At 41.7% G+C, this 72,089-nt stretch overlaps 1 protein-coding gene across 1 annotated transcript; it reads left to right on the top strand.

Moving 5' to 3' along the window:
* The first annotated feature begins 14,675 nt into the window (after positions 1-14,675).
* On the top strand, positions 14,676-60,298 carry spata17 (spermatogenesis associated 17). Its single transcript, XM_061701487.1, has 9 exons — positions 14,676-14,753; positions 15,068-15,157; positions 16,136-16,217; positions 23,302-23,352; positions 31,239-31,342; positions 46,662-46,785; positions 51,479-51,715; positions 54,273-54,403; positions 60,171-60,298. Exons 1-9 carry the CDS (start codon positions 14,686-14,688, stop codon positions 60,247-60,249), a joined length of 966 nt encoding a protein of 321 aa, XP_061557471.1. The 5' UTR covers positions 14,676-14,685; the 3' UTR covers positions 60,250-60,298.
* Positions 60,299-72,089: the final 11,791 nt, after the last annotated feature.

Below are 72,089 nucleotides of genomic sequence, written 5' to 3'. Positions count from 1 at the left end.
AAATAAAAATGAGGCTTGAATCCACACAATCCACAAAAAGGTAAACAAACTTCATACACAGTCCTTGAGGCTTTCATGTGAAGACAAAGACTTTCAAATGGTGCTGGGACACATGCTCACACAGATGCTCTCTGATTCCTACTCAAACACACCTAATATTGTTATATAGCTGTCAGCTTGGCAGTGGTGTGGGTTAATCAGAGAGGCAAGGGGAAGGGTGCTATCTACTCACCACACTGCCACATTTATCGATTCCATTTACACACAAACATACTTGCACTCAGATGTGCGCACACGCACACAAACACACACACACAAATTGACGGCCATTTTCTACACAAGAACAGGCACCCATAACACCCCTTTAACAATTCTATTGGCCCCAAATAGATTTTCCCATTTTACGCTGTAGAGGCAGGGGAAACACTGGAGCAGAACTGAAAGTGATATAAATGCATCAAAAAACAGATGAACAAACATTGGGGAAGATTTATTACTGGGGATTTTAATAAAAGTTGGAGGCGGATGAATTGATTTTGGTTTAAGGGCGGGTGTTCTAAAGAACAATTTATTGGGATGGCCCAGGTAAGATGCATTATTTTCCAATTGTTATCCGGCTCCGCTGTTTAAGGGGCTGATTTGTGTTGTGTGTTGCATTTTATGGGCAAGAAGCAAAGGGGAACTTTCAATGATTTAGGTGGGATGTATTAATCAAAGGCAGCTTGTGTGAACCATAGATCGCCACGCCAAGGAGGCACAGGTGACAGCTCATTCACGGGAAGAATGTTTTGGGGCTGCACATCACCGCTTCTAAATTCCACTTCCTTTTTCATACTTTCTCTGCCCCCCTCTTTTGACATCACCCCTTCCTGCTTCATCACTTTCATCACCCCCCCCTTTCATCTCTTCCTAGCTCGCTATCCATGCCTCTTGGCCACAGTTCAGTGCACACTTGCTTTTAATTTTATGAGGCCGAGAGTAGCATTTAACCATCCATGCGGCAAATAAACGGGGATTAAGAGTATTTAGTGGTTTCCTCCTCCCGAAAAGCCTCGTACTTTTTTCGGTGCTCAGTGACCTTTGCTGCTGTCTCTGACATGTGAAGAGACAAGCCCATCATCATCATCCGACATACACTTTCACTCTGCTTCCACTTGATATGGCAGTGCCTTTAAATGATGTACTGTTTGCCTTTGTGTAAATGGCTGGCTTGCCACTCAGTCAGCAACTTAGTTTGGATGTGTTTGGTCTCATTTTGTTTGTTTGTATGTTTGTTTTTTCAACTCAAGGGCCAGTCCAGTTTTTATAAAATCTTGTGAGGGCCATACTAAATTTATGAGAATATATGATACAAGAATCAAACAAATTATGATGATTATATTGATTATACAGTATAGCACAAGCATTAGTGGGTTAAATGTTCTAGGGTATTTAGCTTTACATGACAGACTAGATCAAATGGCCACAAAAGACCCTGTAAAGGGAAGTCAGAGATTTGTTTCTAAATACAGGTACATTGTACATGTTTGAGGATAATTGCTAAAAACGTGCAAAGACAGAGAACTATGTACAGTGGATCCCCGCTGTTCAGGAGACAGGGACCGGCCCTGATCGCAAATAGCAAAAATGTGCGGGTAATTGAATGTCCATTATAATTGAATTATATACACAGTATACATACATACATTATACAGTTTGGATACACACACACACATATTTTTATATATATATATATCTAAGATCTATCCATCCATCCATATCTAAGATCTATCCATCCATCCGTTTTCCGAGCCGCTTCTCCTCACTAGGGTCGCGGGCATACTGGAGCCTATCCCAGCTATCATGGGGCAGGAGGCGGGGTACACCCTGAACTGGTTGCCAGCCAATCGCAGGGCACATACAAACAACCATTCGCACTCACAGTCACACCTACGGGCAATTATTATTATTATTATTATTATTATACATATTATTATAATTAGTGACCACCAGAGGCTTTAAGCTGATATATTATCACAGTTCAAACATGTAGATTGGGTACGGAAAGTATTCAGACCCCCTTAAACTTTTCACTCTTTGTTATATTGCAGCCATTTGCTAAAATAATTTAAGTTCAGGAGATCACAGGATGATCAGAAGAAATGGACAGCACCCGAGTTAAACATATGAGTGTCACAGCAAAGGGTCTGAATACTTACGGCTGTGTGATATTTCAGTTTTTCTTTTTTAATAAATCTGCAAAGATTTCAACAATTCCCTTTTTTTCTGTCAATATGGGGTGCTGTGTGTACATTGAGGAAATAAATTGAACAAATGAATCTATATATATATATATAACATAATAAAGAGTAAATCATTTAAGGGGGTCTGAATACTTTCCGTACCCACTGTAATTTATGTGTAGGCATAAAATGCTACACAAGATAGCATCCGCAGTTGAGGAGGGCGTGGTTTCAGCACATTCAGCGGACATGTCCGAAGCGTTTGAGAACGTAATGAATGGCTTGATTTGCCCTGATTTTCACTTTAGAGTTACACAATCAATCAAGTTTATTGTATGGTATGCTTTGAATACACTTGGACACAACTGTGCTTAGATGTTTGTTCATCTAAATGTCACAATATGTGATTCTGTCTGCAACATTTTAAGATTTCAATGACTCATATCATGAGACTACTTACTATAGGAGTTGTATGGAAGTGAACACTAAGAACTGTTTTTAGACAGTCCTTTATCTAAATTCACAGTATAATGCACAGGCCAACATACACACCTGTGTGATGAAAGGCTATTTGACCAGGCCCAGTCACCTGTGGACAAGGTTGATTTTGTTTACTCGAATTTTGTATTGTTTCTGTAATGAATGGGTTTTTCTTTGTGTGGACATGCACACTAAACATGAGACAGATGTCATTAGCAGTAACATGATTAACATTCCTTCACTGTTGCAACTGTTGCCATTCTTATTAATTATTGAAGATAATTGTTTTTTTTCTTATTTTCAAAAAGATTACCTGTGCATTTACAAAAAAAAAAGCCTCCCGGGTACATTTAAAGTAAAAGTTCAATCATGGTAGTCATTCAGCTGTGAATATGGGAGAGGAAAAACAAATCTATGTGGAGGGGTAATGGCCAAACTGACCAAAGCCAGTCAACGTTCTTTGGACACACACCGTGAACCATAAATGGGAGGCTGTTGATGCGTGTTATCGTGTGGTCACCAGCAACAACCAGTAACTACTTCACATTTTAAGTGCGGCCTGAGTATCCTGTGACCACCAAGAGTTTACATTTACCCCTACAACACACTGAAAACCGTTAAAGGCAGTTTCGTGCAATTAATTATGATGGAATAGTTTCCCAAAGATTTGAACACTGGTTACAATTTAGGTCATCATTTTGTCAGCATCTACCAATGACCTCAGCAGAAGGGCCTTTATTTATACAGTATGACACTGATCAATTCAAGTACAGTATCAGATCGTAGATGTTCAATTCTTTTGAATTCTGACTGTGTGCAAAATATGTAGATTTGTGCATGTGATTGTACAGTTGAACGCTGAACTTAGCATATGCGCACAAATTCATTCATTTTCCATACCGCTTATCCTCACTAGGGTCGCGGTCATACTGGAGCTTATCACAGCTGACTCTGGGCGAGAGGCGGGGTACCCCCTGGACTGGTCGCCAGCCAATCACAGGGCGCACATAAAAATAAAAAAAAACATTTGCACTCACATTCACACCTTTGGGCAATTTAGAGTCTTCAATTAACCTACCATGCATGTTTTTTAAATGTGGGAGGAAACCGGAGTACCAGGAGAAAACCCACGCATGCACGGGGAGAACATGCAAACTCCACAAAAGCAAGGCCGGATTTGAACCCGGGTTCTTCGAACTGTGAGGCAGATGTGCTGCCGCACATAAATTTAATTGATCAATTAGATCAATCAGGGGTTCTGCCAGATCCAGTCGTACCCTCAACGTCTTTGGACAATTCTATGCCTAACTCTACGTCCATAAAACACCTTTGGAATTAACTAGGATGGAGATTGTGAGCCAGGACCTCTACCAGGTCCAATATTAGTAACCTTAGAGCTCACAAATATTCTTCTGGATAATTGCACAAACATTCCCACAGACATACTCTGCAAAATCCTGTACAATGTATTAACACTTTAAAGCTACAAAGGAGGGACCGACTCAATGTCTTGGTTTCACTAATAGTCATGGGCAAGTGTCCTACTATCATTGTCCCTATGGAGTAAAATGCACAACCCGTATCATCTCCAAAACACATACACAAACAGATAAATGGCATCAGGGGCCTCTGTGGCCTGTGAACAATGAACAAAGGTGAAGGTTTGGAGAGGGACTCAGAGCTCCAAACTGTGAGGTGAAATGAACGTTTACCATTGACCTGCTTGTCGTTCTCTATGTACACCAAAAGAAAGGGGGCATGAGCATTGTTCGTCTTCAACTATGTTAGTGATGTCATCATTGTACCTTACAGTTTTGATGGTGGTGCTGTAGACTCACAACCGAAGACTCCTTAAGATTGCGTAATTGGTTGTGGGGAAAGTCATTGTCATGGGAACACAATGGCCCAAAGGCAGGTGTGCCCCAAGCTACATGAGTCCATTGCCATTACTGCCTGCCTGAAGCTCACATGTAGAAATGATGAGATGGGGTTCATGTGCCTGACTGGTTAATAGTGGGTGGTTAATTTGCACATTTTTGGTTCAGTCCTCTCCCCTGACACAGGCTGCAGTAAAAGCCTATACAACTGTCTTTCTGTAAATGTGATGGACAGTAGCTCTTTTCCATCCATCCATTTTCTGTACCGCTTCTCCTCACTAGGGTCGTGGGCTTGCTGGAGCCTATCCCCGCTATCTTCGGGCAAGAGGCAGGGTACACCCTGAACTGGTCCCAGCCAACTGCAGCAGTAGCTCTTTTGTTGGGTTAAAATAGCAATTCATCAACTCTCAAGAATTACATAAACATCATCCTAGCCTTCTCTATACTGACTACCAGAGCAAGCCACCATTTAGAATTAAGCTGATTTATATGAAATGGAGCAAAGTACAAGTTAAGCAAGCATGAAGAAAGGAACTTTGACTAAAGCAACAGATGTCCCTGTAAATGTTCACACTAGAAGCAATTCATTAATCATTAAATCACACCACGTCATTGTGTTAAATTAAAAAAAAAAAAGCATCAGTGTCTCTGAGCCAGGGCTGCTGTACATTTTCTGTGTGTGCATGCAACTGTTTGTGTGTCAGGGCTGATTGCTCTTGACTTCATTAATCTCTGCAGTGTGGTTATGATTAGCTCTACGAGGCATGCCAGGGGACATCTGACACGCTTGCACACTCACCGTCAGGTCTGGCCACCTCTCAAGTCTGCTTTTCTCATGTTCCAACCAATTAGCTGGGAGCAAAGAGGGGGGAAAACGTAAGTGTAGTTCTCGTTGATTGTGACATACAATGTCTCTCTCTGGAGTGTCAATATTTCTTACGCCACTTACATTGACTGTTTGTTATTTTTGCTCTGAGTCAGTGTTTCTCAAAGTGTGGAGAACAGATCATTGGTTGTCCCCCAAGTAGTCTGTGAATAACTTAGTGACTGAATTTTGGGACATTGCCTCAAACAGATACAGGTAATGTTTTGAGTAACAACATGCCATGTAAGTGTTGTTAATATTAAAAGTTAGTAGTTGTGAACCTTGCCTTTGATGCTTTTTACTTTTGGATTATCATCACTGATAAGCTTGTGAAATGCTAAGCACACACACAAAAGACAAAGAAAATGTATTAACAAAAAAATACATACTAGGAGGGAAGGGAGTTGAAGTATCGTATCCTACTTGCCCTGTTTTTGTTTAGATTCTGGACTCTCTCTCTTTTGGACCATATTTTCCTTGGAAACAGTTCATTTTCCAAATTATTCAACTGCCGAACAACTTAAATTCACTGTTCACTGTATACAGAGATTATGTGGTCCACAGTTTTGTATGGTTTAGAGGTCCATTTTGTGAATACGTTAAAGCAACACAGCTTTAGATAACAGGTGAACAAAGCACATCCATTTGATAATATGCAGAAAGGAAATATGCAAATGCTAAGAAAAAGAATCAAATTCTTAAAATCTTAGCCAAAAAAGACAGCAAGACAACTCCATGCACACATCAGTTAAAAAAGAAATCAGTGTAAGTGCGTATAATTTCAAATTAGAGGCTAACATAAATAGAACATGTAAAGCATCAGTGATATAAAATACATAGAAAGATCCATACAAAGAGGACACAGTCCATTAAAAAAATACTAAAATCAATATCCCATTTAACTAATGATTCATTAAGGCTTAATATTGCAGGATGAGCTGTGGTTCTAGCAAATTCTGCTCAAGCACTTAAAACAAACACTGTTTATCAGCATTAAATCCCCTTTTCTGAAGAAACAACAACAAAAATACAGGACTCATTTTGAACAGCAAGTGAATTAGGATGACTGAATTTTTCTCAATATAAAACAAACAAAAGATTCCAAAACTGAGATATTTGGTATATTTCACTGCTTTTCATTGAATTTGTCTGACTTTGAGATCTTTATAGAGGCATAATAGATGTCAAAAAACATGGTTTAAATATTTGTGGCAGTTGAAGCTGCCTCATTTGGTTGGTCAAATTCAGTCTAGTTTCTAGTTCATGCCTTTAAACACACACAAACAAATATACAGGAAACATGTTGCCATATGAATCTATTTGGGTGATTGCGCCTCAACACAAGACAGCGTGGTGACAAATTGTTGAAAGGAGGAATGAGAGGAATAATGATGGACAATAATGCCACATATGTACTGTAGCCAGTGTGTGAGCATGTATGCCGATGAATCTCTCATCGTGACAGCGGGGCCGGCAGCAGTGAATGTCCTTCTGGGTGGGACACACACACACACACACACACACACACACACACGGAAACGACCACACTAATGGATCACCCCTGTCTGCACACAATTCGCCACAAATAATGATGAACCACCCCTGCAATAAACTATTTTACACAATGCTCAATTCATTACTTCTTGCTCCCTCTCGCTCTGTCCCTTTCTGTGTGTGTAGGTGAGCTAATAAAGGTATGATATTTCTCCTCTACCGGCACAATCATAGTTTTTATCTATTAGTAGCACATTAGTATAGGAAATGAGGAGAGATGGGAGGTAGGGGATGGAAAAGGTGTGTGTGTGTGTGTGTGGGGGGGGGGGGGGGGGGCTCAAATTGGTTTAAAAGCAACAGAAGCTCCAGGCATAAAAACTGAGGAAGCGTTTTCCTCAACGAGGAAGTAGAACGCCAATCTCCGCTCTATAGACCAATGGTGAGCTTTTGGTTTGAAGGAACGCTCACACTCACAGCTCACACATAATTTGTATTTTGGGAAACTTTCATTTAATTGTCAAATCATGTACAGTTGTGCTCACCCTGGCAGAAATTGTGTGCAATTGTGTAGAAAAATATGAATAATAACTGAACAGAGACCATGTCATGATTTTCCTTATTTCAGATTTTTTTAATGATTGTTATATTCTTAAATGTCTTGTATTTTTAATTTGAATCCCATTAAAAACAAAATAATAGTGTTTTGCCTGATCACTCGTTTTCTTTATTTTTATTGAGAGAGAGAGAGAGAGTGTGTGTGTGTGTGTGTGTGTGTGTGTGTGTGTGTGTGTGTGTGTGTGTGTGTGTGTGTGTGTGTGTGTGTGTGTGTGTGTGTGTGTGTGTGTGTGTGTGTGTGTGTGTGTGTGTGTGTGTGTGTGTGTGTGTGTGTGTGTGTGTGTGTGTGTGTTTGTGTCAAAATGGCGGCACGGTGGACTACTGGTTAGAGCGTCAGCCTTACAGTTCTGAGGACCCGGGTTCAATCCCCGGCCCCGCCAGCGTGGGGTTTCTCCGGGCACTCCGGTTTCTTCCCACATCCCAAAAACATGCATTAATTGGAGACTCTTAAAATTGCCCGTAGACGTGACTGTGAGTGCGAATGGTTTGTTTGTTTGTATGTGCCCTGCGATTGGCTGGCAACCTGTTCAGGGTGTACCCCGCCTCCTGCCCGATGACAGCTGGGATAGACTCCAGCACGCCCGCGACCCTAGTGAGGAGAAGCGGCTCAGAAAATGGATGGATGGATATAGTCAAAATGAAATACAGCTTATTCCATTGCAATGTAAGCATTTTAACCACATTGCAAATTATCCATCCATCCATTCTCAACACCGCTTATCCTGGTTAGGGTCACGGGGTGCTGGAGCCTATCCCAGCTGACTTCAGGCAAAAGGCGGACTACACCCTGAACTGGTCAGCAGTCAGTCACAGGGGGCGTATAGACACGGACAACCATTCACACTCACATTCACACCGTCACCGAGTGGGAACTGAACCCACGCTGCCCGCACCAAAGTCTGGCAAGTGTCCCACTACACCATCAGTGACTCATTGCAAATTACTTATTGATTTTTATTTATTTTCAAAATGGACATACAGTACTTCCAATAGACTAGTGACTGCTACAAGTTGTGTTTAGCTGGTTCTTTGCAAACTGCTGTAAGTTTTGCAAAAAGACAACTTACAAAGGATGTTGAGTAATTTTTAGTGAATTTTATGAGTTTGATGGCTTCGACAGGCTATATACATAGCTAGTACCGTAAATTATTTTGTGGTAAACTTCTATTTTTTTAGATGTGTTGAAGAAATACTTCTAAAAGGCAACATACTAAATCCAGTATGTTAAAAACCTTCATGATATGGTCTCCTGAATTTTCTTGTGCACACATAGTTTACTTAAGGTGCACACTCATATGTCTTAAATGTGCTAAAAGGTACTTCAATAGCTGATAGACTGATAAAATAACATTTTAAAAAGTATTCTCTTCCTTGGCTAAGCACAGGAGAGAAGAGAAGAAAGGGTCATTATGAATTTCAATTAAGTGATCCCTGGCCAGAGAGGGATGCGTCAGAAGGGGGGATTAATGTGCTGCGGACAGATGTTTAATAATAATGGCCAAACTGGCCCTGCCGAGAAACACACATTCCACCCGCTGCACCCTGCTGAAGCATGCAAACACAAACACATGCACAGATACTCACTTCTAATCACTCATACACCGCCACACACAAAAATTATTCACACACGGTGGGGAACGGAGTGTGACAGTTTTACTCAAACATATACTCATGCATAGCACGACTTTATGACCAGTGCTGGTCACAGTGCATATGGCCCTCATTTAGGAACAATGAGCATGGAGAATGACTAGTTGGATAAGCTTCTTGACTACGAGAGGTGACTGGAGGCGTGTTAAATGACATGCCCCGTATGGAGAGATGGAGCACATGACAGACAGAGCAAAGGGGAGAGGGTATGGATGGGTAATGCTGGATAAAGACTGCCACACTTTGGAAACAAAACATTTTCTTTCAGCATGATAACGACAGCGGATGAGGAAGGTAGAACAAGAAAGCAAGCGAATGCCAGGATAAGAGTGGAGGAGCTTACAATGGAACCTCCAACATTTTAGTATTCCTGTTATACAAGTATGAAGAGGAGTTAACCGCTGTAGAATGGAACTAAAATAAAGTAAAAGAACTCACCCTTTCACATGTGCCGGAGAGGGTAAATGAAGGCGTTTGTGGAGTGATTCTGCCACCCAGTGGCATTTCATTGATATTGTTTGATTAATAATTTGTGTACTGTGTAGTAAGAGAAATATGTTGGCATCTGCTGGGTCAAATTGTTTGTATATTGTATTGATTGCATTGCTGATATTGTATTGAGCAGCGAGACCCATTCCCATGTCTCAGTACTATTTTTGTTTTCATATTTGTTTTTATGATTATCTTTATCAGTGAGCTAGTGGTTAGCTTGTCTGCCTCGGTGCGGAGTTTGTATGTTTTCTAGTACTTGCTTGTGCTCAGACTTTGACCGGACTTCAGTGAAAAAGTATTTAGCAGTCCATTCTATATTAAACACTCAGCACTCACTGTCAACCTCTTTTCTTGGACCTACTCATGGTTGAAGAAGGGTTCAGAGCAGTAGCAGAATTAAAAACAGAACAGCCAAAGTCAAGTCAATGTATCACTGTACCTACTGCGCTACCTGGTGGAACCACTGGGCATTACAGGACAACCTGGTGGAACCACTGGGCATTACAGCACAACCTGGTGGAACCACTCAGCATTACAGGACAAGGTCAAATTAATGTAGTAATGATTTTGATATGATTTGGGTGATTCTGTACCAATCTTTGGCGGGCCAGATTGAAATGATCAAGGGCCGGATGTGGCCCGCAGGCCGTAGTTTGCCCACCCCTGATTTAAACCATGCAAACATTTTTGACCCAGCCTCCTACAAGAATCGGAATCGAGAATCGTTTGGACCCGGAATCGAAACAAGGAACCGGAATCGGGACCGGAATTCCGCAAATTCAACCCCAACCCTACCAGCGACCCAATGAGGACAAGCGCTATAGAAAATGGATAGATGGGTTTTCATTACCAGCACAGTAGCTGACTGCTTTGCACGCAGGCCTCACAGTTCGGTGTTCGAATCTCAGCACCGGCCTTCCTGTGCGAAGTTTCCATGTCCTGCGTGTGCTTGCATAGGTTTTCTCGAGGTACTCCGGCTTCCTACCACATTCTAAAAATATGTATATCAGGTTCATTGAATACTCTAAATCAGTGATTTCCAAAGTGTTATATGCAGACCACTGGTGGTATCTGGGGCCCCCTCTGGTAGTACGCAAAATAGTACGCTGTGCGGACAAGAGGTTTAATCACAACAACGAAAACAATGAAGAGGTCAAACAAACTATTAGCATGGCTACAGGATGCAAAGAAAAGTGTGGATCAAGAGAATGACATAGGCACACTAATTGAAGAGGACAAGGGCACAGGTGCTGACAGTGGCTACTATGGGGGCGCCGCTAGCAGCAGCAACGGCACAAACCTGTGACAAAATATGACTCCAACTAGAATAAATATGTTTTTATTTGGAGCGGGAGAGAGGAAGAGCCCAGTCCGTAGTTTGTGGTTTGTGGCCAAGTGCTGAGCAATGAAAGAAACCATTGCATGAAACCATTGCATGTCAAACACCACCTCGTGACAAAACACTAATACATTTAAAGATAAATCGGCAGATTTTCTTTTACAACGTGATGAACTGAAACACACACAAGTCCACTATTGAGTCTTGTGGCACAAGCATAGCCAAAACAAAGGAAGCTTCATATAGTGACAGCCTCCTGATCGCCAGAACCGGTAAACCCCACACAACCGAGGAACGATTGTGTTTACCTTTTTCGTCAAAGCTTTCTCCTTTTCTTTTCCAACCATCTATCTGTGTGAGAAAGGTTTCTCTTCACTTGTGGTCATAAAAACAACACATTGAAGCAGGATGGATGCTGAGTCTGTGTTCACAGAGGCATACACACCCATCATATAAAGATCATTTGAGTTGTCATCAACATGATGTCTGATGGTTTACTTAAAGTTCCATCCATCAGTCCATTTTCTGTACCACTTATCCTCACGAGTGCCGCGTGCGTGCTGGAGCCTATCCCAGCTATCTTCGGGCGAGAGGCGGGGTACACCCTGAAATGTTGGCCAGCCAATCGCAGGGCACATATAAACAAACAACCATTTGCACTGACAGCTATGGGCAATTTCGACTCTTCAAACAACCTACCACGCCTATTCTTAGCATGTGGGAGGACACCAGAGTACCCGGAGAAAACCCACGCAGGCACGGGGAGAACATGCAAAGGCCACACAGGCGGGGCCGGGATTTGAACCCTGGTCTTCAGAACTGTGTGTGCTTCCCAGTCGGCCACTGTGCCGCTTTACTTAAAGTTGTTCTCCTTAAATGCTTTGGCTTACATTTGTTTTAGTCTTAATTGTTCTCTCTGTGTTTATGTGTGTGTTTCTGTTTTAGAAAGCAGGCATTTGAGTTTTGGATACAGTGAATTTTTGCTTGTAGCTATGCATTCAACTTGTTTAAACGTTTTAAAAATATATATCATGATTTAGTGGAGTTGTTTTATCTTCTTCGGAAAGGTCTGGCATTCACAGTCTAATGTTACTGTTCAAAATACATACTGTGTCTTCCATTCCTTACAATAATATTAAATATCTATTTTTAGGAATAAAACCTCTGCCTTGGTTTTAACGAACCCTTAGCCCTGCTACGCTATTGTATTTTAATGTTGGTCATGATGGTGGTACTTGGTGTAAAAAGTTTGAGAACCACTCCTCTAAATTGTCCAGAGGTGTGAATGTGAGTGTGAATGGTTGTTTGTCTGTATGAGCCCTGTGATTGGCTGGCAACCAATCCAGGGTGTACCCTGCCTCTCGGCCAAGTCACCTGGGATAGTCTCCAGCTCACCTGCGCTAGTAAGTACAAGCGATATAGAGAATGGATGGAGGGGTGATCATTACCCTTTTCCTTTTTACCATCGCAAAAAAAGCCAACAACAACAATTTTAATCATATTTTGCCTGATAATTTTGTTTAAAAAATAATAATAAATAAAAAAATTGTGGGGTGCTTGATTTTGAAGGTTCCACTGTATTACAAGACAATAGGACCATGGAGAAGAAAGTAGTCTGTCTAAGCCTAGAAGTGGGTCATTAGACAGTGTGTAAACATAGCGTCTTTCCATGAAGTGCTTTCACTCTCTTTTTTTTTTAAACTCACCCTCTCACCTGGTGACACCTAATCAGCATGGCAGCAGGACAAATGGCTTGGTGCCGTCATCATAGTCTTGTCAGAAAACAATACTTCGAATTCAGTGTCCGTGCCGTCTTTTCACAACCACGTACCTCTATTAATTACTGCCGCGGCCATCCTCCTGCCACTCTACGATGGATGGGCTTAAGTGTAGTGGGTTCGCCCTGGAGTCATAACTTTATGTAGGACATCTGCCTTCTGCTCTTCACAACCGGCATGGCCTTCGAACAGCAAATTAGCCTAGGAGAAAAAAAACAGAGGAGAGAGAAAATAGGATCACTACAAAGCAGGCACGCCAATACACAACACACATTGAGATACACAATGTCTTGCTACAATTGTGGTTGTCCTACCTCTAAAATGCAGGGGTACCCAAACTTTGGGTCAAGACCCAAATTGGTACACAGGTCATTTTTTTATTGGGTCACCAATTGCCATAGTGAAATGCTGTAAAGACAATTGTACTGATTATTCAGGACACATGCAATTTCTTGGCAAATGGAGTTTTGAGGCATATTTGTTTTCATACATGTGTGTCTTTGTTTTTTTTACCCATTAGTTTATGTGCATTTTGTGTCCATGTTATGGCAATGCATCATGCATTTCAGTAAATTTGGACCCCGGGGAGGGAGCACGTAAATTGGGTCTTGAGAAAACTTTACAAAAACCCTGAAATAAGGAATAATCCATAATCTGTAGGCTAGTATCTTTGCTTACACACACAGACGTGCTGAGGGGATCATTTCGACAGGTGAATATGGCTGAAGAGGAGAGGCGAAGGAACTGTGGGATGAAGTGTGGGGAGAAATAAACTGATAACTATATGATGAAGAGGGAAAGATGAAGATACTGTCAGGAAAGAAGTGAAATGGATGACAGAAGGGAATGAAGGAGTTTTGGCATGGCAGATCAATCAATACACACAATCTGCATTCACAGAAGAGGAATTTTAACTTACTTAAAAAATATATATTTTCTGCACACCCCTCGCTTCATTTCTAGATTTCTTTCCAGCGTTTTAACCTTGTATTGGATTTTTATTTCTATTTTTAGCTTTAATCTACCTGTCATTTTCTGTCCATCTTTATACTCATGATTTTGTTGGCTGTTTTACTTTTTTTTTTTCCTTATAGGTAACCCCTTTTGTACTACTGAACAGCACTTGGTTCTGCAGCTGTGGATTTTTAAATATTTCATGAATAACTTTTTGATTGATTGATTACTTATTTGTCATGTCGACGGAAAAGTAATGACTAAAACACTATTATAGTACTGAAATGTGTTCAAGAGTGTTGTAAAACTAAGTTTTGGGATATTATTCTTTCGTTCTGCTGAAACAAAAAGTAGACAACATTGAAAACAACAATTTAGGTTAATATTAGCAATAGAGTCTAACCACACATATTCATTCATTCAATACATTTCTAACGGAGGCTTTCTGTGGCATAAGTCTAATATTTGTCTGCATCATAGTATATTGTATGCATTTATATTACAGATGTCAACCGTAAACATGACCCTGATGCATCATATAAAAACAAGACATTGGTATAGTCAGAATATATGAAAATGTGACTCACCATTTGGACTGAATAAAAGCTAGCCTAGTGTATTTAGGGACTGACGCTAGTCACCATTAGCGTAATTTGCTTTAAAACAATTAGGTAGCTACCAACGTGCGTAGTAGGGGAACATTTTCGTCACTGTTTACAAAATCAAAAATATTAAAACTAATTCTCGGTCTTGTTTAATACCCAATGAGTCAAACTCGGAGAGGTGTATCAAACAAATGCAGTAAAAAAAAATAATAATAATAATAATTAAAAAATACCGGAAGCAACCTGTGACCGCTCGGGTTTTTAGATTAACAGCTGTGTTTCCAGGGCAACAGTAAACGGACGCCCGAGTAGCCATGGCGGAGCTCCTGCAGATTCAATCTGTACTCGAAGAGTTCCGCAAGCTTCACTTTTACAAAGCAAGGTATCAGTAACGATGCATGACACAAACAGCTAGGCGACACTTTTATGCTGGCGTGACAGCTACATAAGCTAGCTACGCTCAATAAGTCAAAAGATAAAGCTCAGACTTTAACATAGATCTATCGATGTACACAGTATAGATGGCATTGCTGTTATTATTTTAAGCACACCCGCTTAAGTCTAAGTCCATTGATATGGGCAGATTCGAATTAATCACCTACAGACAGTGGTTTTATATGTATAATGTTATTTGTAAAACATATATTTTCCCCCTAAGAAATAAAATATTTTTTTTAAATAATTGTTCTCCTTCAGGTTAGCTGAGGCAACCAGACGTGCGGAATATCAGGCTTCTATCCGAATTCAGAGCTGGCTCCGAGGCTACAGGGTGCGCTTTTACATCAGGTAATGCTGTATACTTGAGTACCGTGTCTTCATTTGTCATGTGACAGACAGATTACATGCTTATTCTTTCATACAGGCCCAGCAATTTTAGCTTCTCCGCTTCCTCCAAGGTGGATAAAACATCTAGGCAGGCATGGCTATGTTAATTTACAGGGAATACCCTGATTCTGGCTCACTTCCATAATTGTAGGCCTTCTGGAGCTTTGCAAATGGCATTGAGGAATAAATGTCACTTGCGTCATGTGTTCCTTCCACACACGCTTTCCATGCCTGTTCTGTACTGCGACCCCACCACCATTCTGCAGGGTCAGCAGACAAATTTCCAGACAGTAGGTTAATTCAGATTACTTTAGTTAATTGATCAATACGTTAAGTGGATAATTAGCAACAATTTTAGCTCCCTAAGTGCAACTCTGGGGTTGTGCTATCCCACTGTAATCATTGATTTTCTGGATGTATAAATGGCCTTTTGGAAATTGATGGCCTCATTGAAGGTGGAGATTTGCAATGAACTTGCATTTAGAGTCTGTTTGAAGATGAATACAAATGTGTGCCACTGCAAAAAGGGGGAGAAAGGCTCATCGGGCATGATCGAAAGGCCTGGAGGAGCAGCAATTTTCTGTGTATGTCTTACAGTAACGATCCTGTGACCTTTTAATTCAATTCTTTTACATCATAACAATTGTGAGCAGCAAGCTAAATCACAGTTTTCCTTGCTTTTCAATAAAAGTGGTTTGAGTTTATAATTGATTTCCCCCCTTAGTCAACACCTAATTTAACTAAATTTCTTGCGGGATTGATATTCTTTAAGCCTTTTTTATTTTTTATTTTCATTTGCTGCCGTTGCTGATGGTATTGTATTTTAAGTTTTATTTGACACACTAACAAAGAGATTCACAATTTAATTTAAGTTTTCCTGCCCATTTCAGCCGCACATAATACCCATCTAATCCTCTTCCCAATATGACTTCATGACAGGCGTCTGCATGAGAAGGCGGTCATTATACAGAAGATATGGCGGGGCTTCAGAGCAAGGGCACGTTGCAGACAAATGGTGATGGTAAGCCAGAACTAGGAATAGCTATAGATGTATTGATTTGGTTATGATAGCATGCATTAGAATTCAATTGCTATATGCCTAAGTCCCTGCATCTGACCTTAAGAAATATAATTCACTCATTACACATTGCGAAATTAGCACTTAGGAAATATGATGTAACATGCGATGGAATTTTATCTGCATCGCAATTCCTGGGATGCATTTAAGAACAAGTGTGGTGAGGAATAGAGTGAGGCAAATGGTGATAGTAGAAGTGTGTTTGTGTGTGTTTCTGTATTTGTGTGCTTTAGTAAAACAAGGCAGCCTTTTCGAAATATTGCCTCCAACTGCTTCTTAATTGAACAGATTGTTGATACCGGATCCAATACCCAGCGCTCTCACATATAATTTTCCCCTGGATTGAGTTTTGTAAACGTATCACAACAAGCTATTTATCATGCCCCTAAATTGACTGTTTGCTAAAGCATAACTGCCAGCCGCCATTTGGGAGGGGTTCAAAAAAATGGGGGAGATGGCAGTGAGGGGCACTGAAATAAACGATGAAGGATGTGTCACAACTCTCATATGGGCTAAAAAGAGTTTATTTGGGAACAGACGAGCGCTCGTTTGAATCACTCACACTTTGCACAGTTTTGAATTAGCCGACACAAACTCCATTCTTCTACTCCAAGGGTCCTCCATTAAAAGTTAGTTGTCCAGTTGAAGAAAATGTCTTCATGTCAGTGTCCGGAGCATCATAATGTCTGGAATTATTTGTAATTTACTTCTAAATATCTTGTCCTCCAACTAGTAGGTCAATATTTATTTAATAAAATAAAATGTATTTGATTGTTGATTTTAACTTTGGTCAGCACAGTTAACTAGTGGTTAGCACGTCTGCCTCACAGTTCTGAGATTTTGGGTTCGATTCTCGGCTCAGGCCTTTCTGTGTGGAATTTTGCATGTTCTCCCTGTGCTTGTATTGGTTCATGATCGTGATTTTGGCTGCCACGATTAAATGAGCCTAATCTTCTGTGATTTTTATTTATTTATTTATTTAAAATTTAAAAGGCGGTCACTGGTCGGCACGGTGAACAACTGGTTAGCACATCTGCCTCACAGTTCTGGGGACCGGGGTTCAAATCCTGACCCCACCTGTGTGGAGTTTGAGTTTGCATGTTCTACCCGTGCCTGTTGGGTTTTCTCCTGGCACTCCGGTTTCCTCTCACATCCCAAAAACATGCATGGTAGGTTGATTGAGGACTGCGAATGGTTGTTTGTTTCTATGTGCCCTGCGATTGGCTGGCGACCGGTTCAGGGTGTACCCCGCCTCCCGCCCGAAGATAGCTGGGATAGGCTCCAGCAGCCTGCGACCCTAGTGAGGATACGCGATAAAGAAAATGGATGGATGGATGCGGTCACTGCTGCATATGAAGCGCTTTTTCAATCACGTCAGCCAGCCACCAGGGCGGCGAACGCATGGTTAAGGCTTCGTTAAGCTGCCTAAAGAAGAACGGGTGGCATCCAGCACGCGTTATTAGGATTCCCACAGAGTTTCCAGGCAGGACATGCCCTGCTCCAATATTACTGGCTCCAGGACACGCGCCGCTGCACTATGTTTGTCTGCTGTATCCCGGTAGAACACGCCCTACTGCTTGCAGACGGGAAAAGTAGTATGTGACTTAAGTGTAAGAAACATGTGATCCCATCACGCAATTATATCTCCGAAGTGGCTTTTAATACACTGGATGAACAACCTGGAGTCAAAAAGTCAAGCTAGCTGCCACAACGATTGTTCATACGAAGCATTACGGCAACACGCTGGCAATGTGCCCCGGTGTCAACTTCAAAATAAAAGCCTAAAATGTCATTGTTGTCCGATGTATTAATATGTTAGGCTTTTACTTTGAATTTGTCCCTCGCAGGACGATGGCGAGGAGGTGGCGTGGTATCATAAGGCATCGTATTAAAAATCGTTCTGCGGTTGCCTTGACTTCCACTGGAGGCTAGCCTGACCACAGTGACAAACGCCGGGAGTAAATAGAGAGCGAAATCACAACTTTGCAGTTTGCGACCATGCACGACTGACCTATGGTCAAGCAGAACAATGGAGCCGTACCTTTCCTTGATAATTCACTATGTTGATGGGTATTTTCAAATGAATGTCGGTGCTTGCAGCATAATGGACAATATATTGCCTTCTACGCCTAAACTGCATTTGCTTTCATTAAGTTGAAATTTGTGATTGAGCTCTGCAGTAGCATATTTATTCAGTTAACACTTGGTAAATGTGACTTTCTTGGGTACATTTCTTTTATTATCTATCATTTATTATTATTTAAAGATTGATTTTGCACTGAAGACTGTTTATATATTGTTTGTTGAAAAGTAGTGTAATAAAATGTTTTTTTCCCAACATAAGGAATAATCGTGATTCATAATAATAGATTACAATGTTGATCAAAATAATCGTGGTTATTATTTTTGCCATTATCGTGCAGCCCTACATCTCACACATACAGTAAAAAAAAAAATTAAAAAAAAAAGTTAATTGACCAGCAGAGACTGAGGTGCGCCGTTGTCCGGTCTCTTACCCCGACCCCACAATATAATAATAATTGAGCCACGCGTCTTTGAAAAATTGCTAGTGTGGGAGAGTGAACAATATCACGACAAAGATTATTCCTTAATAGCACTACTTTGTTACCAAAAATAAAAACAAAAATTTCCTTTGGTCCATATTAATCCCGTTTATCTGGAGTTTTAAATTGTGACGTCTCGTTCGATCTGACAGTGCATATTCAAAGAATAAATGAAAGTTCATATCCACAAGGCTGTTAATAATCTTGTACACCATAATCAGATCGAACAAAGTGCAACGATGAGTTAGGGACTGAAGGCTAAATTTAGCTAAACAATCGTTATACGAGTAACCAGAGAAGCCTGACAATCTAGGTGTAAATAAATGTTACACTCTCTGTTAATTCTATATCATACGAAAGAGACCATACCTCAGTTGCGTATTCCAATCCAGGTCTGACAAAAACTTTATATAACTTCACTAAGAACTCAACATTACAATTGTGAATATAAACATTTAGAAAACCTCTCTGTGCAATTGTCGAACAATAGCGGGAACATTTTGAATTTTTAGAAAAATCTCTCTCTCTGTCTCTCTAAATATATATATATATATATATATATATATATATATATATATGAGAGGCAGGGTACACCCTGAACTGGTATGAGAGGCAGGGTACACCCTGAACTGGTCGCCAGGCAATCGCAGGGCACATAGACAAACAACCATTCGCACTCACTTTCACACCTACAGACAATTTAAAGTCTTCAATTAGCATGCTGTGCATTTTTTTGGGATGTGAAAGAACCCAGGTCCTCAGAACTGTGAGGCAGATGTGGAAACCAGTCTTCCATGGTGCTGCCCATTATAAGGTGGTCTTTTCTTGGTCTTTCATCCGTTACACATTTTGTTTATACTGGGGCAAAAAAGTATTTAGTCAGCCACCAATCGTGCATGTTTTCCCACTTAAAAAGATGAGAGAGGCCTGTAATTTTCATCATAGGTATACCTCACCTATGAGAGACAATATGCCCCAAAACATGATGTTTCCGCCCCCATGGTTCACAGTAGGTATGGTGTTCTTTGGATGCAACTCGGCATTCTTTCTCCTCCAAACACGACAAGTTGAGTTTTTACCAAAACGTTCTATTTTGGTTTCATCTCACCATATGACATTCTCCCAATCCTCTTCTGGATCATCCAAATGCTCTCTAGCAAACTTCAGACGGGCCTAGACTTGTACTGGCTTAAGCAGGGGGACACGTCTGGCAGTGCAGGATTTTAGTCCCTGCGGCGTAGTGTGTTACTGATGGTAGCCTTTGTTACTTTGGTTCCAGCTCTTTGCAGGTCATTCACTAGGTCTCCCTGTGTGGTTCTGGGAATTTTGCTCACCGTTCTTGTGATCATTTTGACCCCACGGGGTGAGATCTTGCGTGGAGCCCCAGATCGAGGGAGATTATCAGTGGTCGTGTATGTCTTCCATTTTCTAATAATTGCTCCCACAGTTGATTTCTTCACACCAAGCTGCTTACCTATTCCAGATTCAGTCTTCCCAGCCTGATGCAGGTCTACAATTTTGTTTCTGTTCCAATCTTGATCTTGGCCATAGTGGAGTTTGGAGTGTGACTGTTTGAGGTTGTGGACTGGTGTCTTTTATACTGGTAACGAGTTCAAACAGGTGCCATTAATACAGGTAATGAGTGGAGGAAAGAGGAGCCTCTTGAAGAAGTTACAGGTTTGTGAGAGCCGGCCAAGCTTGCTTGTTTGTAGGTGACCAAATACTTATTTTCAACCATAATTTCCTAATAAATTCTTTAAAAATCAGACTGTGAGTTTCTGGATTTTATTTTTTTTTCGCATTTTGTTTCTCATAGGTGAGGTATACCTATGATGAAAATTACAGGCCTCTCATCTTTTTAAGTGGGAGAACTTGCACAATTGGTGGCTGACTAAATACCTTTTTGTCCCACTGGATGTATATTGTTTCCTAAAATCATCCCTTTCATGAGCATGGGTTCCTTCAAGTTAAAGAAGAGATGAAGTTGTTGGCCTACATAGTTCTTTTATCCTGTTTGGTTTGATTTTGTTCGTGATCACATTCACCAGTGGTCCTCCTCTTTGTGGCCCCTGAACTGTTAAGGCCTTTACACACTTTAGCACAGCGGAGTGTGCCCTCAACAATCCCAATCCCAATTTTGTTTCTGGTTCCCTTTTACAGCTCTTTGGTCTTGGCCATAGTAGAGTTTGGAGTGTGACTGTTTGAGGTTGTGTACAGGTGTCTTTGATACTGATAACAAGTTCTAACAGGTGCCATTAATTCAGGTAATGAGTGGAGGACAGATGAGCCTCTTAAAGAAGTTACAAGTCTGTGAGAGCCAGAAATCTTGCTTGTTTGTAGGTGACCAAATACTTATTTTACTGAGGAATTTGCCAATTAGGCGGCACGGTGACCGACTGGTTAGAGCGTCAGCCTCACAGTTCTGAGGACCCGGGTTCAATCCCCGGCCCCGCCTGTGTGGAGTTTGCATGTTCTCCCCGTGCCTGCGTGGGTTTCTCCGGGCACTCCGGTTTCCTCCCACATCCCAAAAACATGCATTAATTGGAGACTCTAAATTGCCCGTAGGCATGACTGTGAGTGCAAATGGTTGTTTGTTTCTCTGTGCCCTGCGATTGGCTGGCAACCAGTTCAGGGTGTACCCCGCCTCCTGCCCGATGACAGCTGGGATAGGCTCCAGCACACCCGCGACCCTAGTGAGGAGAAGCGGCTCAGAAAATGGATGGATGGATTTGCCAATTAATTCATTACAAATCAGACAATGTGATTTGATGGATTTTTTTTTTTTTTTCCTCATTTTGTCTCTCATAGGTGAGGTATACCTATGATGAAAACGACAGGCCTTGCACAGAACTTGCACAATTGGTGGCTGACTAAATACTTTTTTGCCCCACTGTAAATGATAATTATAGAAATTATTGTATTTGTCTATAACCAATCTGAATGGGTATTAACAACTAAACAGCATTAACCAACTTTTCTATTGCTGTTTTCGTGGACATTTCTCTTTGATGCTTACCTGCATCACACACACCCACTTGCTTCACTCACAAAGTTGCTCTGGATAAATGATAAATGATTTTGATTGGCTGAGCTGCATCATGTAAGAGCATTGTAATGCTCACAATTGGTCTGTGTTAGGGCTGTGCACGAACCGGTGGTGATTTAAATTGGGATTCGATTGGGCCTGAAAAAGCCATCACCAAATCACATGACACCTCCAGTTTATAGTGCACAAAATCTGCCAGAAGACGTGTTAGGTTTTACATGCATACAGCCATTGTTTAACTCCAGTTCTCTCACCATTTCCTCTCACTATTTGTGCCTGGAGCATTTTTTGCGAGTTGTATTCTGCTTTTCTCTCATGTAGCACAGGACATACTAAAACGCTTAACGTAAGCTTAAAAAAAGCTTATCCTTTAATGTCAGAAAACTGCCATCAGTCATCACCAAAATGTATGTGGACAACTCAACCTCTGAAAATATCAAAATGATAACCCCAACATCAGGGGTTTTGTACATATTAAGCCTTTCCCTTTCCATAGGCACTCACTATGCAGAAACCGCTTAATATCACTTAATATCTGAAAAGTGCCATCAATTGATCCTCATTCGAAAGTTATTTGTTACTGTCAACACAAATAATTAGTTGGGATTTAGAGGGCGAGTGCAAGCCCTTGTCTGTGAATTTCCTGTATGAACTGTAATACTAGAACCTCAATGCCCTCCAAAAAACATTTGCACAAGTTAAATTCCAAACGTTCATCAAAATCACTTAAGATCCACTGTTGTACTGTTTTACTCTCTCCACTCACTATCATGAATAATGTGAGTTCTACAAAGGCCTTGTCTGAAAACACAGAGCTGAATTTACAGCCACCTTTCAAGTCTCCTTTGTGTCTTCCCCGTCGTTATTAAAAAAAGATATGTTGAGATATAGATCCCTTTTATGGACAACTCTCCAGTTTGCTCCCGAAATGTGCCCCCAGTGGTCGGCCCCGTGACTTTGCTGTGAGTGTGCCGCTGCATATTCTCTGGCCTTATGTGAGTCTCTTCTGGCAGTGCTGTCATTGATTATGAAATTCAGAGGAGAGAGTGTTCGGCCGTCATACATCTCCATTAGCTCGCTGCTTCAGCGCCATAGATTTTCCTGGCCCTCGTGTGTGTTGGTGTATTAAGAGAGCACTGTCCTCCCCTTGATACAAAGTCCCCCTAATCACTCTCTTTCTCTCTCTCTTTCTCTCTCTCTCTCTCTCTCTGTCTCTCTCTACCTCCATACTCCCCTGACTTTGTCTTTTTCTTCTGGTGCTTTCCCCTCCTCTCTTCTTCTGGAGTCGCCCTATCGCTGCTTGGGCTGTGTAAAATGTATTATGTATAAAGAGCTCTTTATTCTTTATGCCTGCTGTGGACTGATCAGAGGGCCACGAGACAACATGTAACACAATCTTTTCCGTTTGTGTTCACAGGCAAAATATTTTATCATGAAGATGAATTTCTACAATGAGATGGCGGTCAGGGTAAATATCGCCATAGTGTCTGTTTTAATAAATATAGTGTCATGGTGGAGGGACACATTGTGTGTTGATGGTACACCTGATCAAGAGTGTCTTGTGAGAACTTCCTAACATCCCCTCATTGTGGCAAAATTACCATCATTGTAACTCATGTCTTAGTTTTAAAATGTATTGAATAAAATATGAGGTTTGTGAGAGAAGAGTCAGGACTGGTGTCACAAAAGATATATATCATATCCAAAGTACAAACTATATGTTTTCTCCATGGAAGTAATCGCCCTGGAGTCTTCATACACTTTCCCAGCCTTGTCTGATACACCTTCATGCACTTCTATTTTATATTGTATTCTATTATACTATATTCTTTCAGGGTCCTACGCAACTCCGTCTTCTCAACCATCTTGCTATTGTCCACGTCACAAAACAGGTCACCTAGATGACCCCCATGAGCTTAGGAAAGAGAGAACAAATATCACACTGAGCCAGGTTGGATGAGTATTGCTCCAGCACAGCAGTGTTCCACTCAGCCAGGAACAATTTTCAGATGCTCAGGGCATTGTGAGCAGGTGCATTGTCATGTGAAGCAGCCACAAGTTGTTGTGTTCTCTCACTTCTTCTCGCACACGGAATGAAGCAAACACCACAGGATCTCATTGTAGATGTGCAGGTAAATCTTCTGGCCCACATCGAAGTTAGGTTTAAAAAAATCGCTTTTGTGAGATCAGTCCTGGAACGTTTCTGACAAACCTCGTGTTCCATTGACAAAATCATTGAAAGGAAAATGTCAATCCCAACTGTGTCTATTGTGTTTTTATCATTTATATAAAAAACATTTCTTTTAATTTAGATTTTCTCTTTTTTATGAGTATTCAACCTACGGCAGTCTCCTTTTTTTAAAATGAGCAATTACATTGGATTGTGCTGCTCATAGCATGTTCATCCATTGTGGGATTTTGATCTGTGTCGTGTTATCCATTTATTTAGTTTCTGGGACCTTAAGAACGAGCAGTTCTATGACTCCCAGATGACCGCACTGGATGATCTCTGGTCACATCCGTTGGCCGATATAAACGCAAGGCGCCGGAAGCCAAGTCACTTAATCTTCTTGTGAACACACGACGATTCCGAGGGACAGGAAACGCTGGCAATCACCCGGAATTGATAGAACCATAGTTACATAAGTTTTATTTCATCCCTTCTCACCGATAGGCGGTGCTTCAATCACTGTATGATGTGTTCCAACAAGATCATGAGGAATCCACAGACCACAACAAAGACCCATGTCAAGGAGGACAGTGCTGGATTAAAACCTGATCAAGTAGATGGGAGACTGCCACATTCACCTTGTAAAATCTGGCAAACACAGAGGGTGTCATCCAAGATGCAGCACCAAAGATCTCAGCCAGGAGAAATCAAGGCAGTGGGCTGCCCAGGGAGATATAAGCCTGCTCAGTAGCCGCAACGACCCATCGGGCAAGGTGTTGCTTAGAAAGGTCCTGACCTTCTGAGGGCCGGCATAGCACAGAAAAGCAGATTTGTGTACACTGGCAGTGGCCTTCGTTTACGCCGCTAAAGAGCAAACAGGGCACAGAGGTTCAGTAGCAGAACCAGAGCCAAACCATGCCAACTGGATCGGTAGCAAGCTTGCATGTCGACGACAAAACCTTGGCGAGGAAACCGGCAGCAGGCCAAAGGGTCACACCTAAATCATCAGCATTCCACCGACCACATGTCTTGTCGACGGACAAAGGATGGAGTTCACCCACACGCTTACCCGATACCATAGCCAAAAGAAATGCAGTTTTAACCGACAGCCACTTCAGGTCCTCTCAGTCAATAGGCCACTGGTCGCCTAGGTGGGCAAAGCCATCTGACACCCTTCAAGACAAAGGAGATGCTCTTGTCCCTCCCCACAGTGGTACCATTAATGCCAGCAAGCGATTGCTGCCACGTACATTTTTTGAGTGGACGGTGACCACCTCCATTAAGGAGTTCCTGCATTAATGCCAGAATAGCCAAAACTGGGCAGCAGAGAGCAACCTGTCTGTGACTTAGGCAGCTGCAGGCGATCGGGATGGGGATGCAGTAGCTGTCCCCTCATCTGGGACAAAAGGTCTTTCCGGAGGGAAAGGCACATTGGCGAGCTATAACAGAGTCTGTACGGCAGTAAAAACCAGTTTCTCAATGGTCAGACCAGAGCCACCAGGAGGTGTCTGTGTCCCTCCTGTAGAACCCTCAGGAGCATTGGGTAAATCAAAGGAAACACAGGAAAAGCATACAGTAGATCCAGTACATCCTGGCCCAATGGACTCCATCATATGTAAGAGAACACCAGAGAAGGCAATGATTCACCTCACGCGTAGCAAAGTGGTCCAAAGGTCCGCCAGGTAGTGGAAACCACCTCTGGATTCAACTTCTATTCCCCTGGCAACAGGGACTGCCAGGAAAGGAATTCTGCAACCAGATTCCACCATCCCAGAAGACAGGCTGTTGGCAGGATCGCAAGACAGACGGACGCCCATGTGAGAATGCGCCAAGCCCATTGCCACAGAGTCAACGACCTGTCCCCCCAAGCCCCAATGTGGTTATATGATAGACCACAGACTTTGTTGTCTGAGCAAACAAGCATGTCTGCCCCATAAGCGCCGCAGGAAATGACGAAGGGCCAACTACACTGCGACCAGTTGGAGGACATTTATGTGCTCCCCCAACAAGTTAGGGGCCCATGTGCATTGCACTGCTTGGTGCTGCAAGTTTGCTCCCCAGCCTGTGGAACATGCATCTGTACACACAACCTCTATGAGAGGGAAGAGATCACAGCAGCATGCCTTGCAGAACCCAATGTCTGTCCCTTCAATGAGACAGGGACTGTAGGCACTGAGGAGACACGCACAGTAACCGGGTCTGTTCAGCCATCTCTGTATTGGGTGCAACAAAATATGCCATAAATGAACCACCCCAAGTGCCTTTACTAACCTGCACATTAGCTGGTAAAACCACAGGTATGGGACAGACCTGCCAGCTCGAAACACAGCCAGCATTCCCATGATCAACCCACTTGGATGAAGAGTAAGCCACCATGGCAACAGTGTCCAAGGTAAAGCAGAGAAAAACAGTGGTCTGGGTCAGAACCAGACTGCTCTGTCATGTTCACCCTCAGCCACAACCGCCTTACATGATGGAGCACAGTCACTGTATCCCGGATGACCTGATCGCGGCTGAGAGCACAGATCAACCAATCGTTGAGATAGGGCAGAATATTTAAGCACCGCGCCTGTAGGAGGGACAGAGCCGTGGCCACAATGCGAGTGAACACCCTGGGATAAACAAAACGATAGAACAATGAACTGAAAGTGCCTGCCCTCAAAGGAAAAAATTCAGCAGCTTCCAGTGTGGGCGACCTATAAGAAAATGGAAATAAGCATCATTTTGATTGATGGCCGTGAGTCAGTCACCCAGGTAAAGCGCTGTAGCACTTCTGAAGTGTGCAGCATGCGAAATGGCAACACCTTTAAAAACATGCAGATCCCTCAGGTCTAGCACTGGACATAGCTTCCAGTCTTTTTCGGAACGAGAAATTACCGTGGCATAGCACCGCGTTGCAGCCTAGGGCACCTGGCACTATGACATAGAGCCTCGTCGGGTGCCACTATCAGAGAAGCTAAAGCCGGCTCCACTGATAGCATGTGAGGCAACCCAAATGCAGGCACGTCCTGCATGGCAGCAAGAAGCCTTCCATCAAACATCAGCCTGGAAAACACTTTTGAGCCAGGCAACACGTCTGTAGTTCCTGTCCCTCGAAATCGTTCTGTGTGCGCGAAAAGATTGGCTTCCGGTGCCACACATTTATATAGGCTAACGGATGGCACTGTGATGTCACAAGTGACTTTATGTGTATTAAAATATCGACCTGCGCAAGCACATGAGTGACCCTTGAAGCACCGAACCACAGGAGGAATGAAATAGAACTGAGTTCATTTATTTGTTTACATGTCAGGGTTTGTGGTGATGTTGGTGGCAAAAATGGAGGACCCCAGTGTAGGGAAGGAAACATGACTTGCAGCAGCAACACTGATCCGACACAGACTGAGCAAAAGCAGGTATCTAAATACAAACAAATTCACGAGACAACAAGGCACACCTGGACAAGACACGAGTGGCTGAAGGAAGCTGATTGGTAGACAAGGAACAGTGCTAATGAGAACAGGTAGATGAGTTGAGAAGACAGGGCAACAACACAACATGAAACAAAACAAAATACAATATATTCAAAGCAATGCAAAGGTCCACAAACCCAGATAATGACAACATGATGCATGATCTACACAATATGGACAAAATTAGTGGGACATTTGGCCATTATGCCTACATGAATTTGTTCCCCCTTTGCAGCTATTAAATATTAACCTCCGATTTTCAGTGGGAATGTTTTTTCACTCATCTCGGAGAATATTTGTGCAGTATCTGGTCTAATTTATCTCAACATTAATTTGATGGAGTTGAGTTAAGGATGCTTAATTTCTAGACGCCAAACTACTCCATGTATGCCTTCATAGACCTAGCTTTGAGCACTGTTACACAGTCTTGCTTGAACAGAAAGGGGCCCTCCTCAAACTGTTCTCACAAAGTTAGCAGCATACGAAACGTCTTGACAAGACAAAGCCTTAAGATGCAGGAAGAATAGTAGCTTTAGTCCAACCCCTGATTGGTTGATAAATAAAATTTATGGTGCATTAGCTACTATCTCACCTTCATGTGTAGTAACTTTGAAAAAAAGCATTGCAGTGTTCAAATGTTCCCATTTGTCTAGTGAGCAGCTGCTACTGTTCAGCCCATACCCGTCTATCAGACTCCAGCTTTGACTGATGTTTTTGGCATTTTTACACAATATATTACCACAGAAACCTTATACTTTTCCCAATTCCTTATTGCCTCTTTTGGCTAAGAGCTGAATTCTGTATCGACCATTTAGACGGTTTTATAGGCCAACAAAAAGAAAATCCGTCAGCTTTTATTGACGAGGTTGTGTTGCTGACCAGCTGGACTAATGTTTGTCTGAAAAGCTTGTAAATTGGGATGAAAGGTCAGGGGTTGCTGTCACCACGTAGAGTGGAGAAGAAGCTTTTTAAGGTGGAGAGAAAGCCCCTTTATGACTCTTATAAAATATGACAGCTTCCTTTAGAGCACAATAGCAATTTTAATGGAAAGGAAATGAATGCGAATGGAGCAGGGAATTGACTCCGCGATTGGTGATGTAAGAAGGACCTATGTTCAAACCTCACAGGAGCCAAAAAACTACTTTTCTTTGCAAAGTTAGTGTTTCACTTCTTGAGATTAATGAGGGGTTTTGTCTGGATTTTGTCACGTCGTCCCAACACAAAAGTCAAACTGAACATTATCGGAACACTCCAGCCATTACCCTTGACCAAAGCACTGGCCCCAGAAGAGGAGCTAGTTATAGCCACTGAAAAATAAACTGCAAATTGACCACAAATATCTTAAAATATGATTATAAATGGTTAGAATTAGTTAGTGCACTGTATTTGATATCGATATGTCATGGGTGGGTGTGTTTTTTTTACTCAAATGCAGAAAGCAAGTGGAGGCCTATTTGTATGAAGCTTTATCTTCACACACACGCACAAATAAGTACTTGGTACTACAAACCCCAAGTTCCAATCAAGTTGGGATTTTGTGTAAAACGTAAATTTAAAAAAAAAAAAGAGAGGACAGAAAAGGGCAGGGCAGGATGTGGGAAACTGAGCAAGGCAGTGCTACTGTCGAGTGGTGCGGTCGGATTCTTTTTTAGTGTCTAAACACCTGTAAGAACCTGTGAGTTGATATGTTAGTATAACCTGTGTTGTTATTAGTGATTCCAGCACAAGTAATTTAAGTCCATAGTGTTTCAATCGAATGTATTAGTGAATGAACACCATATCACATGCATATTAGTCAACTGATATACGGAGTTGCTGAGCCGGCACATCAAGTAAGGGTGACATCCACTTTCTTTCAAGCCATCCATTCATCCATGCTCACTATTGCTTATCAAGAGAATAAGAGGCAGGGTACATCCTTAACTGGTCACCAATCAGTCGCAGGGCACAGACAAACAACCATTGACACTCACATTCAAATTTAGTCTTCAATCACCGACCATACATGTTTTTGAAATGTGGGAGGAAACGGACTACCCGGAGAAAACCCATATAGGCGCATGGGGAACTCCACGCAGGAAGGCCGGAGTCCATTTTAGAGCCCACGACCTCTAAACTTTGAGGTGAATGTGTTAACCAGTTTTCCACCGTGCCGCCTTGCTTTCAATCCCACTATAAGCGGAACGTCACGTGACCAAACCTGGAAAACAGGATAGCTGACTTCCTGTATTGCTATGCTAACAAGCATGACTACGGTTTTATGACTTATTGTTTGAAGCCGAACTTGTTAAAATGTTGTTTTCTTTATGGCTATTGCCATCGGACAAAAGTTAACACAAATATGATATATATAAATATATATATATATATATATATATATATATATATATAAACACGAACGAAGCCTAAACATTAATCTTTTCATCTTTGGTGGCTCTAGGGTGACATCTTGTGTTTAAAGAAAAAAACAGACATTATCGATCTTTAAAGTTCTTACAGGTGCTTTGTCACGGTCCCCTTCGCCATTCATCCGAGCAAGGAAGTAGTGCTCCGACCCGTTTTTGCTGATTGCCGAAGAAGGTTGCACATATACCCGATTCTTCTAATTTTGAAATGTTTAGTAGCTTTCCCTCTCAAATGCTCTTCACATTTCTCCACTGTTAACATCCGCTTTACAGATTCCATGTCTGCTCTACTGTGTTATAAGAAAGAAGTCTACTATATAAGTCATGACAAGGATATTACGCCACCTCTTATTTTTTTCCCTTAGGGGACAGAGATGTCTATTTGAGGTGTGCTGTCCATAAACTAAATTAATTATAGCATAAGATATCTATTAGAGCTGAAGTATTTTCTAATGTTATTTATTTTGTGGCATCACAATATGCACTTGGATTAAAGTTTGGCATGTGTTTAGCCTGCCTCTCACTTGCATTCTGTGCAAGAATGTGCACATGCAAATAAGGCTGAAATCCAGTGCCAGTGACCCTTTACAAGAACGAATCAGTGAAGGGCAACGGTACTCGTCAAGCCTTCATTACCAAAGAAATATTTGGTGCCGTGTGAATAGAAGGGAAAAGACAGTGGGAGAAACAATCATCCCCGAATCCCCCCTGTGACACTTCCTTTGAATCATACTCGTCGCTCCCCTCCAGTTTATGAGCCACGCTAGCTAACGGAGGATAATGTATTAGGGCTGTAATAGAAACCAATGTTTACATGCTGCACCTCGGATTTGTATGAGATTCAACAGCATTGATTTTACTTGTCAACAAAGGTCAGCAAGAACTCGAGAGGCGGCAATTACTTTATTTAAAATTATCTATTGACTGGCAGATCAATGCTAATTCTCATTTTGCTCTTTGTTGTTTTTCCACGCCACCCTCCATCCGTTGTATCTCCTGTTTCTTAGTCTGATAGTGTGATGATTCTTTTACTCTCCATTGTTTTAATCTCTTAATTAGTCTGAAGGACATCCAGCCTTCTGCCTCACATGCTCCACGCACATGTGGGTGTGTGCGAGGTGAGGCTAATCGAGAGCTTCTACGATAAATCTGCAGCGACACAGTAAAATGTATGGAGCTGTGACAGCTGTCCATCCCATCTTGTCCCTCCATCATGACAGTGAAAAAAATACAATGATATGATGTGTGATTTAAGGCTCTTATTCAGGCCATTAATACTGTTATCTATTTACGTCATGTGTCTTCTTCCATACTTTCTTCTCCACAGATCCAGCGAAGGTGGCGAGGATTCTATGTGCGAAAGTACATCCATAGCTTCTATTCACGCAAGAGCTATCTGGAAAGACTATCCAGAACAAATGAATTAGTAAGGTAAAAAAAATAATAATACAAACAATACACGTTTTGACACATTCTTTAATCTATGTTTTTAAATGTTTGTGGATCTGGTTGGTGGTTGTAAATTCTAATTATAATCTGTAAATGTCAGCAATGTTTTCACAAATGTTTACATAAGATCCTCAACATCCCTTATCTTATCGTGGGCCACAGACAAGTTGGAGGGAATTATGAACAGTTTGAAGTAGTAGTAAGTGTTAGCTCAAAACTTCCAGGCGTCTGCTAAGATGCAAACATCTCAAATTAATCAGAAAGTTAATCAGACCCACTTTAAATGGTGGGAAGTGTGCGTTAATTCCACAGCTAAATCCCGGTTATGAGAGGTTGTGCACACTTGTTTCTTTTACTTCCAATCTCCAATAAAAAAAAATCGAGTGGTACAGGTAACAAAAAAACTAATTTTAATTAGTACAGCTTCTCATGACATTGTGTAACACTAGAAAAGGGTGTTTGTCTGTATTATTGCTTTAAAGGATTAATACAGAAACATAAGGTTGGTCAGTATTATTTACTCAAGATTGCTTCATATGATCTTATTGGTTACCTCAGACTAGTGTGTGAGGGCGAAAGCAAGAGACATTGATGCTAACTAAGATCAGTCCTTGTAGACTAGATATTACCTCAGAGAAAATGTAAGGAAATTAAAGTGACAGAGAGACAAAGAATGAGAGCACTAAAAAGAGCGAAGGAGAAAAGTCCTTTAAAGTGCTTGAGGCTAAGCAAAGGGAGAAGTGAATGATGTGAAGAAATAGAAAATTAGCCTTTGACGTGCACCCCAGCTGCTGCGCACTCCAGGGCTTACCGCTAGAGCTACACCATCTTTTACTTTTGACAAAAAAAAAAAAAAAATGACACTTAGTTACATATTTTAACTTTGCTAATATATTTTACCGCAAAATATCTTTAGGCTTCTGCTAAAATTAATTGTAAATTTGTTATCGTAACCCTTGGATCACTGACTTCTCCCCCTACTTCCCAACAGCATTTGCACCTTTTTGTAAAGGGAGGAGGAATCAGGCTGTTAAAACCCATTAAGGAAGTGTTACCACTTCACTACAATAACAGAGACAGATGGATACATGCACAACCTCGTCCACTATTCTGATACTTTTATTTCATAAAATCCCTTATCCATCATCCAGACAGGAAAGAGTCTCCGTGCCTGTCCTGATTTTTATTTTTTATTTTATTTTTTTACCATAACTATTAAATATACTAAATTGAACACACAGTGATTAAGTATTTTACCCATTACTGCACAATAAGTAAATTGAGCATTTGTAATTTTGAAAACACTTAATTTCCATCCATCCATAAATTTTCTTTACCGCTTATCCCCACTTAGGATGCGGGCTGCTGGAGCTATCTTCGGGGGATGGTGGGGTACACCCTGAACCAATCACCAGCCAATCGCAAGGCACATAGAAACAAACAACCTTTCGCACTCACATTCACACCTACGGGCAATTTAGTCTTCAATCAACCTACCACACATGTTTTTGTGATGTGGGAGGAAACCGGAGTGTCCATAGAAAACCCACCCAGACATGGGGAGAACATGCAAACTCCACACAGGCGGGGCCGGGATCTGAACCCCCGTCCCCAGAACTGTGAGGCAGATGTGCTAACCAGTTCTTCACCGTGCCGGCCAGTGATCGCCTTTTAAATGTTAAATAAATAAATACAAATCACAGAAGATTAGGCTCATTTAATCGTGGCAGCCAAAATCACGATCATGAACCAATACAAGCACAGGGAGAACATGCACAGAAAGGCCTGAGCCGAGACTCGAACCCCAAATCTCAGAACTGAGAGGCAGACGTGCTAACCACTTAGTAACTGTGCTGACCAAGGTGAAAATCAACAATCAAATACATTTTATTTTATTAAATAAATATTGACCTACTAGTTAGAGGACAAGATATTTAGAAGTAAATTACAAATAATTCCAGACATTATGATGCTCCGGACACTGCCTTGAAGAAATTTTCCTCAACTGGACCTCTAACTTTTATTGGAGTCTCTGTCGGTTAATTCAAACCCCCCATCCCCATAACTGTGAGGCAGATATGCTAACCAGTCAGTCACCGTGCCGGCACACTTAATTTGAGTTGCCTAATTTGCATATCTAAATTCTTGATGCTGTTGAGAAACAAAAAATAATTAGTGTTACATTATTTTAAACAATCTTGATGAACTTAGACTATTTTAAATAATGCAGAACTACAAACCCCAATTCCAATGAAGTTGGGATGTTGTGTAAAACGTAAATAAAAACAAAGTACACTGTCTTGTAAATCCTTTTCAACGTATATTCAATTGAATGCACAACAAAGACAAGCTATTTAATGTTCAAACTGATGAACGTTATTGTTTTTTGTTTTTTTGTGCAAATATTCTCCCATTTTGAATTTCAAGACTGCAACACATTAAAAAAGCTGGGATAGTGGGCAACAAAAAACTGGGAAAGTTGAGGAATGCGAAAAAAAAAAAAACACCTGTTTGAACATTTAACAGGTGAACAGGTTAATTAGTAACAGGTGAGTCATTGCTTATAAAAGGAGCATCCCCGAAAGGCTCAGTTGTTCACAAGCAACGATGGGGCGAGGTTTACCACTTTGTGAAAAACTGCGTGAGAAAATAGTACAACAGTTTAAGAACAACATTTCTCAATGCACAATTTCATCATCTACGGTCCATAATATCATCAAAAGATTCAGACAATCTGAAGATATCGTTGCACGTAAGCGGTAAGACCGAATACCAACATTGAAGGCCCATGACCTTCGATCCTTCAGGTGGCACTGCACTAAACAACAGCATCATTGTGTAAAGGATATTTCCCCGTAGCCTCAGTAACACTTGTCAGTTAACAGAGTTTGTTGCTACATCTACAAATGCAAGTTAAAACTCTACCATGCAAAGCGAAAGCCGTACTGTGTCTCAACAACACACAGAAGTGCCGCTGGCTTCTCTGGGCCCAGGCTAATCCGAGATGGACTTACGCATGGTGAAAAGTGTGCTGTGGGTTGATGAGTCCACATTTCAAATTGTGTTTGGAAATCATGGATGTCATGTCCTTCAAGCGCAAGAGGAAAAGGATGTTATCAGCGCAAAGTTCAAAAGCCAGCATCTGTGATGGTATGGGGGTTTGTTAGAGCCCATGTTATGGGTAACTTGCATATCTATGTAGGCACCATTGATGCTGAAAGGTACATAAAGGTTTTGGAGCAAAATATGCTGCCATCCAAGCAACGTCTTTTTTCAGGGACGTCGCTGCTTATTTCAGCAAGACAATGCCAAGCCACATTCTGTATTTGTGACAACAGTGTGGCTCTGTAGTAAATGAGTGCGAGTACTATACTGGCCTGCCAGCAGTCCAGAAATGTCTCCCACTGAAAATGTGTGGTGCATTATGAAGCGCAAAATATGACAACGGAGACCCCGGACTGTTAAACATCACGCAAGAATGGGAATGAATTCCACCTAAAAAGCCTCAACAATTCGTTTCCTCAGTTCCCAAATACTTATTAAGTGTTGTTAAAAGGAAAAGTAATACAACCCAGTGGTAAACATGCCCCTGTCCCAGCTTTTGGGAGTGTGTGGCAGGTGTCAAATTAAAAATGAGTGAATATTTGCTTTTATATTTAACTTTATCAGTTTAAACATTAAATATCATCATCATCATACATTTATTTTATACAGTGCTTTTAAAGGGTAGTCAAAGACGCTTTAAAAATAAAATGAAAAATGATAGGATTCAAAAACAGAATTAGAATAAAAAATAAAACAAAGACAGGAATAAAACATGACAGAGTTACACATTAAGCACATTAAAAGCAGTTCGCAATAGGTGGGTTTTCAGTTGGGATTTGAAGGTGGAGAGATCTGAACAGTCACATAGGGGTTGTCTTTAACTGTATATCTTGTCTTTGTTGTATATTCAATTGAATGTAAGTTGAAAATGATTTGCAAATCATTGTATTCTGTTTTTATTTACGTTTTACACAACATCCCAACTTCATTCGAATTGGGGTTTCTATAATAACACGTAATTTAGCTGTCAACTACATGCATCTACTAAGCCCATCCTCTGCTGTGGTGGGGGTGTTGAGGTCATTTTCTTTCCAGTTAATCACTTTTTTTTTTGTGCCACCGGGGTCACAATCAATTAAAGCCACTCAGGCGTTTATTTGAAACATCCTGTCCCTGTGAGCCGCTGGGACCTTTTCTGCCGGATCAGTCATCCCGCAAAAGTCTCCTTTTTAATCCACCACTCTGCTCACTTCCTCTGTAAGACTGTACCTGTGTGTTTGTCCAGCGCTCCGAATGAATTATTCAAAGTCGGACTAATGGTCCCCATTTAGCACAGGCCGATCGACTGTGCATTGTAATCATATTGCTTCACTGGTACTATATGTTTTTCAAATAATTAAACAAAATTATGACTTAAAAGATACTCAAACAACAATTGCTTTAAATACATAATATTTGTTACATTGCATTGTCATCTTTATTCAGTCTTCTCAAGTGGATGCCAAAGCAACAGGTCCCATACCAAACCATATCTTACCATAATGTTTCAGCCCATCAGAAGACTGAAAAAACTCATTTCCAGAAACGGCACAAAAACAACTATGTCTACGTTCACACTGTAGGTCAATTCTGATGTAAAATAAAATTTATGGCTACGTTCACACTGCAGGTCAATTCTGATGTAAAAGAAAATTTACATCAGAACTGACCTGCAGTGTGAACATTGCCATAGTTGTTTTTGTGCCGTTTCTGGAAACTATTTTTTTTTCTTTTTCTTTTGCCCATATGTGACATGTATTTGATTATCAATGTGAACATTACAATTCCATCCATTTTTTACCGCCTATCCGAGGTCGGGTCGCGGGGGCAGCAGCTATAGCAGGGACGTCCAGACTTCCCTCTCCCCAGCCACTACATCCAGCTCTTCTGGGGGGATCCCGAGGCGTTCACAGGCCAGCCGAGAGATGTAGTCTCTTCAGCGTGTCCTGGGTCTTCCCCGCGGTCTCCTCCCGGTGGGACATGCCGAGAACACATCACCAGGGAACCGTCCGGGAGGCGTCCGAATCAGATTCCCCAACCACCTCATCTGGCTCCTCTCGATGTGGAGGAGCACTACTCTGAGATCCTACTGGATGACCGAGCTTCTCACACTATCTCTAAGGGAGAGCCCGGACACCCTGCGGAGGAAACTCATTTCGGCCGCTTGTATCTTGTTCTTTCGGTCACGACCCACGGTTCGTGACCATAGGTGAGGGTAGGAACGTAGATCGACTGGTAAATCGAGAGCTTCGCCTTAGCTCCTTCTTTACCACAACGGATCCACATCACTGCAGACGCTGCACCGATCTGCATGTCGATCTCTCGTTCCATTCTTCCCTCACTCGTGAACAAGACCACTCCTCCACTTGGGGCAGGATCTCATCCCCGACCTGGAGAAGGCACGCCACCCTTTTCCGACTGAGGACCATGGTCTCCGATTTGGAGGTGCTGATTCTCATCCCAGCCTCTTCACACTCGGCTGCGAACCGCTCCAGTGAGAGTTGGAGATCACGGCTTGATGAAGCCCACAGAACCACATCATCTGCAAAAAGTAGAGATGCAATACTGAGGCCATCAAAACGGACCCCCTCTATGCCTAGGCTGCACCTAGAAATTCTGTCCATAAAAGTTATGAACAGAATTCGTGACAAAGGGCAGCCTTGGCAGAGTCCAACCCTCACCGGAAACGAGTCCGACTTACTGCCGGCAATGCGCACCAAACTCTGACACCGGTCGTACAGGGGCCGAACAGCCCGTATCAGTGGGTTCGGTACCCCATACCCGCGAAGCACACCCCACAAGACTCCCAGAGGAGGTCGAACGCCTTCCCCCAGTCCGAAAAACACATGTAGACTGGTTGGGCGAACTGCCATGCACCCTCGAGAACCCTGCGGAGGGTGTAGAGCTGGTCCACTGTTCCATGGCCAGGACGAAAACCATACTGCTCCTCCTGAATGCGGGATTCGACTTCCCGATGGACCCTCCTCTCCAGCACCCCTGAATAGACCTTACCAAAGAGGCTGAGGAGTGTGATACCCTGTAGTTCGAACACACGCTCCAGTCACCTTTCTTAAAAAGGGGACCACCACCCCAGACTGCCAATCCAGAGGCACTGTCCCCGATGTCCACGCGATGTTGCAGAGGCGTGTCAACCAGGACAGCCCCACAACATCCAGAGACTTTAGGAACTCCGAGCGAATCTCATCCACCCCGGGACCTTGCCACAGAGGAGCTTTTTAACCACCTCAGTGACCTGCCTCAAATTTCCTCAAAGCCGCCTGGAAGTCTTTTTCCATGGCCTCACCAAACTCCTCCCATGCCCGAGTTTTTGCTTCAGCGACCACCAAAGCTTTTTGATGGCATCCCCACCAACGGGTTCGGGGATTGCCGCCACGACAGGCACTGACCACCTTGCGGCCACAGCTCCGGTCGGCCGCCTCAGCAATGGAGGCGCTGAACATGGTCCACTCGGACTCAATGTCCCCCGCCTTTCCCGGAACGTGAGCAAAGTTCTGTCGGAGGTGGGAGTTGAAACTCCTTCTGACGGGATTCTGCCAGACGTTCCGAGCAGACCTTCACAATACGGTTGTGCCTGCCAGGTCGGACCGGCATCTTCCCCCACCTTCGTAGCCAACTCACCACCAGGTGGTGATCAGTTGACAGATCCGCCCCTCTCTTCACCTGAGTGTCCAAGACATGCAGCCGCAAGTCTGATGTGTGCACGTGTGGACACCCTTATGCTTGAACATGGTGTTCGTTATGCACAATCTGTGATGAGCACAGAAGTCCAATAACACAACACTGCCCGGGTTCTGATCGGGGGGGCATTCCTCCCAATCACGCCCTTCCAGGTCTCACTGTCATTGCCCACGTGAGCATTGAAGTCCCCCAGCAGAACGATGGAGTCTCCAGCAGAAGCACTCTCCAGCACCCCCTCTAAGGACTCCAAAAAGGCTGGGTACTCTGAACTGCTGTTTGGTGCCTGGCATAAACAACAGTCAGGACCCGTCCCCCCACCCGAAGGCGGAGGGAGGCTACCCTCTCGTCCACCGGGGTGAACCCCAATGTACAGGCGCCGAGCCTGGGGACAATAAGTATACCCACACCTGCTCGGTGCCTCTCACCGTGGGCAACTCCAGAGTGGAAGAGAGTCCAGCCCCTCTCAAGAGAACTGGTACCAGAGCCCAAACTGTGTGTGGAGGCGAGCCCGACTATATCTAGTTGGAACTTCTTGACATTGCACACCAGCTCTAGCTTCTTCCCCGCCAGAGAGGTGACATTCCACATCCCTAGAGCCAGCTTCTGTAGCCGGGGATCGGCTCGCCAAGGTCCCTGCCTTCGACCACCGCCCAGCTCACACTGCAACCGACCCCTATGGCCCCTCCCACAGGTGGTGAGCCCATGGGAAGGGGGACTCACGTTACCCTTTCAGGCCCGGCCATTAGGCGTTCACCTTCGAGCCCCACCTCCAGGCCTGGCTCCAGAGGGGGGCCCCGGTGACCTGCGTCCGGGCAAGGGAAAACGTCTTCCTGAATTTTTCATCTTCATTACAATTCAATTTTTTTTCAAATCCGACCTAGGCCTCTTTCGTATGTGGATATAAATCGGATATGTAATTGTAGTCTGGACGGTCAGGTCGCACTCGACCAATACGTCATCAAAAGGCAAAACCATCACAATTGTTTGACAAAACAGACGCGTGAAAGAAGAAGAAAAAGAACAGTCAGTGGTAAAAAGAAGATTATTTTGAACTGATAAAGATATATGGCGGTGGACCAATCACTTCAAGTGCAAAATCATTGAAATTGCCACAAATACGTCAGGAGGAAGGGCCATAATTACTTCCATTAACACACTGCGTTTCGTGTTTGGTGCGCATGCGTGTCACTTCACAGACACATTCCGTTCACCTTAAAAGGCACCTTTGTTTTTGTCATTAGAATGCATACATAAAAAGATCAGATTTAACAAAAAAACAAAAAAAAAAACTCAATTGGGCTTCATGCCCTGCAGTGTGAATGTAGCCTATGACTAATTATAAAAAAAGGGTAATCAAAGGGTAAGTATACAGCAGGACAAATATCAAATTAGGTGGTTCCTAAATACCGTGCTTGAAAATAAAGTTAAGAAAACCATAAAAGATTAAATAATAATAATGAAAAAGAAACAAATCTAGAATCATGTTTTTTGCTTTTTTGTTTTTCAGATAAAGACAAAAAAATTAGATACAACAAAGCCTCTAAGGGTCGAACACATTCATTCCTTGATGCTGGACGACCTCTAATTTGTTGGTACAAACTTTCCAAAAGAGAATACACAGGATCTTCAGTTTACGACGAAATTCACGACGTAACGTAAATTTGTACTTGTCATAATTACAATAAATATTTATATGAAAAACACTTCCAAACCATAATTATGAAAAAAATCACATGAAAACCAGTACGTGTAACCATGCTGCGTAATAACTTATTGTACTCTGCTGTTCAGACAGAGTTGTAAACCTGTAATAAAAATAGAAATAACATTCTAGGGTCAAACTGTTGTATGACAGATGTACAGAGCATACAAATAGTCCCCTGTATGTGCATATATATATGCACCCCTGTTCAAAAGTGACTATTTGGTTACATAAAAATGAGACCACGATAAATAATTTAAAAACCTTTATCACCATTAATGACCTATAACCTATGCAACGCAATTGATATTTTTTTCTTTAGACAAGGGAAGTTTAAATAAATGACTGAACTAAATATGGTTGCACAAGCGTGTACACCCTTTCATAACTGGGATGTGAATTAATGGGAATCATTTGAGCACACACCTGCCACCATTTAAAGTAACTCTGATTAAAATATATTTCTAGCAAGCTTTTGCTGAAATTCTTTTGCTTTCTAGTAGAAGCCTGAAGCTTTTGTCCTAAGACCCCCTTTGATTACACCTTGTCGAAGGTCCCCGATCCAGATGAAGAAAAACAGCCCCAAAGCACCTCCAGGCTTCACTATAGGTACTGTATGGTGTTCCTTTGGTGATGTTTGCGCCTAACATATAACTTTTGGAAGTATGGCCAAAAAGTTCAACCTCTGCTTCATCAGACTAAAACAAACTCGTATTTAAAATGAGTTTGAATGTGATTGCATTATTCTGAGCAGAGCCACATACATCCCAGTTGTAAGAGGGTGTGCACACTTGTGCAACCACATTATTTCAGTTGTTTATTCATAACTTCCACTTTCAAAAAGATTCAAAAAGAGTCAAGAAGTTAAATTGAGTTCTACAGGTAACAGGTCACATTAATGGTTTATAAAGTTTTGAAATTGTTTCATCTTGGTTGCATTAATTTTACAACACAAAAACATGGCATTTGAACAGGGGTCTGTAGACTTTTTATATTCACTGCATATGCTTTGGAATTATTTATTTTTTTGTGCTTTTGCTTGATCACTTTAGCCAGCCTCTAGCCAGAATCTCCCCTCTTTCATTTTCTAATTCTGCTTTGTATCACCCTCTTCCCCCCATCACCACCACCATCAGTTCACTGTGCTTTTGTATCCATCCTTCCTCTCCTTCTGCATAGCCTAATGAAGTCAAGACCCCAGCGCAGTCCCCACTCTGCCTTAGTTTTCCTGGGCACCCCAACAATTTATCACTTTGTCAGCGAGACACTTAAAGTTCCTGGGCTTTAATAAGGGCACGCGGTGGGACAATGGGGGCAATTAGGAAAGCAGAGCAAGGCTGTTTTGCATATTTACTAAATGTGCTGGAGTCATCGCCGCTGCCACCAACACGGCCTGTTGGCTGCATGAATTATTCCTCTATCTGCCATAAACAGCTGGGTAATTATTACTGCCATCATCTGATAAATATTCTCCTTATGATGCTGTAACAACACAGGAACATTTGTAACTTATTTTACTTTAACTTATAGAAATGTTCAGACAGTGTGGCTGAGGTTATTTATTCTCCTCTTATGTGGCGTCTCACATCCTCCAGCTGCTATTTCTCCTGTCTCTCGTTTCTCCAGCCTTCTTCATCGCTCCCTTTCTCGTGTCCCTCTCAAGGACATTGATGAAAGGCGAGCTGCTACACTGGAGTGGGACCTGCACTGCCAACACTCCCCGCTTTTATGCGTCACTCTTTCTTTTGCAGCTTCTTTCTGATCCAGTTTGGGTGGAGACAAGTTCACTCCCTCAGTTTGATTGGATTTGTATATTGAGTGTGTGTCTGTGTGTGTGGTATAGCATAATCTGGCTGCTGTGCTCTCCTTGACTCTTAAGAAAATTACTTTTTAGAAGGAAACAATGGAGGGACATGAGGACAGTTTGAGAATGTTTCAACTTTTTCAGAAAAATAATGATAGAATATAACTGTTAGTGTGGCACCTGGTTTTCGTGCTATACAGAAGGAACTGATCAATTTGTGAGTCACTTAAATGGGAAGTCAGTGTAAGAAGCTCAATATCTTGAGCTGGTCATTTTCTGAATTGACTGGCTGACACCCCTTTCTCCTCCATTTGCCTGCTATTGAATCATTTAATTGGAGCAATTAAAGCAGCCAATCAGGTCACGTCTCCATTAAATATTTAGAACTTAGCCAATTAGTTACACTGTTGCTGGCCTTGATGACCGCAAGTGTGGCCCGCTGTCCCGCAATGCCTCAGTCTCTGATATCCCATCAGCCTTTGACTCCCCATTCTGAACCAGGAGGTAAATTATTGAGGGAGAGGTGGGAAATTTAGCTGTACTATATTAGCCATTAAATAAGTGAGCAGACCTGGGTCACGTCAGTTTGGGTTTCAGTTATTTTAGAGTGCTTGAAGTGAGCTTGATTAGCTCATGTATTCATGTATTCACCACAGTACTGTATATTATATTTTCGCAGTTCTATGAATAGCATGTTGTGCGTTTTGTTTCTTTCTATTATACTATATTTTTCTTTTTTTCCAATTCATGGAATTTGAAGATGAGCTGTAACCTCTTAGTTGAAGACAATCCATACCAGTTTGCTTGTCAGCTTCTACTTTGGTGAAAAAAATAAACAATTCTTTAGGAAATAACAAAAACTTAAATATCTTCCTTGGGTGACACTTTCGCCACCACAAAAACATAATTAACTGTACAGACAGTTAAAGTAACATTTTAACACTCTTGATACTCACAAGTAACTAAATAAATTAGCCATTGTTTTTTGAACGTCATAAAAGTCTCAAACTAATAAAGTTAATGACAAATATGATGCCACCCGCAACTTATTTCCTTTTCAACTTTATGTGTCATACAAGTTTAAAAATAATTTAGGCACTTTTGCACTAGCCCAAAGTATTGCTTAGTTCTTGGTGGAACGTGAGTATGCTTACTACACAATGTACTGTATATCACACCACTTTCTGTGTTACAAAAAAGCCCAAGAAAATACAAAGTGTGCGCTTAGAGTTAATCCTCCTCGCTGAACTGAGCTCTTGTGAGGAAGCTGATGTCTCAGGTGACTGAGGGCAGTTCAAAACTAAAATAAAAAGTGTTGATAGAATTCTGAACCGTACCACCATAGGGCCTTTACAATTTAGAGGTTACAATCTGGTTTTCATTGGACAGCAACGTTAAACACGTAAGTAACCAGTAATGCAAGTAATATTTACACCAAGTACCACCACAATTACATTAAAACAAATGTTAAAATACAGTAGTGTAGTAGGCCTAAGTCTTCATCAAAACAGTGCAGAGGTTTTTCTAAAAAGTAAACAGTATTTAATATCGTTGTAAGCCACTGTAATATTATGCACAGTTTGAACATAAACACTGTGCTTAAATACAGTATAAGAAAACAGAAAAACTGTACTTAACCCCTTGATGCCTATTTGTCACTAAACCTTCTCCATTCAGAATGCAGTCAAGTTAACATTTGTGTTCTTACAATGCCTGTTCATGTATATTCCTAAAGGAACCTTTTGATTAATGAATTATTTAATTACAAAGTATTGCACATAAGTAAAATAATCCATCCATCCATCCATTTTCCGTACCGCTTGATCCTCACTAGTGGTACCCGTGCCACACTTTGAGAATCACTGCACTAATGTGATGGCGAAATGCATTACATTTATTTTTCAAGGCACTCAAAGACCCTTTACAATTGTCAGCATTATTCATTCACTCCTTAATCACACCCTGGTGGTGGTAAGGTACATATCTAGCCACAGCTGCCCTAGGGCAGTCTGACGGAAGTGTGGCTGCCATTCTGTGTCTACGGCCCCTCCGACCACCACCAACCATCCAATCACATTCATTCATAGGCAATGTGGGTTAAGGGACACAGCGGCAACATGCGCTTGGATGAGGATACGAACCAGCAACCCTCTTGTTGCAGAGTTTGCAGGATGTACACTTCCCCTCTGGCACTATCTTGTGGTACTTTTGTGCAAATAAACTATTTGGCGGTGAGAGGAGCAGGTTCATTTATTCAGGCCATTGCCAAAAGTAGCGCTTTGCCCCCATAGGCAATTAAACACCTTTTTTAGGAGTTCTTCAATTAGGCGCAGAATTTTTTTATTCATGGCTGGAAATTGTTCTTCTTGTAGTTTTACCAATTTATTTCTCTTTCTTTTGCATTCACCAGTCATTCATTCACTTACATAGACACACACACACAATCCAAGTTCATGTGCAGCGTGCCGAACAGGGCTAATGAGGGTTCTATGTTGTGTCGGCTGGGTGGGTCGACACAGATCGAGGTGCCTTCAGCCGTTACAAATCTGTTTGGCTTTTGTCCACTACACAGCAATTAATAACGTTGGGGCTGGGCTGGGGGCAGGGAAACAAAGGTCACCCATGCAGCCTGACACACACACACACACACACACTTACACACATGCACATCCCTATAACATTGTTCAATGCTGGAGACAAATTCAGGAAATCCTTTGAACACTGCATGAATATTGACAAACATGCTGTTATTGTTTTCTTTGACAATCACATGGCAGAAATATTGCACCATATCCATTAAAAAAATATAACTGTTTTAATGCATAAATGAACATAAATGCACTGATAAAGTACTCTGTTAGGTGTGCACATTCAATTGGTTTGTGAACCATGCTGTAAACCGAAACTTTATATTTCACATTAATAAGTAATATTCCTGTTAGCCAGGGTGACAAATGGAGGCCAAGTAACCTCTATATTTATGCATATACACACTATCATACATAAACATACACACAGTCTTAAACTACTTAGTTTAACACCTAAACACACACACACACATATATTCTTGCATGTGGGTAATTTTCTGCATATTTCATTTATTTTGTAATTTAATCTAATGCTGAGAATGAAATGAGAATGCAAAGGCATCAGGAACCGTGTTGTAATTTTTCTCTTTAAATGCCACTAGCCAATGAATGTATTAACCTGCCATTACAGACCCACTAACAATATTCTGATTCGTCTGTTGAGGTCTGTAATTGAAAATAGAAGTTGGCTAGAACAGTGGAGTGGAAGCAGTGAAAACAGACGAATTGTTGATGAGCAAGAGCCAACACGTACTGGAATTGCTCTTGAGGAAATAGATTGGCTTTACGTCTGTGCGCGTTTTCACATTACCGTGATATGAGCGTTTTAGTAATTGTTTCCAATTCCCTCTTTTAAGTTATTACCCCCTTGTAACAATAAGGCTTTGTGATTGCTAGATGAAATTGCTGCGTATGGACTTTTAATGCATCACATTTAAGCAGCTTGGCTTAACAGATGTCACAGACAGACAGACCTGTCCTGGCTGTTGTGATGAAATATATTCATCATCCTCCCACTTATACCTCCACATGCGCTCACTTCCCCCCCGTTCTCTTGTTTTTCTCCCACGGTACCGCTGCTGTCCCAGCCTCTTATTATCAGGTGCTTTTTCATTCATCTGAAGGACACTTCAGAGAATTACCACCAATGGCTGCATGATACATACACAGGCACGGCGCCACATTAATTGTCCTATATGTGGTCAAATCTTTGCATTTATTTATTAAAATATAAGGCCATTTGGCTCAACTGTCTGTCTAACGCATGAATAATGCTTATATTTTGACAATCTGAACACATAAACATTTTGTCACAATTATTTTGTGATACTAAATGTGGTTGAATAGTAAGAGATGCAGTTGGCGGTATCTATGAAGGTGCACCATTTCCATTATTTTTTTATTTTTTTAATCAACACAGTATCAATTTAACCTAATTTGGTGTGATCCACGTTATGATTTTTTTTGGCCTTGGCGGTCTTTGATGATGCATAACAGACAAAATTATGAAAATAACAATGATATACATTATAAAAGATGCTGCGTAAAAATAAGTTTTGAAGCAGAATCTGTCAGGATTGGGTCTTTTGTGGTTTTGGAGGCAAGAAGGCGGAGGACCCAATTGTAGGGAAGCAGGGAGGCAAAGCAGGAGGGCATGAATCTCAAACTTTTATTTAATTTTAAAAACAAGGCAAACACAGTGTGTGGAAAAACATTTAAAAAATATATACATATATATATAACAACTCACCACAAAAAGAAACAAGACATGACCAGAAAACTACAATGACATATGACAATGCAGCAACGCAGACTGAAAGAAAGCAGGGAACTAAATGCAAACAAATTGACGAGACAATGAGGAACACCTGGACAACACACACGTGGCTGGAGGGAGCAGATTGGTTGATATAAGGTAGAGGGGTTAATGAGAATAATAACCAAACGAGCACACAAGACATGAACAACATGGTACACAGCAAAATATGAAACACAACGAAATATAATCCATCCATCCATCCATTTTCTGAGCCGCTTCTCCTCACTAGGATCGCGGGTGTGCTGGAGCCTATCCCTGCTATCATCGGGGAGAAGGCAGGACTGGTTGCCAGCCAATCGCAGGGCACATACAAACAAACAACCATTCGCTCTCACATTCACACCTACGGGCAATTTAGAGTCTCCAATTCATGCATGTTTTTGGGATGTGGGAGGAAACCGGAGTGCCCGGAGAAAACCCACGCAGGCACGGGAAGAACATGCAAACTCCACACAGGCGGGGCCGGGGATTGAACCCTGGTCCTCAGAACTGTGAGGCAGACGCTCTAACCAGTCACCCACCGTGCCGCCACTAAATATAATCTTAAACTAAAAACTAAACTACAGCCCATGACAGAATCAGTTGTATTCGTTTGGTTGTTTTAGGAGAGAGCTGGATGAACTTGAAGAGCTCCAGAAGCGAGAGAGATTCTGTCTGAAAAAGGTGAACGAGCAGAAAGCCAAAGTCTACCAAGCTTACAGATGGCACCACCTCCTCAGCACAAAACAGGTTGGTCTAGGACACACACACACATGCACACAGTGTCAATGGATTTGACCACAATCACACCAATATCTTATGGGTCAAATGGAGGTTTCGTGTTCTGTTCCTAAAAACACTTTCATATACCGATCTGCATGCTATGGGCCATCCTACATCCTTTGGCAATTACTTTATCTGCTTGTGGTTTAGGAGTAGCTCAGTCTTTAAGTTACGATTTAAGCATCACAATTTCAAGACCCCTTGTGGGCCAAAAATATGGAAATTGGGACTGGTTGCTGGAGAGGCCGCAACCCTAGTGTGGCTAAGCGGTACGGAAAATTAATGAATGTTTAGTTTGGCAGTAAACATCAACTGGGAGTGGTAGTAAACAGCTTGAAGCCTCTTTTTTGAAGTACTGCCAAACTGCTGCATGTTGTGAAGTGAGATCACTGCCACGATACAGTGGTCATTTCTCAAATTTTTGCTCACAAGCCAAAGCTAAAAAAATCATACGACGGCTTTTATCTTTTAGAAAACTCGTAAGTCAGGTCACTCGTATCTCAAGACACCGCTGTATATTTAGTAGAGATGGGCAATTGGACAGAGGAAATAAACGATCAATTGCCGAATGAATTGTTGTTTTTTTAATTTCATAAATGGAAACTCCTGTTTCAATGCTGATGTGTTGTGCAGAATAATGTTTCACCAACGAGTTTTGCCATTGAGGAGGACTACATGTATTTATATACATATGTGTATTATTAGTGGTTAGTGGTCACCCATGAAACATTTAATGAGACAGGGAGTGCAAATATCTCACGCTCCAACCAGATATCAACTTCGTAAACAAAGTGCAGCTCTACCTTTGCAGTTTTTTTTTTTATTATTTTTTTTTTTTTGTAAAATAGGAATCTTGTTTGGTTGTGTCTTTGGCATTTAGTAATTAATTGCTTAGTTTAGAGGAAACTTTGGCATTTAGTAATTCATTGCTTAGTTTAGAGGAAAAGTTTTGGTGCTCACACAATCCTCCGCTGGCCTTTTCTCTCTATGGATACTGTATATTGTTCTCTCTCTTTTTCTGCATATGGCAGGGGACTCTTTCCCTTCATAGCTCTGACCTTGTCAGGAGTGAATAGATGGCTTTCCCACACAGTTCATCCTTCTGCACTACACGGACCCCGGCCCACACACCCACACACGCACACACGCAGGTACGCAAGCAGGCAGTCAGGCTACTCACAGCTTACCAAAACGCCCCAAGTTCCTCTGACAGAGACAGAGATGCTGTGTTACTGGGGTCAGCATCATTGCTCTTCCCATAGCTTGTTCGTTGCTACTGTGGGGATTAAGTGTCTGTGTGTGTGTGTGTGAGTGTGTGCGTGTGCTCGCGTGTGTGTGAGGTTGTATTTGTGCCAAGTGACATGTTTGTGTCAATGTTTTTTGTTGGTATTTGTTTTGCCTCCTAAATCCTATCAGTGAATGTCAGAGATGACTGAAGATGTGCAGTAATTTACGATTGGGAATTTTGTGTGCTAATTTGTATGTATGGATATAAGAAGTTTTATAGCATTTTAATCAGCATTAAAATTGTATGTATCGGATTAGTATTGAACTTTTTCTCACAGTTCTGAGGACCGGGGTTCAAATCCCGGCCCCGCCTGTGTGGAGTTAGCATGTTCTCCCCGTGGGTTTTCTCCGGGCACTCCGGTTTCTACCCACATCCCAAAAACATGCATGCTTGGTTGATTGAAGACTCGAAATTGCCCATAGTTGTGAATGTGAGTGCGAATGATTTTTTGTTTATGTGTGCCCTGCGATTGGCTGGGAACCAGTTCAGGGTGTACCCCGCCTCCTGCCCGAAGATAGCTGCGATAGGCTCCAGCACGCCCGCGACCCTTGTGAGGATAAGCGCCTCAGAAAATGGATGGATGGATGGATGGATGGATGGATGGATGGATGGATGAAGAGACATTTTGTTTAAGATAGTTCTTCGAATGCAGTGGTTTTGCTTTTAAGGGACACTCATTCTCTGATCTGCCATTTTTCAGCTCTATATTAACTATTGTTAATGTAGTTTATTTTCCAAATACTAACTAAATCCCCCTTAAAAAAACAATAATAACCCAGTCTAGAAATGTTGTTTTCAAAAGAGCTGACACACAATAGTCCTCATTTCCCACTTAAGCCCTTTTTTTCATTTTAAGAGTGTCCTAAATAGCAAGTGGTGTTATTAGCATAAAAAGTAAGAGTCCTCCAACTCAAAGCTTTGGTCTGGTAATTAACATGCATGCAGAAGGATCACTGTAATGTGAATAATTCTTGCTAAGGCCTTCTGTAGCAAATCCACTAAATATCTTGTGTATATGTGTGCATTTCTGCTTCTGTATGATGACTACAGTCCCCTCCAAAAGTATTGGAACGGCAAGGTCAATTCCTTTGTTTTTGTTGTATACTGAAGACATTTGGGTTTCAGATCAAAAGACTAATATGAGACAAAAGTTCAGAATTCCAGCTTTCATTTCATGGTATTTACTGTACATCTCTGTGTTAAACAACTCAGGACAGAGCACCTTTTGTTTGAACCCACCCACTTTTCAAGTGAGCAAAAGCATTGGAACAGACAATATTCTGAATGTTTATTATTTGGTGACATAACCTTTACTTGAATAAACTCTATCAAGCCTGCGACCCAGTGACTTCACCGGACTGTTGCATTCTTCATTTGAAATGCTTTTCCAGGCCTTTACTGCAGCCTCTTTCAGTTCTTGTTTGTTTCTGGGGATTGGGTTAAGGTTGGGTGATTGACTTGGCCAGTCTAACACCTTCCACTTTTTCCCCCTGATGAAGTGGTTTGGTGTGTTGGCAGGGTGTATTGGGTCATTGTCTTGTTACATGATGAAGCTTCTCCCAATTAGTTTGGGTGCATTTTTCTGTAAATTGCCAGACAATGGTTTTGTAGACTTCAGAATTCATTCTGCTGCTACCATCATGAGTTACATCATCAATAATGCAAGCCCAAGCCATGACATTACCTCCACCATGCTTCACAGATGAGCTTTTGTGTTTTGGATCATTAGCAGATCCTTTCTTTCTCCATACTTTGACCCTTCCATCACTTTGGTACAGGTTAATTTTGGGCTCATCAGTCCATAAAACTTTGTTCCAAAACTTTTGTGCCTCATCTCTGTACTACTTTGCACAATCCAATCTGGCCTTCCGATTCTTTTTACTGATGAGTGGTTTGTCACTGGATTGTGATACCTTCACCCCTGCCCTGCGGAGTTTGGCAGTGATGTCACTGACTGTTGTCTTTGGATGTTTCTTCACAGCTCTCACAATGTTTCTGTCATCAACTGCTGTTGATGCCCTTGGCCGACCTGTTTGATGTCTGTTGCTCAGTATACCAGTAGTTTCTTTCTTTTTCAGGACATTCCAAATTGTTGTGTTGGGTATGCCAAATGTTTGTGCAATAGCTCTGATCGATTTTCCCTCACCTCAGGTTCAAAATGGTTTGCTTTTCTCCCATAGACAGCTCTCTGGTTTTTATGTTTGCTTAACAGCAAATCCAGTTTTCAGAGGTGAAACTTAAAGCCAAAAACTAGCACTATCTAATCTTGGTGCTGCTACAAAAAAGGACAAACTCCGACTGCAACGGACAATCAAAACTGCTGAAAGGATTGTCGGTACCCCCTCTACCCACCATTGAGGACTTGCACGCTGCCAGAACTAAGACAAAGGCGTGCAAAATCCTCTCGGACCCTCCGCACCCCGGTCACCAGCTCTTCCAGCTCCTTCCCTCAGGTAGGCGCTACCGATCAATGCAAACTAGAACTAGTAGACATTCCAACAGCTTCTTCCCTCTTGCGATCAACTTCTTAAACACCTAACCTATAATTCCATTACAATAAGCTGGCAATTTTTTGACTTGAGTTCGTTGTCACATTTCTGTGGTGCCAATTATGTATTACTCGTGCACTCACTGTAGTTGTCTCGCCAGGCTGCACTATTTGCATATACTGGCCACTCATGCCAGAGTAGCATCTGCTCCATTTGCACACTGATTGAGGAGTATCTGTAACATTTGCACAACCAACATTGTCCCAGATGATCGCACTACTCGTCACTTTAAACCGCATACACTCCTTGAAGTCTCAGCGCCCTTTGCACAATGGTCATTGCGCCGGACTATTGCAATATTAGTCATTCGAACTGCTCTAAGTGCTAGAGGACTCTGCATCTTTTTGTACAATTGTTTTTTGTCAATGTCTTTATGTCTCCAAAGTGTTCTGTAAATTGACTGACTGTTGTACTAGAGCGGCTCCAACTACCGGAGACAAATTCCTTGTGTGTTTTGGACATACTTGGCAAATAAAGACTATTCTGATTCTGATTCTGATTTAAGCAAGCAATCTAAAAGGCAACACGTGAGCAACTGGAAACACACATCAGTCACGTGTTCCAATACTTTTGATCACTTGAAAAGTGGATGGCTTCAAAATAAAAGGTGATCCTTGCCATTCCAATACTTTTGGAGGGGACTGTATTTGATCATCTGTGTCTTTAAGTGTGTTCATGCCATTATTTATTTTGATGAAGCTGGCAAAACTGGATGAGAAATAATCATTGTCATTTGCTCATACGAAGTAATGTGAACATTCTATCTGTCACTTACTTGTTCTTTAATAGTGGAACCCATCTCTTCCCCTCACTCTGTCTTTAGTGCCCAGGGGTCTTCAACTCTCCATTCAGGCTGGCCCCCCATGAGATGGAGTTACTACTGAGGCAAGTCAAGTACCTGGCCCCCACCAGGCTAGTCCCTAAGGACTATGGTCATCTCATTCCTGCAGCTCCAACACACTCCAGTTTTGATGGGACTGTCGAATCCCAAAGGAGCAAAACAAGAGCCTGCTGTTCCCCCAGGCCTATACTTCCCCGCATCGCTAGCACAAAACAGCAGGTAAAGTAGCATTCAACCGAAGCTGCACATCAACTGTCCTACACCAAAACCCCTGTTAACAAATATGTTTATTAGTGGTAAATCCCTCCCTCCAAGCTTAGCTGGGGCTGTTTATCATGTCTGTTATTTGACTACAGTCCTATAGGTGGTGGTAATACAGAGAAGAAGCTGACTTTTCTTTTTTTCCAATCAAGAGTTGACACAATGATTAATTGAAAATTCCCAAATATGATTATTTTTTTCTTGGCCCATGACACACCTGTCTACAGAGGTTTGTAAATAAATAAATAGTCGTTTTTGCATCATCATGTCTATACAATGGAAGATGGAAACTAGGCCCTGCAGATATGAGAGTAATAGTTTTTACAGTGTCTTTCCCATGATTTTAGCCCCACATCATTCTAGTCTTGCCCAATCGGGAATTGTTCTTATTGAAGGCAAAGATCTTTTAAAACTCCTTACAAAGAAGAATGGCATCATTAAAACATGGTGCACTTCTCTCTCTGGGATTACAGAAAAGGGACATTTAGCAACTCTGATATACTGAGCATTGTGAGTGTGCAGCTCTGTGTTAGAATCTCACGCAGGGGTCTGCAACCCACGGCTCTAGAGCCTTTTCTCGTTATGTTGTGGCTCTTTGTGACTTTGGAAAATAAATAATCAGCATTTAATTTAAATTTAAATTAGTTCACTTATTTTTTTAAATGTACTGTAATTCTAAATTTGAAGATTATGGTGCTGTTGTAACATTAAAATAAAATGTTTTTAGATATTTTTATGTCGCTCAATATAACAAACCATAGATCAAGAAAAGAGAAGTTTCTGAGGAAAACATTACGTTTAGTGCTATGTTCTACATGAATTAAAAACAAACATCACTCCTGCCTCACAGATGACAGCTTAGAATCGTGTATGAAAATGAAGGTGACGTTTACAGACCTGATGTGCTGAAGCTGTCCACTGAGGTTCAGGAGCAAAAATCACAACAGCCAAGTAAAGTAATTATTTTAAGTAGTCTAATTAATGTAAAATTAATTAGAGGAAGATTCAAATAGACATTGGCTATTTTATTTGAAAGAAAGCTTCAATCAGGCAGCTTTTTCTCCAGAGTTAAAAATGTTTTCTGTTACATGCAGAAATACAATAGTGTGTTCTCTGTAGCAGTTTATTGATCTCCTAAATGCAACAAACTGTAGGTTTTCTATACATACTGGGGGGGAAACGATATATGCAGTGTTATCCTAACTTTATACGTAAAAAGCGTTTTGAGGCTCCCGGTGTTTATTTTCTGTGGGAGACGGTCAAAATTGTTCTTTGAGTAGTAAAGGTTGCTGACCCCTGTTCTTACGTTTGTACGCATGGGTCACATATGTCGGAAAAGCCCAATCAATGTGCTAATTGGAAATGACTATTGTGGTTTTTCTGTGTTTTTTTTTGCTGTTGTACTGTTTTGTCACTTCAGCCAGCTGGCTCAGCTTTCCAATGTTTGATATATTCTGTATAATTAGTGCAGACAGGCCCCGTTTCTTTCTTCCTTGACTATCAGCCCTTCACCCTAAACTAGCATGATAACTATCTGGTAGTGATGGATAAGGCTGAGGTCCAGGCTGCGGAAGTGGTCAGGCCAGACCAATGATCCAATAGCGATAGGCGCAAGAACAGGTTTCCCCACATTTGCCCCTCCCTCTGTCTTCTCCCCAACCTGCCTTTTTAACTGCCAACAAGGTCATCTCCGCAAAAACAGTATGTATTGTACTGTATTGTCTAATTGAACATTTTACAAGTTACACATTAGTGGGAGCATCTTCATTTACGCTGAAGAACTTTGTATTCAGAGCTTAAAAAAGTTATGCAACATCATTATGCATTTTTCTTTGTACTGTATCTAGTCAAATAATCTGTTGTACAAAAAGTAGCATTAGGGACACACACAAGAAAAAGTAAAATTGCGAGCGAAAAGTGTTACATGACTAGAGTCATAAAAGTAATTATTTCATGAATTTGAATGCATCAAATTGAGTCAAACAGCTACGGGTTATCTCTAGCCTCAGCCGAAGTCCTATCACACAACCTGCCAAATTACCCTACTCTATGCATTGAGTCATGGCATTAAAAAAAAAAAAAAAAAAACCTGAAAACATTTCTGGTGATAATCGACAAACCCAACAAAGGAGGTTATTTCAGTTCATACCGTGGGTACGGAAAGTATTCAGACCCCCTTAAATTGTTCACGCTTTGTTACAAATGATTTTAGCCATTTGCTAAAATAATTTTTCTTTATTTTTCCTCATTAATGTACACACAGCACCCCATATTGACAGAAAAACAAATGTAATTGTTGAAATTTTTCAGATTTATTAAAGAAAAGCTGAAATATCACACAGCCATGGTCTGATCCACAAACATCTGTATTTGAGCATCGGTACTATGAGAGCATTTGCTTTTTAGCTATAAACCATCACCACTAGTGGGAGAGGGTTCAGACAAAGATTGAGTCAGGAGAGGCTCAAGCAAAGAAAAACAGTTATTATGTGATGAGTATCTTTGGGTATTTCAGGTCCAGATCAGAGACTCCGGAGAGATGTGGGAGCAAAATGTACGTTTTCCTGAGCACACTGTAAGTCTGCAGAACTCGTACGCACACCTGGAAGAGGCTCAGCGTGATTTGCGATTCTACAGTGGCACACAGTGAGTCACACAAGTTAATTTTTCCTTAGCCTTGTCTGTTGTGCACTGCAAAGAATACATCCACACATTGGCCACAACATTAAGTAGACTTCATCCATTTTCTAGAGTACCTGTCCTCATTAAGGTCGCGGATGAGTTTGAGCCTATCCCAGGTGACTGAGCGAGAGGCGGTGTACAGCCTGAAATCGTCTCCAGCCAATCGCAGGGGTCATAGAGACAAACAACCATCCATGCTTACATTCACAACTACTGACAATTTAGAGTCTTCAGTTAACCTGCAATGCATCTATTTGGAATGTGGGAGGAACCCAGAGTACCCGGAGAAAACCCACACAAGCACAGGGACAACATGCAAATTCCAGGACAGCCTGAAACACAATTCAACCCCCACAAACCCCCTGCCCTTAGATGAAACAGCACAGTATAACATATCTAGTAAAAGAACTGTGTCGACATAATCTTATTTTAAAATAACAAAAATAATACAGGGTGTCCACAGATCCATAAATCTTACATTGAATTTGGTCACAATCTTTAAATGTGTAAGTCAAAAGGTCTTAAAAAAGCCACAGACAAAAACTTAATTGCTGTATTTTATTTGGAAAATTTATATTCTGCTTCCTGAAACCTGCAGACACCCGAATGTTCAGTTTGACTGTCATACCACTTGGAGGCCAAAATATTTGAAAAACAAAGTATGATGCATTGAAGTTCCTGCCGAATGCAAACTACATGAATAATAATACATTTAGAAAAATGCATGTATCCTTCAAGTGTGGATTATTGTCTTTGCAAAGGTAGATTGTTAAAAATAATAATTTAGTGGACCTCAGATTGTGTATGTGTTCGTTACGTTTTTACTGCTTAGTTTATGTGTGCTAATAATGTTTCTCTACAATTAACACAAGCACATTCATTCAACCTTAAGTACCAAATGAACACATCCTTATTATGAAACATAATGGGTGTATGCTTGGTAATTATTTTAAGACTGCTTTCGTACACATTTCTTATTAACAGTGTCACAAGCTTTTCCATGTAATTAAGAACAGTGTGTGTGTATGTATGTAACAAGTGTAGCTGCAGTGTATTTGTGACTTTGTTAAACACTTGATTATAACCTCATTAATACTCATGGGCTAATCTACTCAGTTTCTGTGTGAAGTGGTCATATTAACCCTCAGTTTGATCTTACTCACGCTGTAATTTTCCTGGCAACAGAACAAAAGACCACCCGGTTTTCTGACCACTGTGCTCTTCCTTGGTATTTAGCACAGCTTCAATCAAACAACTGAAACCGCACAGACAATCACGAGAGTGTCTGACATGTAAATTCAATGACTTGTAGCAATGCCAGGTGAAATAACAGCTGGTGATTCAAATTGTACAGAATTAGGCAGATCTCAGTCTACTATGAGGAAGGATAATGCAAAACAAAAAGAGTTGAATTCGCTTGCTTCATGTACACTTCAACACCGCTGCAAACTACAAACACAACAATATATTGCCTCTCACGGTGTCACTCAAAAAAGTACATTATCTTTGGGGGGAATCCAGAAAATCGCGTCTTTTTTTTTTTTTTTTTTAAAGAATTTATAAGCAAATTATGGTGAAAAATAAGTATTTGGTCACCTACAAACAATTTCTGGCTCTCAATGACCTGTAACTTCTTCTTTAAGAAGCTCCTCTGTCCTCCACAAGTTACCTGTATTAATGGCACCTGTTTGAACTCGTTATCAGTATAAAAGACACCTGTCCACAACCTCAAACAGTCACACTCCAAACTCCACTATGGCCAAGACCAAAGAGCTGTCAAAGGAAACCAGAAACAAAATTGTAGACCTGCATCAGGCCAGGAAGACTGAATCTGGAATAGGTAAGCAGCTTCGTGTGAAGAAATCAACTGTGGGAGCAATTATTAGAAAATGGAAGACATACAAGACCATTGATAATCTCCCCCGATCTGGGGCTCTACGCAAGATCTCACCCTGCGGGGTCAAAATGATCACAAGAATGGTGAGCAAAAATCGCAAAACCAGTGAATGATCTGCAGAGAGCTGGGAGCAAAGTAACAAACTGTAGCGATTATGTATGAAATAAGAATTGTAATTAAGTTAGGATAAAGTAATAAGCCGGGAGCGATGTTTGCGTTACTTCCAGTTTATCTTAATTTTGATTTAATTGTTAAAAATCAAACTAATGTCTCGAAAAGGGCACCACGTCAAATTAACTTTAGGCGAAATGACAACAAACCTTTTTAATCAGTCTTAGAGTCTGGAGGTTGCTGAGGTTTACTTAAATTCAGAACACACAAAATACGACCACGAGTGGAATTTTATGGTATATTTAATGAAACTCACAATTACAAACTACAACAAGAACATAACACTAAGGGTAAACGAAAGAGAGAAAATAAGGCGAACGAAAATGGAAAAAAGGACATCGTGTGTGGTCGCTGGTCTCAAATAAATGAGCGTGTGAGCGTTTAATGCGTTGAGTCAGATAGAGAGACGGTAAAGTTGGGATTTCGTATGAACCTAGTAATTTCCCCACAATTATTACGAACTGATGTTGTACATCATAGTAAGGATTACAGTATCGACTCGCGAACGCAGATCAGCTGGTCTTTGGGGTGGTCTTCCTCCGGACCTCAGGTGGGAAAGAAGCAGGTTCTGTTGAAGAAAAAACAGATGCACAAAAATAAAAAGAAGTAGCAAAAGGAAAGTTGTTGTCCCATTTGGGATACGCTCATAACTTCCCTGCCGGTTGACCTGGTGGCGAGCCGAGCTCTGGCCCTCAGAGGCGTGCGGGATCCGTCCGGGATGACGGCAGCTGCTCGTTGAGGCCCCGCCGACCGATCGTGGCTAGGGAAAGCGATTGGAGCCGCATGGTTGACTTCTTCGATCGAAAACGCCGCCAGCTTGATTGTGGCAGGCGTTCGCACACGTGGTGGCACCCGGAGGTGCCCGAGGACAAAAAGGGAACAAAAGAAGGGTGAGGGGTAGCCGGAGGCCACCCAGCTGGTGAGCTACCAGCACAGAAGGAAAAAGAAGCCTCAACTCAGCTCAACTCTACTCAACTGAAAAAGGTGTGAGTTTAGAGTTAAATACCCCAGGGGTGGGGCGTAGGAAGAGGGAGTGCCGACTTGGAGAAGACCACGCCCATCAGCCTGAATCTTGTTTGCAAATTTGAGTAAATTTTTAAAATAATATTAATCTCAAACACTCCCAACTTTGTACTCTCACGCATAGAATCATTGTTTAAACTTTGGTCGTGGCAGATGGGTTGCTTATTGTATTGATGCAGATGGGTTGCTTATTGCATTTCGTACTGTTTGATTTCAAATCATGAACCGCTTTCAAAATCTTGCACAGGACCTGTCAGTGAGAATGGGGACACAGACACCAAGGCATACATTTGGAATATTTCTACAGAGTGTGCAAGATATAAAAGTGGACATTTTATCTTCCGTCAACAAACATCAAAGGCACGTCCACAAGTTCTGCTTGCAGTTTCTCTCAACGCCAGTGGGTGGCGCCTCACGCGCATGGGTGAATATTAACCAAATAGTCTGCTTGAAGGGAGTGTCCCTCCAGTCTTTTGGTCGGGGAAGGAGTCTTTTGTAGACCGGAATCAAAATTTTATGGGAAGCTGCTAATTAGGTTAAAGTCCACTTGACGTACACCAGGCCCTGTCCTAGTCGCCGTCTAACAGTAGGGCAGGGTGGAGGAGTGGGGGTTCTCAGGTGGTCGCGAGTCTCTGACGCCTCAAAGTTGCGGCGCGCATGTCCGCTACAAAAGGTTACCATCAGTAACACACTACGCCGCCAGGCACTCAAATCCTGCAGTGCCAGACGTGTCCGCCTGCTTAAGCCAGTACATGTCCAGGCCTGTCTGAAGTTTGATAAGAGAGCATTTGGATGATCCAGAAGAGGATTGGGAGAATGTCATATGGTGAGATGACACACTCCTGTGTGGAGTTTGCCTGTTCTCCCCGTGCTTGCGTGGGTTTTCTCCGGGCACTCCGGTTTCCTCCCACAACCCAAAAACATGCATGGTAGGTTAATTGACAACTCTAAATTGCCCGTAAGTGTGACTGTGAGTGCGAATGGTTCTTTGTTTGTATGAGCCCTGCAATTGGCTGGCAATCAGTTCAGGGTGTTCCCCGCCTCCTGCCCGATGATTGCTGGGATGGGCTCCAGCACGCCCGCGACCCTAGTGAGGAGAAGCGGCTCAGATAATGGATGGATGGATGCATGGATGGAAATATGCAATCAACTCAACATAATACTATGCATTTTTGTTTTAATTATGGTTAATTGGATCATGCATTTACAGTGGGAACGGAAAGTATTCAGACCCCCTTAAATTTTTCACTCTTTGTTGTATTGCAACCATTCGCTAAAATAATTTGTTATTTTTTTCCTCATTAGTGTACACACAGCACCCCATATTGACAGAAAAAAAACGTTTTGCAGATTTATTAAAAAAGAAAAACTGAAACATCACACAGCCATAAGTATTCAGACCCTTTGCTCAGTATTTAGTAGAAGCACCCTTTTGAGCTAATACAGCCATGAGTCTTTTTGGGAATGATGCAACAAGTGTTTCACACCTGGATTTGGGGATCCTCTGCCCTCTCCAGTTCTGTTATGTTGGATGGGGAACGTTGGTGCACAGCAATTTTCAGGTCTCTCCAGAGATCCTTAATTGGGTTTAAGTCAGGGCTCTGGCTGGGCCATTCAAGAACAGTCACGGAGTTTTTCTGAAGCCACTCCTTTGTTATTTTAGCTGTGTGCTTGGAGTCATTGTCTTGTTGGAAGGTGAACCTTGGGCCCAGTCTGAGGTCCTGATCACTCTGGGGAAGGTTTTCGTCCAGGACATCCCTGTACTTGGGCGCATTCTTCTTTCCTTTGATTGCAACCAGTCGTCCTGTCCCTGCAGCTAAAAACACCCTGTATTGGGACTCTATTGGACAGGTGATGAGCAGTGCCTGGTTTTCTCCACACATACCGCTTAGAGTTAAGGCCAAAAAGTTCTATCTTGGTCTCATCAGACCAGAGAATCTTATTTCTCACCATCTTGGAGTCCTTCAGGTGGTATTTAGCGAACTCCATGCAGGCTTTCATGTGTCTTGCACTGAGGAGAGGCTTCCGTCGGGCCACTCTCCCATAGAGCCCCGACTGGTGGAGGGTTGCAGTGATAGTTGACTTTCTAGAACTTTATCCCATTTCCCGACTGCATCTCTGGAGCTCAGCCACAGTGAGCTGTAAGGTCTTATATCGGTGTGTGGCTTTCCTTATCAAGTCCAATCAGAATAATCAAACACAGCTGGACTCCAATGAAGGTGTATAACCATCTCAAGGATGATCAGAAGAAATGGACAGCACCTGAGTTAAATATGTGAGTGTCACAGCAAAGGGTCTGAATACTTATGGCTGTGTGATATTTCAGTTTTTATTTTTTAATAAATCTGCAAGAATTTCAACAATTCTGTTTTTTTCTGTTAATATGAGGTGTTGTGTGTACATTGAGGGAAAATGTTGAGGGAAATGAACTTAAATGATTTTAGCAAATTGCTGCAATATAAAAAAGAGCGGAAAATCTAAGGGGGTCTGAATACTTTACATACCCACTGTATACATATTTATTTCTGGAGGACACAAATGTGTCACTGACAAGTAGTAGTGCATATACGTATAAAAAAAGAATTTTACCTTAAATTTTTAAAAATATTTGTTTGTATTGTATTTTGCTCTGTTAACCAGAGGACCAGAAAGTATGGGCCATTTGGACCATAGCAGTCATGCCCTTCCTCATCCAGAAAATGCCAAGAACCTCAAATAGTGCTGATACACTGATACCAACAGAAGGTAGGTTAGCAATTATAAATACAAATGTACTAAGGTTTATTTATTTCAACAACTTCATACCTAATTATTGACTATAAGATATCCACCACACTGCCGTCAGATGAAGAGTCCAGAGATAATAGTAGCTTAAAATGCAACATCTTAACTAATTTTGTGCCAGAGACTGAATACGTTTTCACAAATCCATCTATTTAGTGCCAAAGACGTATTAACACGTTTTCTGTGGGGTTTTTTTTTGTTTTGTTTTGTTTTGTTTTTTTAAATAGAGGGTTTGGTGCAGCTTCACAATAAGAATCAAAGGCTAGGGAAGGATTTTAGTATATCGACACTAGATGGCAGCAGTGGCTTTGATCAGAGCTTTGTCAGCACGTTTGCAGGAAGACGACATCCATTGAGGGCCCATGTGGGCTTGGTGGGGAGTTGTCGGACTGTCGTTAAAAAAAAGCTGGTGATCGACATTTAAAGCAAAAAAAAAACCACTGATAAATACGTACAGCTTACTCCAAAACAGAGTTTTGCTAAAGCCAAAAAGGATGAGGATGTACCATCGTGACCATATCACGGTCCACTTCCCTGGAAACGTGGGCATTCGGACTCGGGAGTACAATGACCCTGATCCGGATTAATTCCTATCTGAGAGCAGCAGGGCGTCCTTCCCTGAGCCCCCAGAAAGTCACGGAAAAGGTAAGAACTTGCTAACTTCAAAGCTAATTTCAAAGCTAGCGTCCATAGCCTGAGAGAATGTCATGCAACGTGCACAAATAAGCACGACAGTTTGTCTTACGATACTACACAAATCATGCATCATGTAGACAAAAACCTCGTGCATTGATAGCTAGATGAATTGGATAGATTTTTTTTTTTTTTTTTTGCCGTTCTTTTATTTATAAACAGTAGTGCACAAAAATATGTTCATTGTGATGTGTGTAATGTAGTGTTTTACCTTTCGTCATCGCAATGTAGCAACAACATAAATATTTTGTGGTAATTGTACATATTTATATAAATTGCAGTTGGTGCATCCAGCAGCAGATGCACTCCCACACCTGTTGGCACGAAAGGTGAAAAAAGTATGTTTCCTCCACTACACACTGCAGCAATAATGTTCGATATTTATGCTAATTGTGTATTTTTTTATCATTTAGGTGCATCAAGCAGTGGTGGGGCTGTTCATGGCTGGTCGTCTGCTGAATGGGAACCCACTAAAGTACCACGCGCGGGCACGCACGCACACACACACACACACACACACACACACACACACACACACACACACACACACACACACACACAGGGGATCCCGAGGGGATCCCAAGGCGTTCCCAGGCCAGCAGAGAGACGACGTTTCCTCCGCAGGAATCCCCTAGCCACCTCATCTGGCTCCTCTCAATGCGGAGGAGCAGCGGCTCTACTCTGAGCCTCTCCCGGAAGACCGAGCTTCTCACCCTATCGCTAAGGGAGAGCCCGGACACCCTGCGGAGGAAACTCATTTCGGCTGCTTGTATCCAGGATCTTGTTCTTTCGGTCAAAACCCACAGACCCACAGCTCGTGACTATAGGTGAGGGTAGGAACAAGAGTTCAAGATACTTGAACTCCTCCACTTGGGACAGGATCTCATTCCTGAACCGGAGAGGGTACTCCACCCTTTTCCGAATGAGCACCATGGTCTCAGATTTGGAGGTGCTGATTCTCACCCCAGCCACTTCACACTCTGCTGCGAACCGCTGCAGTGAGAGTTGGAGGTCATGGCTTGATGAAGCCAACAGAACCACATCATCTGCAAAAAGCCAAACCGGACCCCCTATATGCCTCAGCTGCCCCTAGAAATTCTGTCCATAAAAGTTATGAACAGTCCATGCATCATCAATTTGAAAATGCATGTTATACTATATACTAAACTTATTTTGCTATCAAAATACCCTTTTTTGTGTTGTTTGTATTGTCATAGTAGGAAAGCATTGTTTAGATATTTGAGCTATCATAAAAGCAAAAAAAAAAAAACAATTTGAATCAAAGTGGTTCTGCTTGAAATGTTTAACAAAAAGCTCTTCTGTTTTTCTTGGAAACGGGTATTTTCAAGAAACTTACTATGTTCAACAGCTCTTTACTCAAGAATGATAAAAGGTAGAAATGCACTTTTTTCCTGATGAAGGAAGAGGGTTAAGTCTTCTTTTGGCAGGTTTCATGTTTCTACAGCTAAAGAACACAGTTTTCTGTCGGCCTTGAAAAATCTGTCAAAACTGGCTGAGACCCGGATCTCCCAATTTTTGAAAAACTGCTGGCATTTAATTTAAGTCATGTTCACCTGGATAGAGGCTATTGCTAAGCTTTGTGGTTAATATAGAAACACATACAGTTCATGTAGATATAAAAAATAGACTAAGGTTGATTCAGGGGTTGCCAGGGCTCCTACCTGATGTGTAACACTATCCTTTCAAATAAAAGAGGAAAAATAGAGACTTGCTGCAGTCAAGCCCTTTCAATTTGAGTTGCACAAATTTGTCAAAAGTGACAGCAATTTAATAAATCGTCGCTCTCCATCAGACGCATGTGTACACCCACCCACACACACCAACACAATTCCCAGTTATGCCCTCCATTGCCCCCTTTCCATGTATACGTAAATGAGGTGTGTGTGCTGCCTGTTGGAGAGAGAGTTTGCGTGGGCCCTGCGGTTTGGTCCAGGCATTAGGTAATTGACTGTGTCTTTGCTCAAGGCCTTTCATGGATCACCGTCCTTTATTAGCTCACTTCCCAGCATGCACACGCATACATATATGTGCATGCACACACACAAACTTCCTAGCAGTTCCACCCAACCTCATACCCCCCCACCACCAGCAGCAGCAGACCCAATTGCCCGGAAACAAGGAGTGAAACAAGCAAGAGGGAGAGAGAAGAACAAGAGAAGGAGAGCGCAGCGACAGGGGAATGAACTCACACGGCCCCAGGAAATGCAGATAAATAAGAATGGGGATTGAATGGGTGGGGCAATGCAGTCTCCCACAGCTGACAACTTGGGATGGAGGTGTACACTGTGTTGATCAGATGGTCCATAATGGCTTATACAGAAGAAGTCATGGGCTATTTCGCATAATTGCAAGATTAGCACTGATCCCATGGCAGATCATCAAGAGAGCAACTTTTCATAAAGGGAACCCTTACCTAGCCGACCATACGCTTGTATCTTTTATTTGATCAAAGAACACAAACAACCCAACCTATACTCTATGGACCAAAGGTTTGGCACTCTGCCATGAATATCTGCTAGGGGTTGAACGACGTCTGATTTGTTTGTATTGGACGCTAAGGTGATGATAGTCGAGTCGACTTTGACGAAAGGATCACATCACTGATAATTTTCTGCAGTCTTCAACTCATTCTGCGCACCTCCATACACAAGATGGCTCATTCACTTTCACTCAGATAGCTCATTCACTTTCCGCAACATGCTCGTTTGCGCAGGACCCACCACCTGACTCTTTCATCTAATTACATTCAGACACTTGCGCATCAAATCACATTCGGACACCAGACAGTCAGAAATTATAAAACTAACACCAATTCACATAACAGCTGCAGGGTTGCTACTTGTTTTAGTATTTAATAGCATATAAGTTTAATAAATTACTGGATGAAATTCTTTACAATAAAGTACTGGAGCTTTTGCAGGAAGGTGTTAAGGAGATAACATCGAGTTTATTGTCTCTCATCCTTGGCCCACTTCTATTATATTGCTGCCAGTCAAAGCTCTTCGGACCACGTTTCTGTCTGTTGCTTCATCCTTGTGTGCCTCTCTACCTCTATTTGCGCTCTCTGCCTGTGTGGTAATTAGTGAATAAGTCCTATCATTGGAAGCACCCCCAGCTACAGCAGCAGCCAGCAGAGCTTTTTGTCACAGCGCAGAGAGCCGATGGAGTGGACAGCTCAGCCTTGATACTCATCATCTTCGTACTGTGCCGGGGCTATGCCTCCCCCACAGCCACATTATCTGGCTATGCTATCCAGCCACGCTCCTAATTATTTTCAAATCCCAGCCGAAGCCCTATCACCCACCCTGCCACATTACCCTGCTCTGCTTGTAATCATCACCTTAAGCCTTGCTTTGTAGCCTGAAGTCCCGTCATTAGCATATCCCAATTTTTGCTAGCTGCATACTCTGCCTCTCTGGGTTGACCATCACAGCTCTGGAAATAGCCCATGACTCCTGGACCTTTATTTACTATACCCATCTGTGTCACAGCAAGAAACGCTGTCAGTGTTACTGTTGTGGCCCTGTCACGACTTACAGACATCCACACATAATCACAATGATGACAGTCCCCGCCTCTCCAAGAATTCAATGGCCCCCATTTTACACCAAGGGGTGCTTGCCCTTTCTCCATCGTTCTTGTCCTTGCCCTCATTAAACAGGTCCCTCTCCAATGATGGCTTTCTTGGAAGTCGGCAATTGTTTATTGTATGAATTTATGTGCAAATGACTATAACAAGCTAAAACTCTGACCTTACTTAGCCTTTGCCCTTTAAGAACCTAATATCGAACATAGGTTTTCTGAAGACTGCTGGCCACTCATCTCAACTGCAGTTACCTACAATGTCAGAACTGCAGTCTAACACTACTAACTACCTCAACACTCCATCCATCCATTATTCTATAGCACTAGTACTCAGGTAACTAGAGCCTATGCCACCTGGTTTTAAGTTAAATGTGGGGTATACGCTGGACTGGTTTCCAGCCAGTAGCGTACACACACACACACACACACATCACACCTATGGATTATGTTTTTGCAATGTGGGGGGTGGAACGGAGTACACCACAAAACATTCAAACTCCACATAGAAATGTTCCAACAGAGGTTTGAACTCACATCTCCTGACTGAGGCAGATGTGTTAACCACTACCTCACTGTGCTATCCTACCATTACTTTGCATTTACTAAATGATCATTTGCAGAGATAAAATATTATATTCTTTTCATTGACCTACAGTTCGTTGTTAATTTGTGTGCGCATATACAATAAACCAGATTAGAAATCAAACACAATTGATTCAATTTCATTGTTTGAATTTTGTTTTATTGGGATTTCAAAATGGTTTCTATCTAAGAGTTGTTGGACTTTGATTTGTGATTTGTATCCAAATGTTGAACGTTTGCCATCATTAAATTAACTGAGCAAATACTGTACAGAATGTAACATTTCAGCAAAGTGTCACATAAGAGCAGGAAGAAGTCATTCAGGTAAAAAATTTACAGAAACGTTCCTTTTCTTGATCAATCCCACTTTAGGTTTCTTTTTTTACTTTATGTTTTGTCACTATTTTACTTATTGTCACTGATACCTTGAAAAGGTTTACAGACAAATGCCAGAGTGAGCTTTTACAGAACACATTTTTGGGTCATATTCTCATTGGATTTTGAGCCATTAGACTGCACTGTACTAAAATTTGCATCTCTGAACATGCACAAGGGGGGTCCAAGATCAGATTTAGTGAGACTCAGATGAGAAATGTTGTACCCTAAATCAAACGCTGCTTCTGTTGTTTTTGGTTATGTGAGGAAACATTGCTACTTCTTTGGCCACAAAAGGAAAACTGAAAGGCCACAAACACTGTACAACTGATGGTAACATTAAATGTTAGTTTTTTGTTCCAGCCAGTTGTATGAGAAATTTCAAATGCAGTTATGGGAAAGCCTTTCTCTGTCCAGGCTTGTTTCATGGCTGTGTTATTAGACATGGCACCAGTGGTACTGCCTGGAACCATAAAGGATAGCTAATTAGGAGGCCACGTGCTAATCAAATACACTAGACTGAGTGGTCACGTCTGTGTTTGCTTGGCTCCCAGCATATCTTTCCCCTCATATTAGAGTGGCACCCATCACAACTTTGAAAAGCTAACGCCTGACCAGAACCTTGGCTCCAATGTACACCAGAACACATGCATAGCCATGAAATGAAATTTTCAATTTGAGCATATAATAAGAAATCCTTGCCAGCATTTTTTCACATTTCTGCATAAATTGGTCATAAAATGTAGTTTGATATTAATTTAAATCATAAGACTAAACAAACAATTGTATGTTTTAATATTTTAATTGAAAATAATGTAGTCGTTCACAGGAAATGGAGGGAAAAGTAAGTGAACTGTGCGATTTAATAAGTGGTTAACCCTCCTTTGGCAGCAATAACCTCAATCAAACGTTTACTGTAGTTGTAGATCAGACTTGCACACCAATCAGGATGGGTTTTGGACCATTCTTCTTTACAAAACGGTTGGAGTTCACCAGATTCTTAGGGTGTCTGGTGTGAATAGCTCTCCTGAGGTCATGCCACAGCATCTCAATCGGGTTGAGGTCAGGACTTTGACTGTGCCTCTCCAGAACACATTTTCTTCTGGAGCCATTCTGCTAATTTGCTTTTGTGTTTTGGATCATTGTCCTGTTGCAACACCCATTCTCTTTTTAGATTCAACTGTTGGACAGATGGCCTTCAGTTCTTTTGCAAAATATCTTCATCAACTTGTTAATTCATGTTTCCATTGATGCTAGCAAGCAAGTTTACAAGTTTATATTTATATATATTTATATATATATATATATATATATATATATATACATACACACACACACACAGTGGGTACGGAAAGTATTCAGACCCCATAAATCTTTTGCTCTTTTTTATAATGCAGTCATTTGCTAAAATCATTTGTTTTGGTTTTTTCCCTCATTAATGGCACCCCATATATATTGACAAATGTTGAATATTTTTGCAGATTTATTAAAAAAGAAAAACTGAAATATCACACAGCCCTAAGTATTCAGGCCCTTTGCTGTGACAGTCATATATTTAACTCGAGTGCTGTCCATTTCTTCTGATCATCATTGAGATGGTTCTACACCTTCGTTGAAGTCCAGCTGTGTTTGATTATATGGATTGGACTTGATTAGGAAAGCCACACACCTGTCTATATAAGACGAGGCCGGATTTGAACCCAGGTCCTCAGAACTGTGATGCGGATGTGCTAACCAGTCACTCACCGTGCCTGTTTACATTATTTTCAATAGAAATACGAAAACGTAATTGTTTGTGTAGGATTAGTTCAAGCAGAGCTTGATTGAAGACTCTAAATTGCCCGTAGGTGTGAATGTGAGTGTGCATGGTTGCCCTGCGATTGGCTGGCGACCGTTTCAGAGTGTACCCCGCCTCTCGCCCGAAGATAGGTGGGATAGGCTCCAGCACCCTAGTGAGGATAAGCGGTACAAATAAGCGAATGGAAAATGGATGGATGGATAGTTTAAGCAGACTGTTTGTTCTTGTGATTTAGATGATTGGACTACATTTTATGACCAATTTCAAAAATTCCAAAGGGTTCACATAGTTTTTCCTCCCACTGTATACACTCACTGGCCACCTGTCAGGTAAACCATCAGAATCTAGTTCGATCCAATATAAGATATTTTATGTCTTCACAAGCCTGGTAGTGCTGCCTTTTGATTGACAAAGTCAGAGCTGTATTTATGTAAGTTTGTTCTTGTGGATGTAGGTGGCAGCCGTACCGGTACAGGAATGCACATTACTGAGAGGTCAAGCACCCATTTGCTCCCATCTTCCTGACAGAATTATCATCACTTCAACTAATGTATACAGGGTCGTTTTAATGAGATCAACATTAATCTGCAGTTAATACCTGAAATAATATACAAGTATGGGTAATGTATATTGGTAAGACAAGAGTGGGCAGCAAATGCTTGAAAGGATATCCACATGCACAGTGTTTCTGACAGTGTATGGGTTTCCTATTCATCCATCTATCATCTGTCACGCTGCATAAGTATAGGTTACTGCAGTGGAAAAGAAAGAACACTAATTCTCCATAACAATTTTACAGCATACGTAAAACTGCAGCCTCTTCATTTGCACAGTTGTAAAACATTCCCCCTGCCATTCTCCTTCCAGGAGTGTGTGGTTTTCAATTAGCCCACACTTCGCCTCCATTATGGTGGCATTTTACTCCGAGAGGCCTTCAGCATGCAGGATAACGATCACAGCCAAGCGTACATATGCAGGAAGTATGCAATCGCAACTAAGTGAGTAACAGTGTTGCCTCCTTGTCATGTGAGTGAATAGATGACAAGAGTTTAAATGTTCAAAACTGTTAACCATTACTAAGATTGTTAACTTGGATCATTTAATGCCGTTTTTATTCGAACTATCTGAAAATGTGTATTATGTTACTGTCCTTTGTAATTTATATGCTGTATCAAACATGCACTTGCACAGCAAGAGTTCAGCCTTTTAAGTTTGACCACAGTTCATTCCAGGAAGTTGGTCAACCTTGTATTGATTTTGAGAAAATTCAAACTGTTGCTAGCATAAAACCTTTATTTGGTGTACAAGTGATGTAAGTAATATTTTAACATTCCTGAATGTCACACAAAATTTTAAAAAAGAACACAACTTTGGTGTGTCACAACCTCAGTCTTAGGGCTTTGCATGCGAGTCTGCTTTCTTCATGCAACTTATGCTGAATATTCCTCTCTGGTCCTTCAGGGGTGGAAGGGGGTGTAAACCACAAGGGGGGGAAAAACAGAAAAATAAATTTGCAAGATAATCCTTAAACGTTTGCTGATCTCGATCTGACACTAATTGCTGAGGTTTCTTACAATATGTTAAAGTCAATGGTTGGAACGCCAAGCTTTAGAGACATTTTTTTGAAAGATTTTGGTGTGGTACAATGCCTCACGGCGGCACGGTGGCCGACTGGTTAGAGCGTCAGCCTCACAGTTCTGAGGACCCGGGTTCAATCCCCGGCCCGGCCTGTGTGGAGTTTGCATGTTCTCCCCGTGCCTGCGTGGGCTTTCTCCGGACACTCCGGTTTCCCCCCACATCCCAAAAACATGCATGAATTGGAGACTCTAAATTGCCCGTAGGCATGACTGTGAGTGCGAATGGTTGTTTGTTCCTATGTGCCCTGCGATTGGCTGGCAACCAGTTCAGGGTGTACCCCGCCTCCTGCCCGATGACAGCTGGGATAGGCTCCAGCACCCCCGCGACCCTAGTGAGGAGAAGCGGCTCAGAAAATGGATGGACAATTGCCTCACGGGTACAGTGTTCCCTTGAAATACAAGTGACCTGACTAACGGGTTTTTTCGATATATGAACCGGCATTTGGCTGATTTTGTGTTTTTATATATGAGTGCTCTGTGGTGGCAGCGAACTCCCATAATTAAGTCAGTTTAGCTTTATGCTAACATGCAAGACACCCTAGATGGGCTAACAAATAGCATCAATATTGTGGTGTTATGTGCCTTTCAGGAACAGATATTTGAACATAAAAGATTGAGCAACACGTAGACAATTTAACAATAGGTACTCACAGGTATTAGACAGAAAAATTACCAATATTACTGCAGCTCACCATCAGTTGTTAAACCCTTCTTCGTTTGTGTCGTCATGTCTGCCCCCAGGTGGCCAAGGCACCAGAAGGAGCAGCACAAGGTCCATTGAATTAAAGAAGTAAATGTGGCAAAAACCTTGTATTTCTTTAGATTCTATTCTTATGTAGTTACCGTATGTTTTTATAAAGTACAATCTGAGAGTTTTTTTTTCTTATTTAAAAAACAAAAACAAAAAAAAGTAATTTTGAGGAGGCAGCAACCGATTAATGGTATTTCCACTCATTTCAAAGGGGACCGATGATTTGAGATACGAGTGTTTTAAGTTATGAGCATTGTCACGAAAAGAGTTCAACTTGTATCTCAAGGCACCAATGTATTCAACTTCATAGGTTCCATAGTTTTGGTTTCAGGCAGGAAAAGTGCTGGAAAAATGTTACCGTATGAAATGCAATGTCATCATGGGTCTGCAGTCAGGTGTGTACACAAATGTAAGGAGGAGACCAACAAGTAAGATGTTTTCTGCCTTAATAGACCTTCTGTGCTTCTGCGCAGATGTGCTCCACTGAGCCATACAACATGCACACTAGTGTGGTAGAATCACTGCTTGTCTCCTGTCATCAGCCTCTCTTCCCCCTGCTGCAACTTTTTCTCTGACCTAGACTCACACTTTCCTACCCTTGTCTCACAGTATATGTGTAGTGCATGTATGTGCTATCAAATTACTCACACTAGCTTAAGGCAGACAGCCAGCTCATATACAGCAGAATGTTGGTCATCCCAGGCTGTGAAGATGAGATGAAAAATATACATTTATATTCTGTGATATATAGGAAGCTATTCTTTGTAAAGTCTGTTTATAACTGTCTTTTTACTTGACAATTGACCAGTTTATGTGAAGGCCACATTTTTACATTTGCTAGTCGATGATTGTCATTCCTAATCCACAGAGTTCAATATGACGTCAGTCCACCCTTTGCAGCCATAACAGCTTCAACTCTTCTGGCGAGGCTGTCCACCAGGTTTGAGTGTTTCTTCCAGAAGCACATTTGTGAGTTCACACACTGATGTTGGACACGAAGGGCTGGCTCTCACTCTAATTCATCCCAAAGGTGTTCTATCGGGTTGAGGTCAGGACTCTGTGCAGGCCAGTCAAGTTCATTCACACCAAACTCTATCATCCATGTCTTTATGAAACTTGCTATTTGCACTGATGCACAGTCATGTTGGAAGAGGAAGGGGCCATTTCCAAACTATTCCCACAAAGTTGGGAGAATGGAATTAGCTAAAATATTGGCTCCTTAGTTCCAATGAAATGAATTCTGAAGGATTCTGCATACCAAGAGCTTTTGGACAATTTTATACTCCCAACTTTGTAGGAACAGTTTGGGGCTGGCCCCTTCCTATACCAACATGATGGTGCATCAGTGGATAAATCAAAGTCCATGAAGACATGGATAAGTGAGTTTGGTGCAGATAAACTTGACTGACCTGCACAGAGTCCTGACCTCAACTCGATAGAACACCTTTGGCATGAATTCGAGTACAGACTGAGAGCTAGGTCTTCTCGTCTGGAAGAATGGTCACATTTTCCCATAAACACACTCCCAAACCTTGTGGACAGCCTTCCCAGAAGAGTTGAAGCTGTTTTTGCTGCAAAGGACTGACGTCATATTGAACCTCATGGATTAGAAATGGGATGTCAGTTAAGTTCTTATGTGAGTCAAGGCAGGTGAGCGAATACTTTTGGCAATATAGTGTACATTTCTGCTCACCATTATTAGCACCCCTTCATTTTTTGCATAAGCTGTATAATATCTTCAGAAATAAATTAAATGTACCAAACATATCATCAGGATCTTTTAATTGGACAGGTTCAAAGTAATTTAATGATGAAATTTGTTTTTTCAATTTAGATATTGTAATTTCAATTAAAAAAAAATAAAATAAAATATGAAAACAGCATATGCAGCAATATTGGCACCCCTACCTTAATATTTGTTTCCACACCTTTGGCAGCGATGACAGCCTCCAAACATTTCTTGTATCCATCTATAAGCTGTCTGTACTCCACTCCACTTCTGGTATGTTCTCCTACTCCTCCTTTGCAATGTGTTCAAGTTCTTGAACATTTGCAGGGTTCTTTTCCCGAATGGCAGGTTTCAGCTTCCCCCAAAGATTTTCAATTGGATTTAGATCAGTTCTCATAGCTGGCCATTTTAAGACTGTTGATTCTTTTCTTTTTCTTTTTTTTTTTTCTTTTTTTTGTTTGTAATTTCAATTTAAAAAGTCTCCTGTCATCATCATCATTTTTTTTTTTTTTTTTTTTTGCCCCCGCCCCACACCACCCTCCCCCCCTTGCCCAACCATTCCTGTGTGTTTTTGGGTGTTTGCCTTGCTAGAGGGCCTATGATC

This window comes from Phycodurus eques, chromosome 2, assembly GCF_024500275.1.
Source record: "Phycodurus eques isolate BA_2022a chromosome 2, UOR_Pequ_1.1, whole genome shotgun sequence".
In the NCBI taxonomy this organism is placed as follows: domain Eukaryota; kingdom Metazoa; phylum Chordata; class Actinopteri; order Syngnathiformes; family Syngnathidae; genus Phycodurus; species Phycodurus eques.
The sequence above is the reverse complement of the archived record's forward strand: the minus strand, read 5'-3'. Positions and strand labels throughout refer to the sequence as shown.

What these genes read in the sequence shown, in the direction of transcription:
- spata17 (XM_061701487.1), top strand. Translation starts at nt 14,686, where the DNA reads ATGGCGGAGCTCCTGCAGATTCAATCTGTACTCGAAGAGTTCCGCAAG. An exon ending in CTTCACTTTTACAAAGCAAG is followed by an intron (nt 14,754 to 15,067) that starts GTATCAGTAACG and finishes GTTCTCCTTCAG; the next exon opens with GTTAGCTGAGGCAACCAGAC. An exon ending in AGAACAAATGAATTAGTAAG is followed by an intron (nt 31,343 to 46,661) that starts GTAAAAAAAATA and finishes TGGTTGTTTTAG; the next exon opens with GAGAGAGCTGGATGAACTTG.